Source organism: Thrips palmi, unplaced genomic scaffold, assembly GCF_012932325.1.
Source record: "Thrips palmi isolate BJ-2018 unplaced genomic scaffold, TpBJ-2018v1 HiC_scaffold_10, whole genome shotgun sequence".
Taxonomy (NCBI): domain Eukaryota; kingdom Metazoa; phylum Arthropoda; class Insecta; order Thysanoptera; family Thripidae; genus Thrips; species Thrips palmi.
Window position 1 is genome coordinate 19,711,649 of NW_023144621.1, and position 67,263 is coordinate 19,778,911.

The 67,263-nt window shown below is 53.6% G+C and overlaps 6 protein-coding genes across 10 annotated transcripts in view; 3 read left to right on the forward strand and 3 right to left on the reverse strand.

The window, feature by feature from the left end:
- Positions 1–970: 970 nt before the first annotated feature.
- On the reverse strand, positions 971–4,440 carry LOC117654066 (protein phosphatase 1 regulatory subunit 7). Of its 4 annotated transcripts, XM_034400211.1 has the most exons (10): positions 4,278–4,440; positions 4,008–4,103; positions 3,864–3,925; positions 3,590–3,786; positions 3,323–3,485; positions 3,071–3,187; positions 2,770–2,961; positions 2,524–2,693; positions 2,362–2,430; positions 971–1,004 (listed from the first exon to the last, which is right to left on the reverse strand). In XM_034400211.1, the coding sequence occupies exons 1-10, from the start codon at positions 4,288–4,290 to the stop codon at positions 986–988; spliced, it is 1,098 nt and encodes a 365-aa protein (XP_034256102.1). In that variant the 5' UTR covers positions 4,291–4,440; the 3' UTR covers positions 971–985. The 4 variants fall into 4 exon arrangements, with proteins under 4 accessions (XP_034256102.1, XP_034256103.1, XP_034256101.1 ...); XM_034400212.1 differs by lacking the exons at positions 971–1,004; positions 2,362–2,430 and adding an exon at positions 1,038–2,182; XM_034400210.1 differs by lacking the exon at positions 971–1,004 and having other exon boundaries at positions 2,231–2,430.
- Positions 4,441–4,612: 172 nt separating this feature from the next.
- Positions 4,613–21,052, forward strand: LOC117646919 (von Willebrand factor A domain-containing protein 8). The gene is made up of 33 exons (XM_034388289.1): positions 4,613–4,741; positions 5,007–5,180; positions 5,271–5,351; positions 5,435–5,676; positions 5,754–5,921; positions 5,997–6,161; positions 12,978–13,136; positions 13,418–13,645; positions 13,726–13,932; positions 14,012–14,172; positions 14,260–14,435; positions 14,516–14,622; positions 14,744–14,934; positions 15,014–15,224; positions 15,307–15,455; positions 15,535–15,691; positions 15,770–15,950; positions 16,027–16,232; positions 16,326–16,477; positions 16,641–16,876; positions 16,967–17,166; positions 17,260–17,412; positions 17,505–17,647; positions 17,735–18,062; positions 18,156–18,283; positions 18,369–18,553; positions 18,638–18,837; positions 18,934–19,089; positions 19,212–19,320; positions 19,413–19,533; positions 19,629–19,818; positions 19,894–20,132; positions 20,215–21,052. Exons 2-33 carry the CDS (start codon positions 5,021–5,023, stop codon positions 20,321–20,323), a joined length of 5,598 nt encoding a protein of 1,865 aa, XP_034244180.1. The 5' UTR covers positions 4,613–4,741; positions 5,007–5,020; the 3' UTR covers positions 20,324–21,052.
- On the reverse strand, positions 20,751–24,528 carry LOC117646925 (dihydrolipoyl dehydrogenase, mitochondrial). Its single transcript, XM_034388304.1, has 11 exons — positions 24,370–24,528; positions 23,421–23,573; positions 23,181–23,319; positions 22,982–23,082; positions 22,641–22,886; positions 22,325–22,549; positions 22,106–22,242; positions 21,817–22,006; positions 21,599–21,736; positions 21,434–21,523; positions 20,751–21,350 (listed from the first exon to the last, which is right to left on the reverse strand). The coding sequence occupies exons 1-11, from the start codon at positions 24,409–24,411 to the stop codon at positions 21,285–21,287; spliced, it is 1,527 nt and encodes a 508-aa protein (XP_034244195.1). The 5' UTR covers positions 24,412–24,528; the 3' UTR covers positions 20,751–21,284.
- A 78-nt stretch (positions 24,529–24,606) lies between these two features.
- On the forward strand, positions 24,607–28,605 carry LOC117646931 (cytochrome c-type heme lyase). Of its 2 annotated transcripts, XM_034388316.1 has the most exons (7): positions 24,647–24,807; positions 25,079–25,245; positions 25,349–25,471; positions 25,557–25,676; positions 25,755–25,867; positions 25,971–27,494; positions 28,053–28,605. In XM_034388316.1, exons 2-6 carry the CDS (start codon positions 25,081–25,083, stop codon positions 26,215–26,217), a joined length of 768 nt encoding a protein of 255 aa, XP_034244207.1. In that variant the 5' UTR covers positions 24,647–24,807; positions 25,079–25,080; the 3' UTR covers positions 26,218–27,494; positions 28,053–28,605. The 2 variants fall into 2 exon arrangements, with proteins under 2 accessions (XP_034244215.1, XP_034244207.1); XM_034388324.1 differs by having other exon boundaries at positions 24,607–24,807; positions 25,971–28,605.
- Positions 28,606–45,211: 16,606 nt separating this feature from the next.
- Positions 45,212–46,513, forward strand: LOC117645860 (innexin inx2-like). The gene has a single exon (XM_034386383.1). It carries the CDS (start codon positions 45,212–45,214, stop codon positions 46,511–46,513), a length of 1,302 nt encoding a protein of 433 aa, XP_034242274.1.
- A 17,604-nt stretch (positions 46,514–64,117) lies between these two features.
- The window catches only part of LOC117648621 (kelch-like ECH-associated protein 1B), a 3,270-nt gene continuing 124 nt past the window's right edge, over positions 64,118–67,263 (reverse strand). The window contains exons 1-4 of the mRNA XM_034391236.1: positions 66,814–67,263; positions 65,867–66,028; positions 65,621–65,782; positions 64,118–64,491 (exon numbers count right to left, since the gene is read on the reverse strand). The exon at positions 66,814–67,263 is cut by the window's right edge and continues 124 nt beyond it. Coding sequence (XP_034247127.1) covers positions 64,201–64,491; positions 65,621–65,782; positions 65,867–66,028; positions 66,814–67,221 — 1,023 coding nt within the window. The 5' untranslated portion in view covers positions 67,222–67,263 and the 3' untranslated portion in view covers positions 64,118–64,200. The remainder of the gene's footprint in view (positions 64,492–65,620; positions 65,783–65,866; positions 66,029–66,813) is intronic.

Genomic DNA, 67,263 nt, shown 5'->3' on the forward strand with positions numbered 1-67,263 from the left:
CTCTGTTACGGAATGCGATTATCAGTCTTAGTTTGGGAGCAGTATTGTCTCAAAGTTGACCAAAACAGTCACAACGGTTTTCAAAGACATTTCTGAGCGTTTCGGCCAACTTTGAGACAATACTGCTCCCAAACTAAGACTGATAATCACACTCCGTAACAAAGCCATGCTAAAGGAAGGTCCAAAGACCAATTGCCCGTTGAAGGAGGACGAAATACCGCCTCGGGTCAGACGCAGTGGCTGCTTAAAATCAGCCCAAAACACGATTTTTCAAAGACATTTCTGACCGTTTTGGTAAACTTTGAGACAATACTGCTCCCAAACTTAGACTGATAATCACACTCCGTAACAAAGGCATGCTAAAGGAAGGTTCAAAGACCAATTGCCCGTTGAGGGAGCAAAATGCCCGCCTCGGATCAGACGCAGTGGCTGCTTAAAATCGGCCCAAAACACGACCCCAGCTACCTCGCCGCGACCCCTTAAAATTTTTTCGCGACCCCACTTGGGGTCGCGACCCTAAGGTTGAGAACCACTGCCTTAGGTGTCTTCGAGCTGCTCAGGGAAACCGCCGCCTCGCTGGACTGGCCCGCTATCGCATGTACCGAACGCCTGATGAGTGCAGGTAGGCAACCCAACTGACACGTCGGTCGCGCAGGCAGTGTTTTTCTTAGCACGTTCTAGCTAAGAGTAGGTTTGCTCACCTCGTCGGTATGAGTGACGTGTTTTCAATGAAAGAACAAGAGGTAGGCCTTCTCGGGCTCGGGCCTACCTCTGTAGCTCCAAGAAAAAACCAGGAGGAACTATAACACAACTGTTGTGAATTATTTACAAGGAAAAATGCAGAATTTTTGGCTTGGTGTGACTTGCATTAAGTAACTCCTTTAATCATACCTATAAGGGAACCAGTCGCGTCGCCGCTTCATCACTCTCATGAATAAATTTGCAATCTTCTTTCTGGACAGGGCAGTTGAGTATTGAGCAGGCATCAGGTGGGTACCACAGCCCTAAAAAAAAGTGGTCAGGGAAAGAAAAGGTAGTAAGTTTAATGAAGCATTTATTTTGTCTGAATTAATTTTGGCACAAAGTGCATATCACACTCATAACACAGGGATGACATAACACAGGGAAGACAAACATCATTTGAGATTTGCCCATAAGTTGTATATCATCATGTCATCCATCCATCTTTTCTCGTCTTTTTAATGACTGCTCCCCTGGATGCCAAAGTAAGACCAGCCTCTAACATCACAGCATTAGGACGTTTAGTTCTTATGCCTCTTATTAGAAAGCAGAATCAAATTATAAATTATTAAAAGTAAAACTTCTTAAATAACTAGCTCATGAACAAATCAATGAATAAATAATGCTTAAGTAAGTTTTACAAATTTTTCAGTGCAGTTAAGCTAAAATGTAAAGTACACGACAGTAATTAGACACAACACAAATGATGCTAAAAAAATTACAATATGGTCCTTTCAAAGGAAGAGGCACCGATTCGTGCTTATAGTTAGGATTGGTGGTATTGCTATGGTATTAGTTGTCGAACATAACACATTCAAATGGTGATTTTGCCATCCTAAGTAATTTTGATTTAAGTGAAACATTCTTTATAAGGGGATTCTGTATTGTTATTCAATAACTACTACAAAGGTAGGACAAAATAGTTATACTTAATACAGTTAAAAAGAACAGTGATTCATAATTTTTTTAGATAATTTTTAGGAGTAATTAGAAGAAAATAATTTTTCTTAAATGAAAAAATTTGAAGTACATGAAAAGAGCCAGTTCCACAACAAACCATCTATGTAATGTAGTTTAATAAAAAAAGTCAATTATGCATTCTAGTCATGTACAATTCAAATCCGCAGGAGTAGAAACGATATAGAGAGGTTTTGAAAAATACATATACGAGCATAATTCACATGTTTAGGAAATTTGATTGGGTTTAGAATATGGAAGAAGTCTATGTCATTTCTTTAAAGATAATCTCCAGTGCATCACATCAAGTCCATCACAATAAGTCTCGTTTCAGACATTGTATTGCAAACTACACAGTATTGTGAGGATTAGCATACAAAATTGGTTTTATGAATTCCCTAGCAAGTTCTACATCAAATGCACTAAAAATTATGTCACAGCGCATTGCACAGTTGAGGTGAGTTGCAAGTCACATCATTCACGTCTGCAAATGAAAACACAGGCGAGATTACTAAAACACATCACATGCAACATCAGATGTACGAGTTAGACCGAAAAAAAATTACATTCAGAAGCGATTTAGTATTGAAAAGGTTGTCCAAAAGAAACCATGCCGAATACTGGTAATTTTAAGGGACATTGCATGACAGTACAGCATTACACCTTTTGGGACTTTGAAGACAGGAAGCTTTTATGGTGGAAGTGGACAGGACTAAAGATTCGGTTTGTGGTCTGCAAAAATGGTTAAAGTGGCTATTTATGGAGAAAAGGTCAAAGTTTGGAAGAAAAAAGGGGGTTGAAGGCCGTAGGTAGATAGACTTTTACCTGCACATGGTTGCATCCAACTGCTGAAGCCATGGAAGAGTAAGCATGACTTTGCGGCGATATGCTCCATCCTTGGACAAGGGATTACGCTCCAGATAGACAGTTACAAGTTGCTTGTTGGCAGTCAGTTTTTCCACACAGGCCCAATCCGTTATTTCATTATCATTCATCTGAAACACAGAAGTTAACTTGTAGCCCATTTTATAAAAGTTTTAACTACTAAGACAAAGTACAAAGTTTCCTTACCCAAAACTCTTCTAGTTTGGTGAGGTGATCTACATTTTTTATCTGAGAAATTTTGTTTAGGGAAAGGTCCAAGGTGGTGAGTTCTGTGTTGTTTTCAAGTCCTTCTATCTCTTTTAATCCATTTTCTGAGACATACAATTGCTCCAGCTTAGTAAGTTTCTCAAGGTTCTCCAATTTTGTAATTCGGTTACTCTGAAATAAAGGAGTGCAGGTGAAAACCCAACAAAAGTAAACCAGATAAATGGATTAAAATACAGGTGTCACAGGTGGGAAGCTCAAAATGTTAACCTTAAAAGCCTACCTGAAGACTGAAGACTTCCAACTGAGGAAGACATTCCAGGTTCTGAATTTTAGTTATCTTGTTTTTACCAAGGAAGAGGCTGGTCAGGTTTGTGAGGCCTTCTAGGTTCTCAATGGTCTGTATTGGGTAAGCACAAAACAGTGAAGGCATCAGAACAAAGATGATAAGTTAATGTTAATTTTCATGTTTGGTGTTAGTATTGAAATCAACCCACAGGCAATGAGATAATTTTGGTATACAAAATAAACTTACTCTTAATTTATTGTCCCCAAGCTCTAAATACTGGAGTTTTTTCAAGTGGTTTATGTTTTCAATTTTTTGTATTTTGTTGTCGCATAAGAAAAGTTTTTCCAAGTTTGTAAGATTTTCAAGACCACCGATGTGAGTGATCCTATTGAATGACAGATCCAAAACCCTGAAACACAATCAAAATCTATCATTAAAAACTGAAACAAACAAAAAGAAGAGAACTCAGCGAGTAATCCAGTGTCAGGGACATGACACTAGAACTGTACATACTCAAGATTCACAAGGCAGTCAAGGTTTTCAATAACAGTTATCTGATTATCATAAAGTTCCAGTTCTCTTAGAGTGGTAAGTGTTGAGACATTCTCAATTTTCTTCAAAAGATTCCATCGAAGATAGAGCCTCTCAATACACTTCAGGTTTTCCAAGTTCTTGATGGTTTTCAAGCGCCGATGATTGAAATCCAGTTCCTAAAATTCCACAGAGAGTGTCATACAATATGCAAGGGTGTTAAAAATAGGTAAGCGGGACCTAATTTTATACCTACCAAACAATTAACATCCTCAACATCCTCTGCAGTTATTTCGTCTCCAACAACAGGTTCAGCATCTATGGAAGAACAAACTATGTCAGTAAAATCAACCCAGCAGTCGTGCACCATTGAAACTGTTAGTATTAGTAGAAGACTCACCAGTTTCTGGTTCATCAACAGAAGGAGTTGCATCAACACTGACAGATTTCCTCACTTTGTCTGGACCATCGGGAACTGTGGTAACATCTGAACTACCTGAAAAACACAAACACACACACATGTACCATCAATAAATGGCATAAAAATTGTAAGATTTTTCACAGTTGAATAACTAAAACCAGACAAACAAGACGCAAAAATCAAAAATCACGACGGATTAAATGTGGATATGTTAGGTTAAGCTAAGACGAAGATATTATGTTCCAGTACCGTTTTCTGCCATAGTTCACGAAGGAGAAAAATAAATATTCAAATGTAAATAGGTCACAGAATATTTCAGAGAATCTACAAAGTGTTGTGAGAGGAATTCACAAACGATGCCTATCACGACAGCAGTGTTTTGAAAGCGAAGCCGTGCGGAGCAGACAATACAGGTTGGCCACCACAATAATATGGAAGTATTCAAAAGTTTAAAACCTTTTTGTCTGTTATGGGGACAAATATTAGACCTTTGTGAAAAGAAATATGCATTTTAATCACTAGTTAAAGAAGTGTTTTATCCATTTTCAGCCCCCAAACACATAAATTTACCACTAGCAAAGAATGATTTCAAGACTAGTCGTTGGTGGTGCTGGTTCCAAAGGTTTCGAATCGAAAGTGCATGACAACACCAGCTCTCAAAGTGAGAGCATTTTCTCCGTAATTTCGTGCGAATATCTCGTAAATCCTTGTAGGTAAGTACGAATTTTAAGTAAAATAGGTTTAGTTTTGAAATATCTTCTATTTCTGAACTGTCATGCCTAATATTACTAGGATACATTAGTTTGTGACGTCTGAAGGTTATGTTTTGATGCAATGTTTTACTTACATTTCATTCATTGGATTTGTGTTAATAACCAGTATGGAATGTCTTGGCCATATTCATATTAAACTGTTTGGATTGATATTGCTGTTTTTGTTGAAGAAACTCGTGTCGCCATCTTTATTTTCATTCCTTAGATTACTATGATCCAATGAGCAGCTTCTCGGACTTGCTGACAGCTCATACCAAAGAAACCATGTTTAGTGCAGCTTCAACCAGGCGGTTGACTGTAGTCAGTAGGATTCTCAACACTCCAAAACCTTATTTAAAGCGAACATCTTCAGGGCTGGAGACTGTACGATTGTCATCAAGTAAGGACAAAAGGACTCAGAAAAGTTGTGATCTTATCATTTATGTTTTCTCTCGATATACGTATTAATTAATGTCCCTTTTCTTTCTAGCCAAAACTCAAGTCACTATAGGAGATGTTTCAAAAGATGTGTCAGAGCCTAAATATCCTGAATACGTTCCCATAAAATATTGTAAGTATTTGACATTGCTCTACTTCCCTTCCTTTCAAGTTAATGGAGTAAGAAGGTTATTTCATTTTCCTTATCATTATCAGTGAAAGCCAAGCAGAGCCAACAAACACTTCGCCACTTAAGATGGATGCTACAGAAAGACTTGTTGGGCCAAGATATGTTTTTGATGGGACGCCCTGGACCAGCTCGGCGAAGATTAGCCATGCAGTTTTTGCAAGTAACGGGGCGAGAACTGGAATTCGTTGCCTTGTCTAGAGACACAACAGAGGCAGATCTGAAGCAACGTCGTGAAATCCAAGGAGGCAGTTCTAAATACCTTGATCAAGTAAGTTGACAATCCACCTGTGTTAGTTTGAAGTGAAGTTTTACTTAAATTGATTTTGTGGACTTGTTTGTCTTTAGAGTGCTGTGCGGGCTGCAGTGCAAGGGAGAGTACTAATCCTTGAAGGAGTGGAAAAGGCTGAAAGGAATGTTCTCCCTGTCCTGAACAACTTACTTGAAAACCGAGAAATGCACTTGGAAGATGGGCGTTTCCTTATACCTGCTAAACGATATGACAAATTATTGCAGGTGTGTTTCGCATAATTGAAGCCTAGCACATTAAATTTTTATTAAATTGTCATTTTCATGGAAATATTCTTTCAGGAGCACAGTCAAGAAGAATTGGACCGATGGCAGCTGGTCCGAGTTAGTGATGACTTTAGAGTTATAGCACTGGGCCTCCCTGTCCCAAAATACCAAGGCAATCCTCTTGACCCTCCCCTCCGGTCTCGTTTCCAAGCTCGCTTCATTGACACAGACTCCTACAAGGTAAGCAACTCACTGATTTTATTAAGTTCAGTTTCAGTTACAAATTACAATTTCATATCACTTTCTGTCCCATGAGTGGCAGCTAAGCACGTGAATTTCTCAAGTCTCGACCCTTTTTATCATGGGTCCTGGCACAGGATAAATGTTCATTCAATAGCACTTGTCACCTCGAAACAACAAGGAAAAGTTCGCTGCAGTGTAGGAGGCGAGCTTCGGCACTGGCCCGGTCCTTCCCTCAGGCGTCGCTGATGCCGCTCTCGCAGTCTGACACTTCCTGCAGCTCGGCCAGCTCGGCCGCGGTGGGGGTCGTGCCCCCGGGGGTCGTGCCCCCGGCCGTGCCGCCCTTGTCGGACACGGCGGGCACGAAGATGTGCAGCTGCGGCCGCGACTGGCTGGCCAGGGCACCGTGGTGCCAGGTCCGGTGCGTGCTGGCCACGTGCTGGAAGGTCTGGATCAGTGGGGGTGGCGGCGGCGGCGGCGGTGGCGGCGATGTCCTGGGCTCGGCGGGCCGCGGCGGCGCGTTAGCTGGCGGCAGGTTGGCGTCCACGCTGATGCTGCGCCGCGCGGCTGTCAGAGGCAGGCGCCGCTCCGGCCCCGGCGCGGACACCTCAGATGACGCCACGGGGTAGAACCTCCGGGCGCGTGGCGCCGCGACGGCGCTCTGGTGGCGTCGCGATGCCCCGGCCGTGGACACGTTGCGTGTGGACCGCAGCGACGCCTTGGTGACCACGCCGCCGCCGTCGGTCGCCTTTCCCGCGAGGTCCAGCCACTGCAGCACGCGCTCCGACAGCGGGTTGAGGTCGTGGAGGTCGTGTACGTCGGCACCACCGTCGCCGTTAACCTGCCTGCGGTTCGCCTGCTGCGAATCGCTGCCGCCGTCCGGGGCGTCGTCGTCTTCCGCGGCGTGTTCCTGGAGCCGCGGTTCCAGCGTGGCGGCGACGCACATGTGCTGGAATGTGGACGAGTAGCTGCCGATGAGTGGCGGTGCTCGCGTGGGAGCGGCAGCGCCGGCAGCGCGCAGGCCGGTCCGCACCTCGTCGTTGTCCTCGCCCTCCTCCTCGGCGTCGGCGTCCGCGCCCTCGTCTTCATCGCCCAGCACCCCCGCGGTCGCCTCGCCGCCGCCCTGGCCGACGACCAACTTCCAGCGCACCAGGCACCGCGCCAGGTCATGCTCGTCGTGCGCCGGCGGCGGCCTCGGCGGCGTGGCGTCGCGGTCCGACTCGTCCGAGGCCGTGGACGTCGCGGACGTGCTGCTCGGGCTGCTGGGCCGCGCGCCGCCCTCCGCGCTGCGCCCCGACGCGGCCCTCCCCGGGAATGCCAGCGAGGGCGTGAGGATGGCATGGCGCAGCCCGTTGACCCAGACGGTGCGCACCACGAGCGGCCTGCTGGACGACTCCCAGCGCGACGTGGACGACGACGTCATGGCCCTTCGTCGCCATCGGCGTGGCCTCGCAGGGCCTGGCCTCGCAGGGCCGCGCCGCTACGCGCGCCCTGCCGGCCGGTGCGCTCGGCGCTGTGCCTGCCCTCAGCGTGTAGCCAGGTCCTGTTCGCGACTGGGGCCTGCCCGAGGCCCGGGGCCCGCGCCCCGCCTGGGGCTGGCGCCGCCTTCCCGTGCAGCGTCGCGACGCCGGCCTGCCTGGGCCCCGCGTGGGGCATGGGGGCCGCGTGTCACACGGGGAGGGGCTGCGCCGGGCTGCGCTCGCTGTGCCGTCTCCCTCCCCGACTGGGGGCCTCGGGGGCGCGGGGGCGGCGGGGCCTTGATGGCGATGTGTCACGCCCGCCTTGCCGCCGCGCTGCGTCCTGGAGGAGTCCTGGAGGAGTCCGCGCACACCGTGTGGAGCAGCACCGCTGGAGTGGCGTCGACGGGGTCACTTCAAACCACGGTGGTCTGGCTTGCTCGATTTCACATTTCATCCGAGTACGCTCTTCCACTTTTACAACCGACATTAGAATCACAAGCGTTGCAGCGCCGTCCTCAAAACTGTCGTCAAGTTTTTATGCGCTCGCTTCGCTACACTGTTATTGCGACTGGCGGGGACTGTGCCCCAGCCCCCGCCGTGTCGAGTGGGACCGCCAGCAGGGGGTGGAGCGGGGCGCAGTCCGTACTTCTTGGAGGAGGTCGCGCCCCTGCCTGCGGTGGGGCATGCCCCGCGGGTTTGACGGTGAGGTGTCATCGCCGCCGTCCCCCGTGACGGCCTGGCCTGGCGGCCCGAAGGGGTGAGGGAGGCGGCGGCTCACTCAACAGGACGCGCGCCGTGATGAGCGCTCCCCCGGGTCGGGCCAGAAGACTGACTCCGAGAGTCGTTTTCGTCGCTCTGTCTCTCAAGCACCTATACGGGACGCCCCACGAGTGCGAGAGAAACAGAACGACGAAAACGACTCTCGGAGTGAGCCTGCAGGGCACCCCCGCGCGTGCGTGCGTGCGCGGCGACGGGCGGCGACAGGCGGGCTGCATTCCGTCATTCCGTTGACCTGCTTCTGCTGACGGCCGCCGGCGTCGCACGACGCATCCCCTCGCGCATCCCCCGCCACCGCGGCCACCGCGCCGTTTCGCCGCCGAAAAGAAACTCCGCCCCTCTTTTTGGGGCCTTTTTGTGCGAGGCCGCGCGGCTCCTCCGGTTTGCAGCGGGGACGGGGGACTTTGCGCCGCGGCTTGTGTTGTACACAGGACACAACAAGTTGTCGTGCGGCTGGCTTGGCCGCGCGGGCTGGCGCGAGCTGGCCCGGGGGTGAGCGTGCACGCCGAACGGGCTGCGCTAAACGCTCCGCACACTTTGAATATTAAACTTTGCGGCGGGGCGGGGCGGGCGGGCGCACTGTTGAGTGTCGGGACACGCCACCGCCGCCACCGCGCCACCGCGACGCAGTGCCTGGTGCACTAGGTCAGCTTCGCGCGGCCCTGGCCTAACCTAAGCCCTGCCCAGCCAAGCCGGGTGTGCTGCCAAATTAGTTTCCCCCGCGGGCAAGAGAGCGTTACGTCGCGAGGCAGCGCGAGGCGCGGCGCCGGCGGTTGGTTCCGCCATTCCGGGGAGTTGCAATCCAACTACGGCAGAAGTCGCGGACCGAGTCGCCAACTGCTGGCGGCTGACTGCTGCAAACGCCGCTGTGACATGAAGGGCTGGCCGATGGCTGCTGCTCGGTGCCGCGGCCGCCTGCCGCCTGGACTAGCCTGGCCCCGGCCTGGAGCGGCCGCCAAATTTTCTGTTGCCAGTTCGCGTTAATGAATCCCTGCCTGCCGCTGCTTTGCTCGGTGGCGCCCCAGGCGCTCCAAGGTCGCGGCGTCGCGGCCGTCAGCATACTGATTCCGAAGAGTAGCTCTGTGTCCGTCGCGCTCATCGGCCGTCCCGCGAGGGGTGCGAGTGAGGCAGAGCGGCCAAACGGTTTTTCCGGAATCGCTCCACAGGGCGTTCGCTCGGCGTTCGCGGGGATGAATGGATCTCATTAAGCTGCGCTTGTCACGCTTGCGTCACGGCCTCGTCACGGCCTTGTCACGAGCACGTCACGCGACCCGATTTGTCTACTTCAGCGTTCCGTTATTATTCCAAAGGCGACAATGGCGACGAAGGCCCGCTGAATTTGCGCCCGCTAATAATAACAACGCGATCTTCAGTGGGGAAAAATAGTTATTGTGAAATGTCAAACGGAAAGAAAGAGGTGACAAAGCGCCGTTTGAAAATAAGGCGGATCATGTGCGGACCAAAACGAAAAGTCCGGTCTTGGTTTTAATTAAATTTTCGTTTAAACGCCTTTTATCCTCCTGCATCGGTCCTTGTGTGAGGTGTGTATGTGTGGGTGCGAGTGGGTGTGTTTTCCCTGTGTGTGTTGCCGGGGTTATGACCCCATATACCGTGGGCCCGGGAAGGGGTAGGGCCGGTGGGGCGTGCCGAGTGCGGAGACGCGATGCTCGTGCCGTCTGCCTCGGTCTGCCTGACCCAGATGTCAGAAGTGTCGAATCGGAAACAGTCCCAGCTAGCCTATCCTGCCTATCCCACCTCGACTGCCAGCGCCAGCGCCGCCAGCCTACCTCACGTGTCTCGGCACCGACGCGACACCCCCCCCCCCCCCCCCCCCCCCCGCCACGCACCCCACACAGGCTCTTACACACACACACACACACACACACGTCCTTCGCGAACAGCCTCGCCTAGAGAGCCTGGATTATAGAGAGCGTCAACCGTTCTCGACGCTCATTGGCTGAGCTCCGATGGAGCTAGAGCAGCGGTAATGCTGCCTGAGGGCGCATACCCGACCCGACGCGACGTAGTGGCGATCGGAACAGCCAAGTCAAGCCTTGGCAGTCATGGTAAAGCAATGCATTCAAAAAGCGCTGCACATCATTGCTCGATAATTGCGGCCTAACCTTACCAGTGTCCATGCACAGGCTGCAGAATGGCCTGCAGCTCCGGCTCCATCGGAACTCAGCCAATCAGCGTTGGCCCCCCACCACCTCGGTTGACGACTCTCTCCCACTCCAGGCTCTCTAGCCTCGCCGCCTCAACGGGGCAAAGCGCCTGCGGACGCGAGGGTGGGCCAGCCCGCCGAGCTTCGGCCGCACAGGGTTGCCTATCCGCTCTCCGTCGGGCGCTATCCGCTGGGCTCCCCTGGCCTCCCTGTCCTCACCGCGCACTGCGTCACTGCGTTGCACTGCATGCAGTGCAGGACCTCGGGCAACGCCACCGCCGTGGTGGTGGTGGTGGTGGTGGGGATCGCAGGTCGCTTTGTTGCAGCCGGGCGGCCGGGGCCTTTTGGCGGCGCTATCCCGGGTGGCTTCGGCTTTTCGTTGCTTTGCAACTTGATGGCGCGGCCGCATTGTGCGCTCCGCACGCGGCGCTTTGGTCGCCCTGCCTCTCTCGCACCGACACAGAACGCCCCATGAGTGAGAGAGAGACAGAGCGCGTCGCATTGTGGTCGCGCGGTCACCCGCTGAGGCCGCATCGTCCTCGAGGGAGGGAAGGCCACTGGAAGTTGTTCCGGGCGTCGTGTGGAGATTTGAACGCGGCGTGCTCCATAGCAGACCGTTCCGAGAGAATTTCCCGTCGCTCTGTCTCTCTCGCTGTCATGAGACGTCCCGTGTCGGCGAGAGGGAGACAGAGCGCAGCCGACTGCCGGCTACTGCAGTCTGCAGTGCAGTGCACTTGCATTGCGGGAGCCGTTATTGCCTCCATCACGGGAACGGTGCGGGCAATTTTTCATCCTTACGTTCTTATGTACGGCATTGCCTCCTCCCTCGCCACCGCCATTGTTGTTGTTGTTGTTGTTACGCTCGTTGCCGGTGTGCCAGTGTCCCCTTCCCGCGCGGAGAGCCCCCGGCTTTTGTCTCAGCCCGGCGGGGTGCCTTCCTGTTCCTGATCGATGCCGCGATTAGAACAGCTGTTGTGTTGCCATGGCCACGGCGCCGCGGGCATCGTGGCGTAGGGATGCCTTCCCCGCGCTCCCCTCTTCCTCACACCCCTCTCCACTATTTACCCGGAACGGATTGGTTTCAGTCGACAAATCGTTTTCAATCCGAACCTCTTCATTCCGTTTGGTGGGGTGGGCGCGTTGTGCCGCGACACGCAACCGGAGGGGGAGGGGGTGGAAAGGGGGGGGGGGCGGAAGCCGGCGGCCAGCGCCGTTCCCCCAGAACGCCACTCACGGCGAATTTCCGGTGCCTGTGACTTGTCATCAGCCATCAGTCCAGCTGGCGCGAAAGTGGAGTCGACGGGGTGCCTCACCCTGGGGGGGCACTGGACAAACGGCACTGCCGCCTCGCCGCCCCTTTGGCCGACTCTGGATCCGTCACTGACACTCATCTCTCTACACTCACTAGGGTCACTATACTCACTCTCTCGCGCGGTGTTTTTCGAGTTCTTTGTCCCTAATTTTGTCGAGGCGACATCGTCGCGCTTCGCGTTGCACCTGTTCTTGCTCTGTCAGGCTTTCGAGCTTTCGAGCGCCCCCCCCCCCTCCACTCAAACTTTGAGTCGGCGGGTCGTGCGGTGCGTAGCAGTGCGTAGCTGCGGTTGTTTGCTGCCCTTCTTTTGTAGTTGGCGCCCCCCAAACTTTTAGTGGTGGCACGCATTTCAATTGCCTGTTGTGCGGTGCAGGGGAGTCAGAACGCCCCGCCCCGCCCCGCACTCCACGCGGTGGTTGGTGCCTAACGCGTCGATGGCATGCAGGCGACAAGAGCTGCTGCTGCACTTGTGTCAAGACACAGAGCGCTTCCCTCTCACTCTCCCTCCCTCTCCCTCCCTCTCTCCACTCCCGGCGGGGCCACACTGCAGCAATGCGTGACGCGGCCACGCGGCAGTACAGCCCCCAAAGCGTGCTTTAGTTTAAGTGTCGGCCACAAAGTTTCGCGGAATGACTTTTGCGGCCGAGCCGAGAATTACAGTGGGGCTGCCACGCCGCCACCCACGCCCTGCCCACGCCGCCGCGAGCACACACTGCAAGCCAGCGCAACGCCCGTTTGTAATGTTTTCTTTATTTTTCAGTTTTCCACAAATGGTTCTATTCTAGGAAAGTGAGAGGAAAAGTGCGTGTGTTTGTCTTTGAATGGCACGTGCTTCGCCTCGCCCTTGTGTGCCGCGGCTCGAGGGCTGGGGCCGGGCGGTGCATCGTGTGCATGCCGAGGCGCTATTCGCTGCCGCGGCGGAACCAATTTGCGCCCCGGTGCTTCCGGCCGCAACTTCCCGCCGCCCCGCCCCGCCCCGCCGAGGAAACTGATGGCGGCAATCAGCACCCTTCCCGGCGCGCGGCTGCCTCTGTGATTGCGCCCTGTCTCTCCATTTCCGACGAGATCCACTCAAGGAACGCGGCTTGCTTGTCGTCTTGCAGGACCTGCAGGAGGAGCTGCTGCAGGACGTGCCCCAGGCGGACAAGGCGCAGGTCGGGCAGCTGCTGTCGTGCTGCTTCTCGCTGCTGTCCCCCGAGGCCGCCGCGCTCTCCATCCCGGACTTCCCCATCGCCTCCCTGCCCGCCCTCGTCAAGCTCATGGTGAGAAGCAGCAGACCTCGCAGTAGACTCATTCAGAGTCGTTTTCGTCGCTCTGTCTCTCTCTTACCCCTACGGCGCGCCCCATGAGTGCGAGAGGGACAGAGCGACTTTCGTGCGGCCCGCCACGCGCCCCTGTTCGACGGGGTGCCTATCCGCCGCCGCCGCTACCCCGTGCTGCACGGCGCTTCGTCGCGCTGTCTCTCTTGCGCCTTTACGGGACGGCCCTTGAGTGCGAGAGAGACAGAGCGACGCCAGCGACGTGGGCCCTTGTTGTCCTGCAGGGCGAGTTCCCCGAGCTGCCGCTCCACTCCCTGCTGTGCCGCGCCTACCCGTACCGCAGCTTGCTCGGCGAGGACGGCGTCCGCGCCGTGGAGGACCTGCTGGCCACGTTCAACGTGGCGGAGTCCGAGCGGCCCGGCAGGCTGCGGCTCGACGGCGTGGCGGCCCAGCCCCACGCGTCCACGGCGTCCGTCACCATCTCGAGCGACGGCCGCAGCAACACAGTGGAGGTATGCCGCGTGGTTTTGCTGTTTTTCTTTATTTTGCTAGTGTCGTGTTCCGGTTTGATATTGGTTCGGCGCCTGTGCAGGTCCCCCGCGGCGCGGGCGAGGGAGGCAGCCCCGCTCCCCAGTTCGTAGACACGCCCCACCAGGAGTCGCTCCTGGCGCAGCTGATGCAGAGCCACGCCGTGGCCGACCTGTGCGTGATCGGGCCGCGCGGCTGCGGCAAGAGCGCCACAGTGCGCCAGCTGGCCTCCACGCTGGGCTACACCATCGAGCCCATCGTCCTCTTCCAGGTGAGAATTGCTGTTTGAGCGAAACTTAAGGTCGTTGCAGGTTGACTGAATGCCGTGTGAATGCCGTGTCTGTTCGCAGGACATGACCTCCAGGGACCTGGTGCAGCAGCGCACCACGCTCCCCAACGGCGACACGGTGTGGTACGACTCGCCGCTCGTGACGGCGGCGCTCAGCGGCCACCTCGCCGTGCTGGACGGCCTGCATCGGGTGCATCCGGGGACGCTGGCCGTCATTCATCGGTGGCTTTCCTTTCCTCTCCTCGCAAGCTGTTTCCCGTCCCCGTCTCATGTTGTTGCTTTACTTCTTTTTTCTCATTTTTTCAACAGGCTGTCGCAAGACAGAGAGTTGCAGCTGCACGATGGCAGGCGTTTGCTTCGTGACGATAGGTACTCAGAGCTGAAGACAAAACTGGGTTTGTCAGACGAGCAATTGGCAGAGGCTGGAGTTCAGAGAATCCATCCTTCCTTCCGTATGATTGCTCTGGCAGAGCCGCCATCATCTGGTGGGTGCATTCATTTGGCATCCAGTGCTCATCTCAAGTTCATTTTCATTTCATTTCTATGTTTTTTCTCTGTTATGCAGGCAAGGGGTCTTCTCAGTGGCTCACCCCAGAGCTTTTGAACCTATTTCTTTTCCATGAAATGAGGCCGTTGAGCAGTCAGGAAGAGCTTTCAATCATCACAGATCTGGTATGGTTTTCTGGCAGAAAATCTGTCCTGTCTTAAGGGTTTCTGACAGCTTGGCCTTGGCCTTGCCCTGAGTGATGACGTAGCATCTAGATAAGGTTCTCTATTTAATTTTTCTTTTCAGTACGGAAAGCCCTCTAAAGCTGTTGAAAGTGTAATAGATGTGGCTCACAATCTGAGGGAGTCGGAAGACCCCACTTTACGTGCAGTTGCTTCATCTTTGTCCACACGGCAGCTCCTCCGCATAGCAAGAAGAATGGCCTCTTTCCCCACAGATGGTTCTTATGATGCTGTTCATCGAGCATCTCTTGCCAGGTTTGTTATTTTTAATATAACTAGGCTTGAGCTAATTATTCTGGTTTAGCTCTGACTTGATTTGAAATTGTGATTTCAGGTTTCTTCCAAACATTGCTCGACAGTCCTTAGAGAAGCTTCTATCTTCTTTAAATGTTCTGAAGCCAGAGGCTCTAGAGTCAGAAGAACATAATGATAAGTGCATTGTTGAAGGAGATTCATTAAAAATAAGAAACACAACAGCTAAACGTTTTCCAGATACAACTGCCAAATCTAAAGTTCCTGACATACTCTTCTATGATGTGCCTCAGGTGTTCATCTTGTTTCTTTGTGTTGTTTCTACTACTTATGATGTGATTTCCTATTTTAGTAATAATATTTTTTCTGCCCTAGCACCTAACTCTTCTTGAAGCACTTTTACAAGATTTTGTTCTTGGTGAGCATTTATTACTGGTTGGAAATCAAGGTGTAGGAAAGAACAAGCTTGCGGACAGATTACTCCAGCTTCTCAACAGACCACGAGAGTACATTCAATTGCACAGGTATGCTTCACACTTTCTGTTGTCCTTTTCCCTTCTGTACGTTGTACACACTTTCAATTTTCCTGTGTTTGTTCTGCAGGGACACAACTGTTCAAACACTCACACTTCAGCCAACAGTCAGAGATGGAATCGTAGTCTATGATGACTCCCCCTTGGTGACAGCTGTGAAGCTTGGCCATGTTCTTGTTGTTGATGAAGCTGACAAAGCCCCAACACATGTCACCTGCATTTTGAAGGTGATGCCCTCAACCTGTCTGTCCTGTTGAAAAATCTATAATTATCGAATTGGCAATAAATTTTGTTTTGCTCCGCAGACATTGGTCGAATCAGGGGAGATGATACTTTCTGATGGTAGAAGAATAGTCTCATCTAATGATATTCGTGCATCAAATCCTTCACCAAATATTATCCCGGTTCATCCAGATTTTCGAATGATTGTATTAGCGAACAGGCCAGGCTTCCCATTTTTGGGGAATGATTTCTTTGGTTCCTTAGGTAAGTGATTGTTTGTTCTCTTGAAGATCACTAAATCAACATCTTGCCTTTATTTTCACTTTAAATTTTATTTTAGGTGACTTGTTTAGCTGTCACGCTGTAGACAATCCTAGTCCTGAGTCTGAGAGGTCTTTGCTAAAAAGTTATGGACCAGATGTACCAGATGCTTTATTGGAAAGACTAGTCAAAGCATTTGGAGAACTGCGTAATATGGCAGATCAGGGTTTAGTAAATTATCCATATTCAACTCGAGAGGTTGTAAACATTGTTAAACATTTGCAGGTAAGCTATACACTTTGCCACTTAATATTTTACTTGTCAAAAATTAAAGCTGTGAAGGAAATGTTAAAAATTTCTGTGTCTATGTGTTTGTAGAAATTCCCTGAAGAAGGATTGGCAAGTGTGGTGTCAAATGTCTTTGACTTTGATCAGCACAGCAAAGAAACCTTAGAGACTTTAGTCAGTGTACTCCACAAGCATGGGATTCCTGTGGGTGCAAAGCCAACAAATGTAGCGTTAGCAACAGAGTAAGGATTTTATTGAGGTTTTTTTTCATTTAGCTCTTCAGAACCTGTCATATTGCTCCAGAAGGGGCTGCTTTAACTTCATCTGTGTGCCAACTTGTTACAAATTTTTTACTTGCTGTAAATAAATATTTTTGACTTAAAAGCAACTTTGTGTTCTTGTCAGGTTGCCTCTTCCCCCACTCAAACAAGTTGCACAGTGGCTAGTAGTTCAGACTGAGACCACATCTCTTGGGGTTGAAGAAAGATTCCTGAAGACGAAAAGAGCTCAACCAGTACATCATGAAACCTTTACAATTGACCGAGTTGAGGCACGCTCTTCATTCTTCAGTGAAATGCAAAGCTATTGGAACATGCCTATGAATGAGATGACGATAGTCTCAGGACTAGCTGTCACCAAAGGTAAATTTTGAGCATTATCACTGGTTCTACTTTTCCTCCTATATGGGTGAAGAGACAATTTGTGTACAATGCCATATGCTCCAATTCCAGGACCCAACTTTGCAGAGGACCTTATTCACGTTGCCACAATTAATCCTCAGAGTGTGGTTACCATGTCGCCATATAAAGAGAAAGCATTATACATGTCCCTTCAAGGGTGCCTTGGTTCATCACGATATTCCCGGTCTCAAATATCCTTAGCTGCCTTAGGGGGAAGTAAAAAGGGTTCTCTCCTTGTTCATGAAAGATCTGTGAGTACCACCAACCTGCATTGATTACAGTAATTTGACCAAAAAGAAAATAGAATGTTCGACTAAGGCCATCATATGTTTCTGTTCATTTAGTCCAACAGTTTGGTTCTTCTTGACACTGAGAGGAAGGAAGTAAGAGAGCTTCCAGTTGCATCATTTTTAGATCAGGCTACAGAAAAAATATTTGGCAATTCAAGAAATCAGCCTGTCTGGGAGATGGTCCCAGTAACTGGCACTAATAATGTTGTAAGTTCTATTTGTATGTCTAGTGTATTTTATGTAACTGAATTTTCTCTTTTTCTTCTGCATTCATTTTCTTAAAACCTTTTATTTCTTAGATATTGTTTGAGAAAGGTGGCTCCAAAGTGGAGCTCATAAACATTGATGACTTGACAGCATATTCTCTGACAGTTCCCTTCACTGTGTCAACCCTTCATGCTGCTGGCATTGACACATGGCTTCTAAATGATTCTGATAACAGGTCTGTTTTTCTTTTGCATTGATCATCATTATATGAACCTGGAATTAATACCATTATCAATATGAAATATTTTTATTCCATTAACAGGAAATATTCTTTGAAGAAGAGTAACATCAACGACCCCTGCCCCAGTGTGCTAAGGATGCTGTATCAAGAGGGTGCTGACTCCATTGCACCTCCAATTGGTGCCATAATAAACTGTGATACAACTGGATTGGGTTCCAAAGCATTGTCCGAGGCGCTTGGCCAAAAAATTAGTTCTCCAAACCGAATACTCTCCACTTCCGAATCTCTAGCCACTGTTGTGGTAGGCTTTCCAGATTTAGATTTAAGTGCTACAGATGTGTATGCATGGAAACGAGAGCATGGAGTCTCCTCCAAATCATCTGCTGTGATATTGCCTGATGTTGGACAGGTAATCAGATTGGGATTAACACTGTGAGTACCTTGTACTCCATTAAAAAGTTAAAATTTTGAACTAATTCTACTGTTTGCTGATATTGTTCAGATAATCAGACCAGTGAGAGTTGCTGAAGTTCCTTCTGCAATTGCAAAACAAAATGATGAAGGCTTATCTGGTTATTTGGAAGTTATTGATCTTCTAAACCACAAAATGAGATTTGTACCTGTACCTGAGTAAGGCAAAATTTTTCTTACCTAGTTTAACTAGTATTTACTTTCTATACCAAAGCTGTTATTCATCTTATTTTATTTGCTGTAGGCCCAAAGTAAGCTCTTCAGCATCAGCATTTGTCTATGCCAGTTCTCAACAACCACTTTTTGTTGCTGAGCGAAGTAATAGCGGACTTGTAACAGTGGATAATGGTGGCTGCATACGCTTGTGGGAAACAGGCCTAGCTCAACTTGAGCGGAGTCTAGATGAATGGCAAAAGATGGTTGGAACAGGTGTGTGAGATTAACATGGTCAATGGGCATGATGATGTGCATCCCTAAAAATGCTAACACCTATCTTGTCCTCCTTGTCTTCAGGGCGTGATGATCTGTCGTTGACTGTTGATCGAGTCAGTGGGTTGGATGTTTCTAGCCCTAAACATGGAAAAGTGGATCTCAAAAATGATCCGCATGTGGGTGGAAATACATGGGCTGGAGGCACTGGGGGCAGAGACACAGCTGGCCTTGGTGGAAAGGGAGGGCCGTACCGACTTGATGCAGGCCACAAAGTCCATCAGGTGCTGTTTGCAGATTATCACTTTAATGGCAGTTTGTTTAGAACTTGATATATTGTCATGATTGCAACTGTGCTTCTTTTTCAATTTTATGTATAGCTCAGCGATGAAGAGAAAAATGCCATTCCGGAGCATGTGAAGAAGGCAGCGCGAGAGATGGGTCAAAGAGCTTTCCAAGAAAGATTAAAGGAGATCCAAATGAGCCAATATGATGCTTCATTGTATGACCAATTTTACAAGGGCGTCAGCAAACAGGTAATTCTTTTTCTGTTGTTATGTTGCTTAGTTCTACAGTCTTCCAATTTTTGCTGAGCAGTAGGCTGTGCATATTAATCAGTAATTTTAATAAGACTCCAATTTCTTTGCTTTTACGGTAGATACAATCCTTGAGAGTAATTCTTGGTAGTCTTCAAGCTAAATCCAAAGAGCGTCAGTGGCTGAGGCATCAAACCAGTGGTGAACTTGATGATACAAAACTGATTGAAGGCATGTACTTATAGTTTTCCTTTTCTAATATCGGAAACCTTGTATGATAGCTATTTATTCCTAAATTTTAATGATATCGGATTCAATTGTAGGGCTTACTGGAGAAAAGACTATTTACCGACGTCGTGCAGAGGCAGAACCAGAATTGGGGGCTCCCCAACTTAAACCAAAAAGACTGCGAGTGGTAGTCGATGTCTCTGGGAGCATGTATCGGTAAGATTCTTACTTGTGTATCTTCTGCAATCCTATGTTAATTTTGCATTGCTTTCTCAAGGCTCTAATATATTCTTGCGCTGTGAATGATTTAGATTTAATGGGTATGATGGCCGCCTCGATCGAGAAATGGAAGCTATGGTCCTTGTTATGGAAGCATTTCAGGGCCATGAAGACAAAATTCTCTATGATATCCATGGCCACTCTGGAGAAGGCTTTGGAATAGAGTTTGTAGATGCTCACAAGCCCCCTAAAGACAATAAAGAGCGTTTAAATGTGATAAAGGTAAGTCTGATAAGTTTTGATTAGGTTGACACCCATTCATTATTTACTTGAATCAATGTCTTGTTTTTCTTCTAGACCATGCATGCTCATGCTCAATTTTGTATATCGGGTGACCATACATTGAGAGCATCAAAAGCTGCCATTAGCAGTCTAGCTCAAGAAGACTGTGATGAGGCTATTGTGGTTATTCTTTCTGATGCCAATTTAGAGCGCTATGGAATTCCACCCAAGCGGTTTGCCATGGCACTAACAGAAGAACCCAAAGTAAATGCGTACGCCATCTTTATTGGCTCTCTAGGGGATCAGGCAGCAAGGTAGGCTCATATCACTCCTACATGTGTTAGTGAAAGTACAGTCTCACTGATTAATTTCAATGTCATTTCTCCTTTCATCTAGATTGGCCAAGCAAATGCCAGCTGGAAGAGCATTTGTTTGTATGGATTTGAAAAACATACCTCAGATTCTTCAACAGATATTCACAGCATCTATGTTGAACTCTGCTTAAAGTATTAATTTGGGTGTTTTTTGTAGTGAAATATTGTTCTTTGTTAGGATTTGTATAATAATTTTTATTTGATGGTACATAATTATTTTTCTATCTTAAGTGTATACATGCTGGCATGAATTTATTTTTTTAAAGACTGTTGGTTACCATATCTATCATAACATGTGTTCAAACTTTCATTGGTGTATTGAACTATTTGTAATAAAGTAAATCAATTTCAAAACTTGGTAGCTTTGTGTGATTGTGACCCATCAAGATCAATCTAGACTACATAGGAACTTATTTGGTGTTCTAGGGCGGGTGATGTATTACAATTATGTACAAACATCCTGAGTCCTGATCTTGCCTAAGAGTCCTCCACTCCAGGACTGTTACCAGGACATAGTAGTGGCAAAGTAAAAAGGTGTTAAACAAATCAAGGAAGATAAATAGTGGAAGGCTTTTATAGTATGACTTTGTACAGAAAATTATAAGACCTTACATAATTAATAAATACCAGCCGAGCAGAAATAAAATTTAGATATGAACACTGAGCTGACTCCATACATGTAGATGTCAAAAGATTCACAATCGTCTTACCAACAAGACGGGCAGATGAAACACAAACCATAAGGGCACAGAAGAGCAATTTAGCTCAACTGATGCATCAACATAGGATGGAATGATGAGAAATAAACTGGCACAAATTGAAAATTCTGTCCTTTTACTTGTGCTTAAGTAGTTGCAGATCCTACACAGAAACTCAAATGTTGAGTTTTGTACATTAAATTACACATTTTGCACATTTGCCCCCGAATCAGAATCTATTCAAAAAGTAAAATCCATCAAAACAATGACAATTTTCTCAGCATTGAGAGCTATCTTCTAAATTAAAAAGGCAATGGGCGGGTGATAAGTCAATACCAAAGGCCCTAAGATACCTTAAAATGATCACAATTCAGTTCACAGGATGTTTGGAGCTCTAAAAGTTGATTGCCTTGCCTGCATAAGCAGCAGTGTTCGCTTCTCTGAATGCTTCTGAGCAGGTCTGGAAAAACAAAAACAATAAGGTCAGATATTTATCAAACTAGAATAGAAATTCTTTTGCTTTCTGTAACTTTAAGTACTTACAGGATGAGCATGGCAAACTCGGGCAATGTCTTCGCAAGATGCACCATACTCCATGGCTAGGCAGGCCTCACCAATCAGCTCACCAGCACCCTGAAAAAATTCAGTTTAAATTTAAAAAGGTTGCTAGCCCCAAGAAAATATGTTTTGAGAAACAAGTTTGCCTACCGGTCCAATAATGTGGGCACCAAGCAGCTTGTCAGTGTGTTTGTCACCCAGAATCTTGACAAAGCCATCAGTCTCGTTGTTAGTCTTGGCTCGGCTGTTGGCAGCGAAGGGGAACTTGCCAACCTTGTACTCAATACCCTGAAAGAAGATAGTTTATAGGTTGAAAGCACATAATACTACACACAATATTGAAGTATTGCTTTCTTTTTAAATTGTACCTCCTTCTTCAGATCTTCTTCATTCTTTCCAACCCAGCCAACTTCAGGGTGAGTGTAAATTACAGAAGGCACACAGTTGTAGTCGATGTGAACTGGGCCTCCCGCAATGCCTTCCACACAGATAATGCCTTCATCTTCAGCCTTGTGAGCCAACATCGGTCCATGAATGCAGTCACCAATAGCAAACACACTGATAAGACACAAAACAGTTCATAAATCTTCAGTAATCAACCAATTTTTGTTTAAAAAAAAAAGCAAAGAAAAAAAAAACAACAACAAGTGAACTTACTTGGGGAGTACAGTCTGGAAACGAGAGTTCACTGGGATGCGACCCTTCTCATCTTTTTCAATGCCAACATCTTCCAATCCCAAGTTATTGGTGAATGGTCGTCGCCCAACACTCACAAGCAAAACATCAGCATCCAACTAAATGGAAATATATGACAAGGAACAGAATAAGAAAATCGCTAGCAGAAAGTAGTTCCATTCAATGTTACTGCCTTTTTACCGTTTCCTTCTTGTCAGGATTCTTGGCATCTTCGACAGCCACCTTGATCTTGCCACCCTCCCGGGACGCACCGGTGACTTTGGTTCCTAGCTTGAATTTCATGCCCTGCTTCTGAAGAATGCGTTGGAATGTTTTGGCGACTTCAGCATCAATGCCAACGCCTCCAATTGAGTTCAGAAATTCAACAGCAGTGACTTCAGCACCAAGACGACCCCAGACTGATCCCTGTTTGCAAGGAAAAATTATTGGAATGTGAATAAAAAGTTAAATAAGGGAAGTACATATTATTTTCTGTGCATATATGGTTGACACACACCAGTTCAAGACCAATAACGCCTGCACCAATGAGGACTAGTTTTTCAGGTACTTTTTTCAAAGACAGGGCTCCTGTGGAGGAAACAATTGTCTCCTCATCGATTTCAATGCCAGGGAAAGGTGTAACTTCTGACCCAGTGGCGATGAGAATGTTCTTTGTCTTAACAACTTCGGTTGAGCCATCTTCCTTCAGAGCTGTAACTTCATTTGGCCCAGTGATTTTGCCATGTCCACTGACAAGTGTGACCTTTGAATTAAATGAAACAAAACAAAAATAAATAAAACAAACAAGGATGTATTTTTTAAACTCAGTTTGTTTAGGCCTCCACAAAACCAAAGTACCTTGTTTTGCTTGAATAGGTGGGCAATGCCTCCTGTTAGTGCTTTCACAGCATTGACTTTCTGTTGCATCATTTTATCTAAGTTCAGCGTAACTCCAGAAGCTATTGGAAAGATTAAAGACAATATACTCTTTTTAGAAAAACCTACGTGAAAATATTAGACAGTTTAGAATGATAAGATTCTAGCTTCAGATACATACATTCAATGCCTCTGCTTGACAAATCTCCAGAGTGTGCCATGTGATAGTAGTGGGAGTTATTAAGAAGGGCTTTGGATGGAATACAGCCAACATTTAAGCAAGTACCACCCAGTGTAGCATTCTTTTCAATGCATACAGTCTGTAAGAAAAAGAAAATAACATTATTTTCATAAATGGCATGATAGTCTAGGCCTTATTCAAAAACAAACAACAATAAATCGAAGCAGAGTGATTTCTTACTTTCATTCCTAACTGAGCGGCTTTAATGGCTGCTACATAGCCACCAGGGCCTGAGCCGATGACAACAATATCAGCCTCCTGGCCACTGGAATAACTCCGCCTCTGGGCGCACATTGACAGGATGGCCTGCGGACATCTCTGCAAAGAGTTGAGCTGAAACACACCGCATTGAAAAATAATAACCAGGGGCTTAGCAATGAAAAGCACAGAAGGTAAGCTGTTGAAGATTAAACTGCATCAGTAACTACTGCAGTGTCATACTTGAACACAATATTTGTGACATTGACCTTGGCAGTACAAATACAAGTACACAAGATCTAGTTCGCTACATGATATGAGTAAACTATTTAACAAGAGAGAAAAGACAGTATTATGAGAAAAATAATTCATACAGGAAACTTAGTGACAGCGACCCCACAATGAAAGAATGCACAAATGAATGAAAGACAACCACTGACCAACCTGGCTCACAGATTTGTAATTTCCTGGAATAAAGCAATACAATGGGCAGGAAAAATGGGGTTTCACACGAACATGTCATTCTAAATTGTTAGCCAACACAGGTATGCAACCTGCTGAGGGCAAAAATTTAACAAAGTGCAGCAGCTGATAGCTGATAGCAAACAGCATTTAACCTCAAAATCTGATGGGGGTCGGACGACTTTGTTGGGTCAAAGTTTAATAACTATTAAAAAATACGATGGCATAAGTCCATTCCGTGGCATAGGAATAACAGGCTCATAGGTCTGTCGATTCGCATGGCATTCAAAAGGCCGGAGCCCACGTCGGTGTCGGGTCCTAGGTCAAATCAAACGACATTTCGACACCCTGGTGTACGGACCGCTGCCAAAATTTACTCATATCTCCCATTGAAGCTAATGAATGTGGTATGTCGTGGCGTGCCTTTATGTTCCGATGAAATTTAAACCAAAATGCAATGTGAACATACCTTTGCAGAGGATGTAATACGGCACAAAACTTTGAAATGCATGATTTTTGAGTTCGTCCGAATTCGCTTCTGCTCGATCGGCGAAAGGCAGCAGAAGCAAGGAAGGGAAAGAGGAAAGGGTAGACGGGAGGGGCACCCGGGAGCCGGTAGGCCCGCTAGCAGCAGTTGCGTTAGTGGTGGGGGTCGCGGGCGTTTTCGTTGCTCTGTCTCTCTCGCACTAATCGGGCGCCGCGACTAGGTGCGAGAGAGACAGAGCAGGAAAATTGACTCTCGGAATCAGTCTGCAGGCCAGCCGCTTCCGCTTCCGCTCCAACACCCCCACCACAATTCCCCCACCCCTGCGACTACTCTCCCGTGTGCTCCTCCACAGTCTCTCGACATTTTTGAAATCTACGCCGTTCTGTATTTTCTTTTGCACGTTATTGAATTTATTTACCGGTGAGTAACAATTTTAAGGTATCAAAATGCAGCTAGCTGTGTTTGAGGTTCGCCTCCTATCAAAGAACCTTTATGACAGTTATTTCATCCTAGCGATTTCTTTTGATAAGTAAGCTTGTTAACCTCAGCTCTTTCTCATGGTGAAGCAGAAAAAAATCACAACTTATAATATTCCCGCCCTCACTTAGCCCCAATTTCGATATGTTGTGTCATTATTTTCCCTTAACTGTATCTTGATTTTCATCTGTTTCATTGGAGCTTTATATTTCAGTCATGGGCAATTTTGCCTCGACAGCTCAGGCTGCAACAGCGCATCCTCCAATGGTTGGGGAGCCACCTCCAGAATGTCCGATGCACCAGAAGAAGCCACAGCCAGCTCCAGCCGCTTCTGAGTGCCCAATCAATGCAGGTGGCGAGGCTATAAATCCACTGAATATGGTACGTTATACTGGCGTCATTTGACATTGCTTTGCTATGAAACACTTCTTTTTTTCAGTTTCAAAAAACTTTAACTTTTTATTTTGTTTCGCACATCTTAAAGATGCCAGCCCCCAATCAAGAACCTGCACCAGACCAGCCATTCCCCCTCCCAAAAGACCGCCAGGTTTCTACAATTCCCAAAGCGGGAAAGGATGGGGAATTCTGGGTTTACCCTTCCCAACAGGTATTTATTGATTCATGTTTCTTGTGTTCAAATCTGTCTGTAGTTCCACTTAATCATGAAAATTTTTATCCTTTTATTCCTCCAGATGTTTTGGAACGCAATGTTAAGGAAGGGCTGGAGATGGAAGGAGGAAGACATTGCACCTAAAGATATGGCAGACATTATCAAAATCCACAATGCGAACAATGAACAGGCTTGGCAAGAGGTGTGTAATGTAACACCGCACTGATTTCAGTAAATTTAATTATGAAGCTTATTTTATCTTTGTGGGTTCTGAATTTAGGTTCTCAAGTGGGAAGCACTTCATGCCAAGGAATGCACCAACCCTCGCCTGAAGAGCTTTGGAGGGAAAGCACAGAACTATTCTCCCCGAGCTCGAATTCGGAGTTGGATGGGGTATGTGCAAAGCTCTCTTTCATACTTTACAGCATTAAATCATTGTTTGTATGGAAGATTTTGTTGAGAAGTTAACCCAATTCCTTCTATTATTTTGTTTCAGATATGAATTACCATTTGATCGCCATGACTGGATCATCGATCGCTGTGGCAAGGATGTGCGCTATGTAATAGATTATTATGATGGTGGAGCTGTAGATCCAGCATATAAATTTGCATTGCTTGACGTTCGTCCAGCTATGGACTCCTTTGAAAATGTATGGGACCGAATGAAAGTAACATATATGCGTTGGAAGTTTGCAAGTGAAATTGAGGCTGCCAACCGAAACCCTGTTTCTGCTGCTCAATGAATTTCATTCATGACACCAGTGATTTGTTTCATCTAGTTGCTCAACAAGATTTTATTTCCTGTTTCTCATCTTCCTTTTCTTGTGAGGAAGTTTGGCTCTGTTATTCATTTTGTGTTCCTAAACCCTTAATTATTTTTTTTTGAAAGACAAGAAAATAAGTTTTGTGTCTATCAGAATGTGGCTATTTTTTATGATTTTCTTAATGTATGAGATTTTTGGTGATTTGCATTGTAGGAATGCCAAAATGTTTGAGATCAATATCTCTCGAAAGATTATCACTCTCAACAGAGCATTTGCAATATCATAAAATGAGTAGTCTGATTTAGGAGCTGAATCTGCTAGTGATGTTAGTTGTAGCAATATGTTCTTGACACTCCCTGACCCCTGGTATCTGTCTGTGTACCAGACCATAGGTCTATTGTTTCTCAGCCTTCGTCTTTATTTATTTAGATCAGTTCTTGCAAGCTGTTCTATTGAATTGATGTTACAATTGTCATCACAGAACTTGTGAACTTTTTAGGTTTTTGACAGTATTTGAGCAGTTTTTGGCCATTGTACATGTAGTAGTTCAGATAAAATGGATTTCAGAAATTCTTATACTTCTGAATATCTGTATTGGCACGTTTCTGTTTCAGATTTTTATTCATTGCGTTTCCTGTGATTAAGATTTTCCTAGATATGCAGTATTAGTATTGCTATTGTCTTGTAAAATATAGATCAGAATTTATTAATGCAGAGCTGTAATCTGCAGCAAAGAAACGCAATTGAAAAAATTTTCATGCACAGGATGAGTAATGTATGTAGAAACGTTGTGTTATTTCATGGTGCATGCTTTGTGTGATTTAATTATCACTGACTGAATTTGTTTAACATTTAATTGAGCATCAAGTTAACTTAATGTAAACCAAAGTCCTTAATTATTAGGATTAAATGTTAGTAAAAGACATCTCAAGTGTGTGATTAATGTTTGGAAAAACTCTTTTCAACCCATAACACTAACAAAACGACATTCTTCACTTTATTGATCATTTTTCTATCGAAATGATGCTGGAGTCTGCTGGGCCTCGTTCAAAGTTGGCGCCCTGTCACACGGCCTGGAGCGTCGTCTGCGCAAGACGCCATTTTGAGTTATGGCCTCTGGACCACTTGTTGTGTTCAGTGTTGCTGGCGGCTCAAAGCTGCTTTGTCGAGGCTAAATTGTTGAATCTGACTCGATGCTCGTGTTAACTTTACCATAGATTCCCTTGCCTTCTTCTAAAGTGTTTGAAAAATGCCAGGTAAATCCATTTGACATCTGGCTAGGTCGGGCCGGCAGTGCCTTGCAGCATCCCAGCTTCAGAAGAAAATGTAACTTTTGATTCACTACTTGATTGTTTACCCAAGTTATTAGAGCGTTAGGGTTTAGGTAATCTACAGCACAGCAGGCGATGATTATTTCTTTCTATTATGGCCGTTAAGTCTGGGTTCTGTGCTTACACTGTACACATTAACCCTATATTTTATTCATCCATATTCTTTATGGTTGACTGATTTACAACATTTCTATATGAATGTCAACCTGCGTCTGAGGATAAGTTGCCAGAAGACAGGGAATGCCACTCAAAGTAGATGTGCAACATCGATAATTTATGAAAAATTTGCAGTTTCTATTTATTGCTGGAATATTTTCTTGACAAGAAAATAATTGTCCAGTCCATTCGTCATCGCAGACCACCTATCTATTTTTATCGTTAAGACACATCCTGAAACTTATGGACAATAGAATCCAAACACATACGATCTCTTTGAAAATACTACGTTCCTGGAGATAAGTAAAACCTCTTCTGTATTTTCAGGTATGCTGTTTTCCAAGAAGGTGCTTACGTTAAGTATAAGTTATATCAGCAAAAGATATTTTCCATTGAGAATTTAGCTTTCTATCACTTATGAGTTTTGCTGTGTACACGCTGTATCTTTATAGGGCTTTCTGTTTCGCTAATTTATTACCATTTCATTCAATTGCAAAGTTATTCTTTGCATTTTTGCATCTTACCTTGTCAGGACTTATTAACACTCTGGTTCTTCACAGTTTTGTAAATTATTGTGAAATATTATTCATGTTGTCTCTCATTATACAATCAAAATTTTGGCTTATTGGTAGTGAAAGATTGCTGAAAAATGTTAATCAACACATGATCAACAGAATATTCTGATTTTAGTAGTTTTGAAGTGCAAACTGTAATTTAGAACTGTATTTTGCTCTTTGAATTTTTATTTTTAAATGTAGACTATGCTTGCTTGTATCTTCTTTTGTCATTACATGTATGTAGTCTAGCTGTAATCCAAAAGGGTAAAAGAAGTTGAACTTATTACTAGAGGAATAGAAACACATTTTGTGAAAAAAAAAACCACAAAAAGACATATTATATACCTGACACCTGACTTAATGTATTGTACCACTAATGTTTAGCTCAAAATCGTTTGCACTGAGCATTTTGAAGGGGTGTCTTCACTAGTAACTAGTTGGGAATGTTTCCTGTCTCCTTTGATGATAGTTATTAGTGAATTGTGAAGATTGAAGTGTGAATTGTTTTGAGGTTCAGATAGCTAGTACTGAAAATTTTTTCTGTGAGATGTGATATTGTCTTTCTCGGAAAATAAAACTCATTTCTATTCGGCAACACCTGACTTATACACGTGCGTTCTCCTTTCCATCCATCACATTTTAACTGAGCTTTGTAAATTTATTTATTGTGCGCCACACATTCAGACTGTAGGGATAAGCTTTTTATTGTGTTTGTGGCACCACATGGGCACTTGTAGAAAAAGTAGCTTTGTAAATTTGAGAAGTTGTTTCATTTTGTAGACAGAATTCTGTGGAGAGAATAATTTATTTTGCATGCTATAATCTGTACATGAACTCTTAGATGATTGCATGAAGCCACCAACCAAACTTAAGTAGTTCACTTGTCCTACGATATATAAGGAATTGTGCCTTAAGTACAGAGAATTATTCACACGGTAGGTAGGAGATTTAAAATGTTTGCCAATGTAGTGTAATCGTTTCTAATTGTGGAGCCTATGGCTCTTTAGGGCATTGTTCACTATCTAATTTAAAATAAAAATTGAGGCATGACTGTTGCACCAGCTAGGCGGGCCATGCGGAACAGGCGAACGGGTTGCCTATGCTCGGCTCCGCGGCGTAGACGAGGGCGTATATCCCTTTTTGGGCCTACAGTGTGTGGGTCTTTGTTCGGGTGCACTGGAAGTACGAAGTACTGGAGCCATGCTGGGACGGAGGGGTGCCCGACGCACTACGTACGACGCACTGCGCGGCGTGGGGATCCTGGTGGGGGAGCCCAGCCCCACACTGGAAATTGAGATGACCGAGCCACCTGCAGCTTGGAGGCCATGTCCCCCACGTTGCCACTCGCTGTGCCTAAGTCTGGAAAAAACCGGCCTGTTGAGAGGCAGGGGAGGAGGACAGTGGAGTGGAGGCTGCGCCCGCCACTCGCTGTCTTTCCAGAAGGAACCCCCTCCCTTTTTCCAATTGCTGTTTGTTTCCCAGCTGTCGGCATGTCAGCCTCGGCCAGGCTGGCCTCGGCGCGTCTTGGCGGCATGGCCTCGGCATGGCCAGGGTGGGGGTGCCGAGGCCGAGGCCCGAGGGCGCGCAGTGTTCTGGATTCCTTTCATTAATCTAGCCAGGCAGCCCAGCCCTTGCCTCAGCCCTGCAGGGCGCGTTGCCGCCGCGCCACCTTTCGCCTCTTTAGCCCGGCCAGCGATTAGGGCTTTGAGGCTAGGGCTGGGTAGGCTGGGGCCCCGCGCCCAACGGCAACGGCTCGACTTGTCACGCCGGGCCAGCGGGAACGCGGGAACACAGAAGGGAAAGGGAAGGCCCACCGTGCGCCTAAGTGCGCGGTGCCACTGTCGCACCTTTCAGACCGCCTTCCTGGTTTGCGCAGCAGCAGCCTGCTTCCGAGAGTCGTTTTCGTCGCTCTGTCTCTCTCGCACACGTGGGGCGTCCACTACAGGTGCGAGAGAGACACAGCGACGAAAACGACTCTCGGAATCAGTCGGCTGGCCCCGCGTAGGCCGCCACAGCACAGTTCCCCGGTCCCCTACCCTAATTCGCCCGTCCGCCGTCCATTTATCCAGCCGATCCAGCCCCGCACTGCGAAGCTGTGAAGCTACGAAGCGTGGCGAGGCGGAGCCGGCGGAACAACCGTCCATAATGTCCCCATCGGGGTCGCCTAGGGGTCGCCCAGACATGCACCGCCGTCCAGTCACCTGCTCTTTCTGAAAACTAATCGCAATTGAAACACCAATTTAGGCATATTGTCGTTGTTTGTGGGTGTAGTTCATCGGGAAAAGGAAACAGGGGGTGGGGGCAAAAGAACTGTCTTATTGCGCTGACCATGAGTTGTAGTTCTTTCTAATTGCTACAGGGCTTCGGGTTCAAAATGCATTATGCAATAATTCATTTTTCTGCTATTATTTTTTTTAACATTGCGGGGGCAGCATTTCTCTTCTGGCAGCCGTTAATGGGCGCACGTCTCGTCGCGTCGCGGCGGACGGGACTAGACGGGACGGTCTGGAAAGTTTGGCAAACTAAAAGTCTGGCCTGTAGGCCGGCCTGGCCTCGGCCCGGCCTCGCCGCGCCCCGCGCCTCGCTCGCGACAAACATCGCAGTCTGAGCCGCGCGCCCACGTGCGTCTGCCTGCCTGCCTGGTCCATTCCGAGAGCCGTTTTCGTCGCTCAGTCTCTCTCGCGCCTATAAGGGACGCACCACGAGTGCGAGAGAGAACGAGTGACGAAAATTACTCTCGGAATCAGTCTGCTGGTCGGGCTGGGTTCGAGAGCGCGGGGGGCTGGCCGGCAGGGGCGGTACGGGGAGGGTGAGCCTCTCTGCTGACCGCAGAGGAATAGTATACCCTGTGTGAGTGTGTGTATGTGCGTGTGTTTGGCTGCCATTCACGCCCCGATGCGGCGCCACATTTCCGGGCCGGTCGAGCTGAGTGAGACACACACAGAGTCGGGCTCCCCACCGCACAGCACAATTAGCCCACACAATGGCGTTTTGAATCTCGCTTGGATCCAGCTTGCACTCGTTGGCCTCCCCTGGCGTCGTTTAGCTTCTGCCCCCCGCCCCGAGCGACACCGGTTGCAACTTGATTACTCGTCGGCATGTTTGCCTTTTGCTTCGCCCTTCGGCCGCTTTGAAGTCGTCTCGTCTCATACACGGACGGAACCATCACGGCACCGGGGCAAGGCGGAGCACAGTGGGCCAGAAGACCGGTGGAGGCGGACAAAAATGTAGACGCGTCTTGAGGTCCAGAGTCGCTAAATGGGACTCGAACAGAGCGTGTGACCCCACTAATGAATTTGCTCTCCGAACGAGCAACCCATTGGTGGAGTCACTCGCTCGGTTCGAAGCCTGTTTAGCGGCTCTGGAGCTCAAAATGCGTGCAGAGTTTTGTCCGCCCCCCACCGGTCTTCTGGCCCACTGTGCGGAGTGCGGGTCTCTTTACAGTGGAGGAGCCAATGTTTGCCGCGCGAGTCGCCTCGCCAGCCTGGCCAGCGCCGCGGTGTAACGTTCGCGGTTCGCGCTGCGGCGGCGCGTGCGTGGGACTTGCTTTGTGACTGCCAGTTGTTGCGGCACTTGCTGCTGTTGGGGCTGAGCGCTCAAGCCTGGAATAGCACGCGTTGAGAAAACAGTGACCGCTTTGTGGGGAGAGAAGAGGCTGACCCGCACTGGCCCCACAGTGTGGGCCACGGCCACATTCCCGCCGCGCGCGCGCGCACTCGGCCCTGGGTGAAATTCTGACCCCGCCAGGCAGGCAAACTCGCACGACTAGTACGGTTATCCCGTTGAAAACGGCTCATTCGTTCGTTTGGCATCATTAATCAATTTCGGCAATTTTTCCCTTAAGTTGGGACTTCAGGATGCTTTAGGTGGACCTTGGGGCGCTTTGGCGGGACTAGGATGCTTCAGAGGGGCTTTAGCATGAGGGTGCATTTAATTTACAAGGACTTTAGGAAGCTTTAGGCAGGGAGACTTCCCTTACCGGAGAGCGAGAGGAGCGTGAGGAGAGCAGACTGCTGACATTGTTGCCGAAGGGAACCGAAGGGAACTGGCCGAACGGCCGAACCGGCCGCCGGCCGACCGGGTTGCCTAGATACTCAAAACGTGCGAGTCTCTGCCGTTTCTGCACAACAGCTTGCGACAGAAGTCAACGAGATAACAGAAAATGGACGCCGGTGGTGGGAAACGTACTTTGATATCGAAAGCCTCGCGACGTGACAGGTCAGCTAGAATTAAGTGATTTCGTTTTCTCGGCAGCTAGGTGGTGTAGAAATTCTATCTTTGAGTGGACGAGATGTTTCCTTACCGTGTGCAGGAATGCCCTGACGCCGCGGCGGAGGCGGCGGAGGGCCTGGCCAGGGCCGATGGGCTAGCAGCGCTAGCTCCCTCATGGTGATCGCGTCGGAGCCCGTCGCACCGGCACGTCTTCGAGGTGAGTACCAATGCTCTTTCTGCAGCATACGCACGAGTGAGTAGCAAAAAGACGACTTCAGGGCAAGGTTTGGATAAAACCATAATTTAAAAGCATTTATTTTTGGACAAATGTTGACAGTTTGTATCGCTTGGGGCGCATGGCTGATGAAATTCGGAGTAATTTTTGCACGACGAATGATGAAATTTGTGTCCTCTCGTAGGCCGAATCATGAAATTTGTACCCTCTTTGTAAACTGAATAATTCAGTTTGCCGTGCCTCCCTGAGCTGGAGCGCGTTTGCACCCCGCAGCAGCCTGTAGAGCTGCCGATGATGCTTTCCGGCTGGCTGGCTGCCAAGGGCGTGTTTTCGGTCGAGGAAGGTATTTTTTAGTGCTTGGGCTGATTAAAAAAGAGTTCCGGGGAAACTCGAAAGGCGCTTGAGGGCTCGGAGCACCGCGGAGCGCCCCACGACCGATAGCCAGCAGACTAGGTTCCGAAGGCCTCTTCCGTCGCCGTCTCTCTCGCGCTCATGGGGCATCGGCTATATGTGCGAGAAAGGCAGATGACGAAAAGGGCTCTCGGAGCCAGTCTGCAGACAGCCCGGGGGGCATGTCTTCGCTCACACCTGTTGTCGCCGGGCCGGCCGGGCAGCGATTCCGAGGGTCGTTTTGATCGCTCCGTCTCTCTCGCACCCGTACGGGACTTCCCATGAGTGCGAGAGAGACAGAGCAACGAAAAGGACCCTCGGAACCAGTGTGCTGGCCGTGCTTGCCTGGAACGAGAGCGGCCCATTAAGGCATTAGGTCGACTTAGTTTATATTCGCACGCTGCTTGCAGTGCAGGCACGCAGGCCCGCAGGCTGCCTGACAAGGAGGAAAGGAAAGAATGGCGGGCACGGCGACGGGCTGCCTTCTTAAGTTTTGGAATTCAAATGAGCGAGCTGGGTGGCTCTGGAGGCGGCCCTGGAGGCGGCCCTGGAGGCGGCCCTGGAGGCGGCCCTGGAGGCGGCCCTGGAGGCGGCCCTGGAGGCGGCCCTGGAGGCGGCCCTGGAGGCGGCCCTGGAGGCGGCCCTGGAGGCGGCCCTGGAGGCGGCCCTGGAGGCGGGGACACTTTTTGCCTACTTACAGGTGCAAAGTATGGCTTTTTGCCTACCGTTCTGGGCAGTTTTGAAAAGAAGGGGGTTGTCTGCCTCCCCCGCCTGGTGCAGCATGAGTCCTCAAGAGGCGAGGCGAGTCACTCTCTGCTGGAACGTGTCCCCGGAACAGACGTCACTCTCTCGCTATTTACTAAATTCTCCAGGAATTCCAAGCAGAGCGTTCGCTGCAGCTGTCGTGCTCATTCGAACCGAGTCTCAGGCCTCGATGGCCTTGATGGGCGAGGCGACTCGACTGGCGGATGAGCCTCCGACAGTGCTTCGTCACTCTCTCTGTCTGTCGCACGCTTTCCAATTTTGGACCGTAGAGCGCGAGTGCAGTGTTCAACGTTACTTCGCATACCTAGACATTGGAGAGTTAATAAGTGCCGTAAAATAAAAAATACAACAAAAAAAAAAACAGGAATTCATTAAAAAAATTTCAAACATTTTGAATTTGATTTAAAATTTACTACGGAATATGTGAAATGCGATTCAGGGCGGCTACGCTGCCGATAGCACTTTCAAATATTGGTAGGGTGGAGTCTCAAGCAAGTCATTCCTGCTTTCCTTAGCGTGCCAATCCAGCCCTGCCCAAGCCACGCCAGCCACGTCGGCCGGCCCGACACGACGTGCGACAGCTAGCGCCTGCGAATGGCAGGGCGGGCCGGCCCGCTCGACACGGGTACGCGGCGCGTTGCCTACCTCGCCGGGCGCTCCCAGCCGCCGGCCTGCCTGCCTGCCTGCCTGATTGCTTGTGCGGTCGCGCAGCCCCATCGGCCCCATCGGCCTCGGCTAGCTCATTACGCGGCAGTCCGGATAATGCGCGCGATATCGCGGTGCCGCCTGTGTCTGGCTCCATATTGCCTTGTGGCTGTATCGCCCCGCCCCGCCCCGCCCGGCCGGGCCTAGCCTGGCGGTATCCCCGACGCTCTCTACCTCGGTCTGGCCGCACTGAGCCTCGCGCTGCCTGCCGCGTGGGGCCGTGCAGCCTGCAGCTTGCAGTGCAGCGCGCCGGGCGGGGCGGGGCGGGGCGGGGCGGGGCGGGGCGAGGCGGCCAAGGTGATGATAGCGCGGCGGGGCGAGGTCGTGAATCCTCGAGTTAGCGATAGTTTGCCAAGTTTGCGCGGGTCGCCTCGGGATCGAGGCGGGGTGGGGTGGGGCGGGGCGGGCAGCGGGTACGCACTACTAATCCAACTGTGCGGCAGGCCCGGCCTAGCGCAGCCCAGGCGCAGCCTAGCCCAGCCGGTCCGGTCCGGCCGATCCGCGCCTGGGCACCCCCGCCCCCGAGTAGTTGTCGCGTCGCCCCGCCCAGACTCTGCCAGTGGTTGGGGCCCGACGAGGGCGCCCCCCGGGGGGCCGGGAGTGGCCCTGGAGGGGGCCAGGGGGCGTGGAGGGGGCGTGGAGGGGGCGTGGAGGGGGGCGCGCTCGCAAACCAGGGCACTGCGGCCGGAACCGGGCAGGGGCGGGGCCTGGCGGGGCCTGGCCGGGGCAGGGGGCCCCACGGGGGGCGGGGCGAAACGCGGCCACACGGAGAAAAATATTTGCCGTTTTGCGACGGCCGCGTCGGCCGTGCAGCCGCGAGGCCGTTTAGGCAAAATATGGCGACGCGGCGCAAGTTCTCGGCGCAGCGGGGATGCTTCACTGCCGAGGCGTCGCTGCACTGTAGGCGCGACAACGAACCGCTCCACAAATGGACGCCGGCCAAGTTTCCTCGCGCGGAAATGCAAAAGTCTGCGCGTGAGTGCTTCGCGGCTTCGCGCTTGTCGCGATGGAGACTCCTTCTGCAGACGCGGTGCGCCGAACGAGAAGCTTCTTCAAGTGCTTTCCTCGCTGTCTCGGTGCGTCTCGAAGGGGTGCGAGAGAGACAGAGCGACGGAAGCACTGTTGAGAATCAGCCTGCCGGACCGCGGGGGGCCTCGTCGTCGACAGGCCGTCCCCGTCTCGGAGGCGGCCCTCGCGCGGCGAGGCGGAGAGGCTGCGAGGCTCGAACAGCGGGGATGTTTAATCTTCGCACCTCCGGCGGCTAGCGGCTCCAGCGGCTCCAGCGGTAAAGGGGTGCGCCCGGTGCCTCCCAGCCTGTCCCAGGGAGGCCGAGGGAGGCCCTCCCCCCGCCCAGCTGGCTTTGTTTGCCTCCCAATCCCTGTCCCAATCCCTCCGCAGGGCGCGCAAGGCCGAACACTCGGCCCACTTCAGGAAGGAGCCGCGGAGCCGCAAACAGCGAGGGCACTCGCGGGAAAAGAAAAAAAGTTAGCGTTTTCTAAGTGCCACCACCAAAAACTTTTACACCCTCCCCCCCTGAAAAAAGGGAGAAAACGACGTGGAAATTTTTTAAACGTTTCCTTTAGAAAATTAACGACGCCTCTCTTAAAGTGGCCCTTCGTCCCTCCCTGTGCAGTCTGATTCCGAGAGTCGCTCTGTCTCTTTCGCACTCATGGGGCGTCCCGTATAGGTGCGAGAGAGACAGAGCGACGAAAAGGTGATTTATGTGTCGCGCATTCCCTCGGAATTAGCGCCCTTTGTCTGCGACCGCGCCGCGAATCGACGCTACGCGACGCCGCCGCGACGCCGGCCGGGCCGTTGCCTCATTACCCCCATCACCCTCATTACCCCCATTACCCGTGCACTTACTCACTGTGCAGTGTACACCTACCCGGGCTAATTGTGCTGTGCCTCGCCGCCCCGTCGCCACAGAGGAGAACACTGCAGGCGGACGTCGCAACTTTCGCCACCGTTTTAAAACGGTTTGGTTTGGTTGGTAGATTGTGTGTTGAGTCGGGCAGCGTTGTCGCAAATGGGCAAAAATGATCCACGGCCCACCAGATCCTATCAGTGTCGAAAGGGTTGCCATTCTCAGCCTGCCTGCACAACATGGCAATGCCCTGAAGCTGACGCGTCGTGGGCAGTTTTCGCCTTCGTTTGTGGCGACACTGGATTCCACCCGTCCGTCCATTCGGTGTTTCAGGACTTTTGAGCTCAAAACGAGCCGCTTTCTCCACTGGACGCAACAGCAGACTGATCCCGTCTCTCTCGCACCTGTACGGGACGTCCTATGAGTGCGAGAGAGACGGCGACGAAAACGACTCTGGGTTTGCTGCAGCCTCGGCTTCCTCAGCTCGAGCTGTCCGGCGCTCTCTGCTTTATCGGCAAGCGTCCTCATTGAGGCGCTGACAGCCGACTCCCTCCAGGACTCCCTCCAGGGGGTCCTTTGCGAATAAGTCTTTTAATGCTAATAAAGGGCCGGGCGTCTTTGTTCCAGGAGCGCCATGGTGACGCTGACAGGAAAAAAGGTAAGAGACAACGGCGTCCACGACGGGCAGGCGGGGAGCGGCGGGGAGGCGGCGGACGTACTCCTTGTTACTCACCGAACGGCGTCGACGGCGTCCTCGCGCGAGGCTACTCGCCGCGCTCCTTGTCCCCCTTGTTACTCACCGAACGGCGTCGACGGCGTCCTCGCGCGAGGCTACTCGCCGCGCTCCTTGTCCCCCTTGTTACTCACCGAACGGCGTCGACGGCGTCCTCGCGCGAGGCTACTCGCCGCGCTCCTTGTCCCCCTTGTTACTCACCGAACGGCGTCGACGGCGTCCTCGCGCGAGGCTACTCGCCGAGCTCGTATCGGGGCTTCCGAGTGTCTGCGCGACAAGTGTCGCCGCCATCCCGGACTGAGGGCCTCTAGACGGCCTAGACGGCCCCGAGGGCGTGCAGCCCCGCAGGAGCCAGCCGGCCGCCAGGCAGCGCGGTACGGCGTGCCTCTCAGGCATCAAAGAGCATCGGGAAGGAACAAGCCTTTGGCAGTTGGCCTTCCCTCTGCCCAGCAGGCAGCACTGGCTGCACTAGTGCCGCACGCAAGGCGAGGCGTGGCGTGGCGTGGCGTGGCGTGGCGTGGCGTGGCGTGGTGTGCCGTGCTCCAGGCTGCTGCTGCTCCCCAAGATCCCCCGGCCCGCTTTTTCCACCAGCTTGCAGCATGCTTGCAGCGGGCCACCTGCTGCTGCTTTGAGCGCTCCCTTTGAGGGCGGCAGGGCGTCCCTGTCCCTGCCCTTCGACCCTCCCCTCGTGCACAGGGCGAGTACACTGGCGGGGAGAAGAAATTGCACTCGCGCGAAGCCGGCGCACTGAACCTTCTGGCAGTGTAGTGTAGTGTTGTCTAGAGCAGTGTAGTGTTGTGTTGAGTTGTGTGGCGCCAGGCCAGGAGGAGCCCCACGAAGGCCAGGCACGCGCCGCACGCCCCCTCGAGGGGCCCCACGAGGAGGGACGGCGAGCCACACTGAGCAGTGTCGCGACGCCCTTCAGCCCCTTTCCCCCGACCGAGCCCAGCTTTGCCGAGAGATTGATTTAGCTGGGTCCGCAAATGGAGGAGATTTGGTGTATCCCCGTGACACTCTTTGGATGCACGGTCCGATGGTAGAGTATATACAGCCCCGCTTTCGTTTCTAACTGTTGTCATGCGAGCTTCCGAATTTCGTTTCAAAATAACCGGGCAAACTTAGTTTTGCCTGGCGGAAATGAACGAACGAGCCACTCGTCCCTCACGGTGGCCCCGCCCCGCCCGGAAACGTGAGAGAAGGGAGCCCCCTCTCGTGCCCGCACTGTGTGTATCCTAATCCCAACCATCACCACATCGCACGCGTCGCACGCGCACTGCCTGTTGTGTCCGCCCCGTCGGCGGCGCGTTGTTGGCGGTGTGGTGGCGGCCTCCGCCTCCCGGGCCCGTCTGAATAGTGTAGTCTGATGCTTTCCGTCGATTTCCCTCTCCTGCTCACACTGTGCGAGAGTGGCAGCGACGAAGCCGTGATCGGAATCAGCCTGCTGCTCTAGCCTAGCCTTGCTGTACCAGGAGGCCTCTCCGTCTCTCGCACTCATGGGGAGTCCAGTGTAGGTGCGAGAGAGACAAACCGACAGTGCGCGAACCACTCTGAATCAGGTACCATGCAGTAGCGATGGGTCCCCGAAGCATCTCGAGAGATTACCATCCCAGAGTCGGAGAATGACACATCAAGAGTCTGCCGTCAAGGCAGAGAAGTCAAGGCGCTCGCGGCCTCGGGGCACGGCGGCGACGGCGGAGACGCCGACCTTGTCGTCGTCTGTGATTGGCGGCCGTTGGCGGCTGCCCGCGGCGCACTGCCTCACTGACTGTCTCTGCCTGACCGCGCCTTTGTTGCCGCCGAGACAGAGCCGCCTTTGTGCGGGTCACATCTCCAGCCGAGCCATAGTCCGATGCGCCGCGCTGTCTCTCTCGCACCCCTACGGCCCTACGGCGGCCCGGGCCATGAGTGCGATGGAGACAGCAAGCGACTCTTCGGAGTCAGTCTCCGGCCGTCATCGGGACGTCAGATAAAAGAAGAACAGACACGGTGCGCGAACGGCGGGGACCTCCCCCAGGGCAGCCGCCATGGCCCCCGCGCGGACCCCGACGCGGCCGAGGGCGCAGAGCGGCGCAGAGCGCGGCGGACGTGGGCGGTCGCTTTGTTCGGCGCGCCGTCCGCTGGCTCGGCTCGGCCCGGCTCGGCTCGGCTCACTCGCCGCGACCTGCTCGGCTCGTCCGGCTCGGTCTGTCAATGACACGTGACATCCGGTGCGGCAGGTGAGCGCGTCTTGGCAGCGGGGCGGGGCGGGCGGGGCGGCCGAATCTTTTCTTGTCTGTTCTTGTTCTGTTCCCTTTTTCCGCTCAGCGGGTCTGGCTGGACAGTCTGGACGGTCCGGGCCATTGAATTGAATGGGCCAGCTCACTAATGACCAAGAGCGCGGGCGGGGCGGGGCGGGGCGGGGCGGGGCGGGGCGGGGCGGGGCGTGGCGGGGCGGGGCGGGGCGGGGCGGGGGATTGTGACGCCTTGAGCAGGGCCCGCCACGCCCCCTTAAGGCCCCTCGCCCGTCACCCCGTCGCCAACGGCAGCAAGCCAAGGACAGCTCATACCTCGTGGGCGATTTGCAACAAAAGGCGCCGAAAGGGAGTGGCGAGGTCAGTGGACGCTCCCAGGACACAGAGTGGGTGCATCAAATGCGCGGTCCGAATCAAAGCCCCTAACCCCAACCACCGTCGCGGTGCGGCAGTGTGCCGCGTTCAATACTTGATCGTCGCGCAGTGCAGTGGCGAGGCCCGTGCGTCCAAACGGCCCGTGCGTCCAACGCCGGCCAACGCACGCGATGGCGATGCACTTCGCGGTGTGCCCGGGAATTCGTGACGCGCTGCGCGCCCACCGTGGTATGCGCTGAGTACTTGTGGCGGGGCGCGGCGGGGTGCGGCGGGGCGCGGCGGGGTGCGGCGGGGTGCGGCGGGGTGCGGCGGGGTGCGGCGGGGTGCGGCGGGGCGCGGCGGGTGCGGCGGGGTGCGGCGGGGCGCGGCGGGGTGCGGCGGGGTGCGGCGGGGCGCGGCGGGGCGCGGCGGGGCGGGGCGGGGCGGGGGCGGCGGGGCGGGCGGGGCGGGGCGGGGCGGGCGGGGCGGGGCGGGGCGGGGCGCGGCGGGGCGGGGCGCGGCTCGCGGCCCATTTGCGGTGGCCATCAGGGCTGCGGTCTGGCAAGCGCTCGCCGAACCAGCCGCCCCGCCCGCCCGGCCGCCACGCTGTTACCATTGCGGCGTGGTGGCGTGGTGGCGTGCTGCTGCCCGGCCCAGTGGCCTCGGCCCGAGCCGTCCCTGGCCGTCCCGCAGCAGCGCGCTGCCCGTCCGAACGCCCTACACCTTTGTCCCACGCTCACAAAAGCGGTAGGGACCCACCGGATCACGACCTGCTCCCACTGCTTTCCAATCTCCCCTCCCCAACACAACCCCCGCCACGCCCCGCCACGCCCGCCACGCCCCGCCACGCCCCGCCACGCCCCGCCACGCCCCGCCACGCCCGCCACGCCCCGCCACCCCGCACGCCCCGCCACGCCCCGCCACGCCCCGCCACGCCCCGCCACGCCCCGCCACGCCCCGCCACGCCCCGCCACGCCCCGCCACGCATCCAAAGCATGTGTGCTCGCGGCCGGCCATGTGTTTTGGGCGCTACTTCCACGTTGGCTTACCTTAATTATTCACGGGCAGCAGTAATTAGGCCAGAAGCAGAACGGACCCCCACCCCACCCCTTCCCCTCTTTCCCCCTTTCCCGCGCGTCTTCCCGGCCGCACCGCCGCCGACAACAAGTGTCCCGAGGGCCGCCAAGAAGTGCCCTTTTTGTGCCGCGCCGGTCTGCGCGCCGCCATGGCGCCGCGCGGCTCAAACCTTTTATCACAACATTTGCGAGTGTTTTCTGCGGGTCGCTGCGGGTCGCTGCTGCCCCTTCCCCGCTGAGTGTTTGCTGTCATATTGCGTCCCCCCTCCCCTCTTGCATTGCTCAGCCAGCGCCCCGGAGACGCGCGGCCCCGGAATTGCTCCGTGAATCCGGCTTTTCCACCTGCCTCTCTTGTGTTTCCGGGAGGGGCTAAAATAATGCAGGGGCTGCCGTCTGCTGGCCTCGCGGCTCGAGACTCTCGCGGCACTATGGCGGCACGTAGCGCGCCGAGGTGGCCGAGTCCACCCTTGTGCCTACAGTGGCGTGGCACGCACGGCAAGGCAGAAACGGCTGCGAGTGACGTCATGTAGTTCGCAGTAGTAATCTTGTCCCATCTCCTTTGGTTTGTAAAGGTTTCCCGCCGAATCGAATCAATTTCTCTCTCTCTCTCTCTCTCTCTCTCTCTCTCTCTCTCTCTCTCTCTCTCTCTCTCTCTCTCGCTCTCTCTCTCCCTCCTCGTCGCACGTCTGCCGCGATGACAATGCCGAAATAAAGAAACAAGTTAAAGAACTTTTAAGTTTTGCCCCCGAGGCACACGGCTTGGCTTTTCGTAGGTCAGCCTCACTGACTTACTTTAACTTTTCTAATGAGAAGCGCATAGAATTAAATTAATTTATCCCGAGGCAGTTTTGTTTGTCTGCGCCCCAACCAGCGCACAGAGTGGACCATTTAATTTTAATGGCAAATTTATCAAATGAGTCACCGTTCCTTGGCCGAGTGGTTGGTATCTCGCCTCTGACGGAGTGGTGACATGACCCGGCCTCTTGCCGCCGCAAGAAAAAAGAAACTTTTCTTCTCTCCGCAAGAAGCAAGCAGCCCCTCCTTGAACGCTGATGCCCTCCTCAGCGCTTTCCCCGCACTCATTCATCTCGCAGAATAGCAGATTGAAGGATGAATATTTCACTCTTCAAAACGCAGGGCATCGCCAGTGTGCCAACTGCGCGCCGCCAACTGCCCGGGATAAGAAAGAAGTACCGCCCGGCCCCAGCCGGCCGGGAGGGACTGACGGATCAGAGCGGTGGCGGCGTCGAAAGTTTGTCGCTTACACTACGCCCCGCCCCGCCCCGCCCCGCCCCGCCCCGCCCCGCCCCGCCCCGTCACGCTAACTTGACGCCCGGTCACGGCTTGTCACGCTCGGCTGCGCGGCGACACCTGTTGCGTCGAGGGGACAGAGAGGACGGCGAGGAGAGGAGCCCTCCGCCCCGCTGTGCCCCGCTCTGCCCCGCCGCGAGCAGCGAGGGGGCTGCACAAGGCTGCACGAGGCTGCATCACTGGGTGGGGCTCCGGGTCCCGCCGGCGTCCTGCAGGGGTGTCAAGCATTTCGACTGTGGATGTGGAACCGGAGTGCGTATTCGAGCGGCGGTCACATTCCCGTCGACGACACAGCGACGGGACGTTTCGGCATCGGCGCAGCGCCGCGCAGCGCGCTGCTGCACCTGAAGACCCCCGAGAGCGCGGCCCGCCGGATGGGGGCACGGCAAGGCGTCGCTTGGCGTGGCGTGGCGGGGCTTTGGCCCCTCGAGAATGTGTATGGAAAGAGAATAAATAATCCCAGCTTTCGGCCATTCTTTGAAGCTGCGAGCCGCCTGCTCAGCGCGCGCAGGCGCTTTGGCGCTTTGATGTGATAATAGTGAGCCTTATAGTGGCCCGTCGCTGCCCTTGGCTCCCGTCGCGGCGGCCCGGGAGACGGGGGAGGGGGTGGCCCTCGGCCTCTTTAAAGTTTGATCGCCACCCTGCCGCCGGCCCTGAGCCGGATAACCCAACCGGGGCAGTCGAGTCGGACAGGACGCGGTTCTCGTCGGGACTGTACCCGACTGTACCAGGCTGTACCAGACTGTACCAGGCTGTACCAGACTGTACCAGACTGTACCAGACTGTACCAGGCTGTACCAGACTGTACCAGGCTGTACCAGACTGTACCAGGCTGTACCAGACTGTACCCAGCACCGTGGCGCTGCTGGCGCTGCTCAGCTATTCGGTTTAGCTGCTCTCTCGACCTGGCTAATTAAGCCCAGTCCCCGGGCCGGCGGCACCGCCAGGCACCGCCAGAGCGATCCCGAACAATGCTTCGTCGCTCTGCCTCTCTCGCACGCTTGGTCCCGGACCGGGCGGTCCCGTGAGTGCGAGGGAGACAGAGCGACGAAGTCGCCGACCGTTCGTAATCGGCCTGCAGGCAGTCCGCGCCAACAATAACGTCCCCGAGATACTCTCCCTCCGGGCCTCCGGCAAGGCCTCCGGCGCGGCCTCCGGCGCGAGGCCCGGCAGGGCGCCGCCGTCGCCCCATAATGCGGGGCGCGGAGCGGCGCGGAGCCACCGGGGCGATAATGTATGCACTTTGCTGCTTACTCCAATTTGCGACGTTGCCCCGCCGGCCGCGCCGTGCCGCCTCAACCTTTGCCGCCTTGGCCATGCGGGCAAAGTCGCCTTTTTCTCTCTTCTTCTTTTTCGCAGCGGACACGGCGCGGTTCCGCTTCTCTGCCGCTTCCGCTCGGAAAAAAAAGAAAATGAGAAACAAGTCAAAACAAACAAACGGGCGCACACAATTTGTCGCCGAACACGGTGCCTCCCGCCTCCCGCCCCCCGCGCCGATTTCCACGTGCCAGTTGTACCGTTAATTTTGTTTTCGCGCGGGCGGAAGAATCCGAAGCCAAACTGGGGATGCAAAATGGAGCGGCGCGGGAGTGGTCAGAGCGGGCGGGATGTGGCGGGCCGGGGGGCAGGGGTGGGGATTAGTGGAGGAAACGACGGAAAATCCCCCGGCGGGCCGGAAAGCACCATCAGGCAGAGAGAGAGAGAGAGAGAGAGAGAGAGAGAGAGAGAGAGAGAGAGAGAGAAGAGAGCGAAGAGAGAGAGACGTGCTGGCAGACAGCGTCACTCTCGGAGCCCAAGCGGCGAACGCCTGACGAAGCCAGGGTAGGCAACACAGCGCACAGCACCGCTCGACGGGACTGCTTGCGTCACAGGCGCGCTGCTGCTCCCCGCCCCGCCCCGCCACGGCTGTGCTGACGGCCTGACGGGCAAAGGGTTGCGGCGCTCTAATACCGTCGGATTTGCCTTCCTCTCGCACTAGAGATGAGTTTGCGCCGCCACTCCGCCACTCGGCCCGCCAAGGCCGTCGAGGCCCCGCAGCGGCACGGCAGCGGCACGGCACGGCAGCAGGTAGGTCCAAGTGAGCACCGCGCCGCCGCGCCACGGACCTGCTCAAAGGCGAGGGGCACGCGTGAGCGGCACGTGAGGAGTGGCGAGGGGGGGGGGAGGGGGAGGGGAAGCCGCACTTAGCGACGAGTGTTGCCAACTCCGGCAGCCTATTACAATATTTCCCTATGAAACAGTCGGCTCGCAGTGCGCGAGTGCGTTTGTGGAGGCGAGAAGGGGCTCCCCGCTCTCGCCGCTGTCTGGCCATGCACTGCTTGTGTTTCTGCCGGCGGCTCGCGAGGGCCTAAATGGCCGCCGGAGTTGGAAGTGGACAGTTTTCACGAGTGGGCCAGATGACTCACACTCTTGGATTCTTTGGCTAAATTTATCTAGCACTTGAAAGTGCGGTCCTACTACGCGCGATGAAACTTTCCCCCTTGAAGTGGCCGCAGCCTTCGCAAAAATGTACGAGTGTGCCTGCGCGCTGGAGCGTTTGAGCCGAGCGGTGTGGTTGGGGTGGGCGTGGTGTAGACGAAATTCCCTCAGCTGCGCCACGGACTTGGGTGCAAGAGGGACAGAGCGACGAAGACTGGTGTCGAAATTACGGACCACCTTGCCGGAGAGTGGAATGAAGGCCCGCGCGTGAGGATTTTCGTGATAAAATTACGTTCGACTCAAGGAATGAGGCGTGGGTATAGCAACATCAACAGCGCGGTGTGTCACGACAACTGCCGCAAGCGAAACGCGAAATTTTGCATTCTTACGGTTTCTGTTCGACGTGGTTACAGCGATTTTTCATACATCCTTGCTGTTTGCAATAATCGGCCGGCGAGCGGCATTTGTTTTTTGTTTCGCCACTGTTGTTGTGTGTTGTTGTTGTTGATGGCCCGGCTCGTGTCGCGGTCGCGTCGCATGCCGCTCGCTCATGGAAGGAACAGCCATTGCGCCACCACCTGGAAATCTGATTACATCGGGATTCTAGAAGAGAAATCAATCATTCAGCCAAGATGTCTAATATGCTGGAGCTGTTTAAGCCGCTCAAGAAGGTCTTCAAGATCGATCTGAAGGAACCCACCACGGACAACAATGTGTTCAAGCTGCACTACAGAGCCAGTGTGCTAGTGTTGCTGGTTTGCGCTTCTCTGGTGGGCTGGAAGGAGTACATAGGAGATCCGATAATATGTATTTCAGATCAAAAGATACCGGAGAAGATGATCAACGCCTACTGCTGGACCATGTCAACGTTCACCCTCCCGCGTCGCGCCATAGATCGGCTTGGCGAGGACGCTGCCCCGGGAGTCGGCCTGCAAGACGACGGCGATGAAGAGAAGACGCACAAGTACTACCAGTGGGTGTGCATCTCCTTGTTTCTGCAGGCGATGCTGTTCAAAGTTCCCCGCTCTCTGTGGAGCATTTGTGAGAGGGGCCGTATGAAGAGCATGGTCCAGGATCTGGACCAACCTGTTGTGACCAAGAAAACAGAGAAAGAGCGGAAAGGACTTCTGTTCGACCACCTGAAGTACAGCTTTGGCCATCAAAACCATTATTTCTATCGCTTTTTCTTGTGTGAAGTTCTGAACTTTGTGAATGTGGTTGGGCAAATCTATTACATGGATTTGTTTTTGGATGGGGACTTCATGCATTATGGCACCCAAGTGATGGATTGTGATTGGGACTTGAATGAATGTGATCCAATGTCGAGAATTTTCCCAAAGGTGAGCAAGTGCAACTTCTTCAAATTTGGACCTAGTGGGACATTACAAAAGTATGATGCTCTGTGTGTACTTTCCATCAATATTATTAGCGAGAAAATTTATGTCTTTTTGTGGTTTTGGTATATGGTGGTTGCAACTATCACTGGTTTCATGATGGCTTACCGTGTCTGTGTGATGATGTCTTTTAGGCTGCGCACATACCTTCTTTCCTGTCGTGCTTGGCGATGCCAGTTTCGCATTGTAGAGTCAATCTGCTACAGCTGTGAAATTGGTGACTGGTTTGTTTTGTACCAATTATCCAGGAATATTGATCAACGTATTTTTGTGGAGCTATTGAGGTCTATTGATTTACATGTTTTTAGCTCTTGTGTCGGTGCAAACCCTTGCAGGAACTCTTCAAGGAAGGTTCGATTTCGTGACGAAATTGGCGAAAGTCTGGAACTCCCTGAGAAGGCTGTGCTTCCAGAACCTGTCAAGGAACCAGAGAATCCCGAATCCTCAGAGGATTTGAAAAGTGATACCTACAAGGTCAAAGTGGTTTCGTTAGATGATGTTGAGAGTGGTCATGCTTACTGTTTTGTGAAAGCTAATTAACATTTCCAACATTGGTTTTATTTTGACAATTAGTAATACATTGTTTGTATTAATTGTATAGTTAATTAACATTTCCAACATTGGTTTTATTTTGACAAGTAGTAATACATTGTTTGTATTAATTGTATAGTTAATTAACATTACCAACATCGGTTTTATTTTGACAATTAGTAATACATTGTTTGTATTAATTGTATAGTTAAGTGTTTCAAAATAGTTTAAAAAAATATTCTACTTAAACTGCTCCAAGGCAAGTCAAAGACTGATCCTGGACTGTCCTCGTAAAGAGGAAATAATTTAAGTGGACTTGCAGTGTATGGTTTTTTTTTTATTATGACTAACGGTTGTGCATGAGATGTTCCTTCTTTAATATAATGTTTTGTGGATGTTGGTTTGAAATAACCAACTATGAATCTCCACCAATGTTTTGCTTCATTTTAATATAGTTTAGCTATTCTTTGTACACACTTCTGTTGTATGTGTGTTGTTTTGTTTTACCACTGTATCAAAGTAAGAAGTAACCGGAAGTAACAGTTGTTCAGATCATCCCTGTAAGGTTGCAAGTAAACTGGTTTATTTTATTAATAAAAAAATTAAGACTTATGCTGTTTTATTAAGATTTCCTTTAATAATACCTTTCCATGATTTAATGAATTAGATCTTAATGTCTCTTCAGAAATTACTATCATAACATTCATTACAAAAGTAACAATCTCTAAGTTGAGCGGTTCCACTTGGTGCTCAACAATCCGCAGCCATTGTTTCAGACATTAGCGAAGTAATTTAGCAGCACACTGCAAAAACCCTGTTGTTTTCATGACCTGGTACACACTTCCTGCACTACATATTCTGACGATTGTGGATTTACGTTAATTTAAACCAGTCAAGCACCTCTCTGCAGTGGATTAAACATAGTCTAGGAATGGCATCCTACTTTTCTTCTGAGAGCCTCCACAGGGACGGAGGGCCATTTGACGTCTTGCCCAGAGATTCTTATCTCGTGGTTACTTTGCGAACTCTGATGCGGGCGTGGGTGGTGCTTTGGTCCTCCAATCCGCCTGATCCAGGACAGGTCGAGTGGGAGCTCGGTGGGAAATTTAAATTTGCAGTCCGCAGGGAAGGTCCCTTGCAGCAGACTGAGCGGCGAACGCCTGACGAAGTCGAGGTAGGCAACACAGCGCACAGCGCCGCTCCACGGGACTGCCTGCGTCACAGGCGCGCTGGTCTCGATGCATTGCAAGGGAAGCGAGATGCGATGCAATTAGCCAGGAATGACAGAAAGAGAGAGGAGGGGGAAGCAGTGGGTGAAACCGCGGTGCTCGGGGGTAAAGGGGGCGGGGTGGCTGGTGGCATCAGCACCACAAACGCCCTCACGGCTGAGTGGCTCCGCGGCCTCGCCTCCGCTTGCTACGCTTGCCCCGCTTCCCGGCCAAGTCGGACCTGCTCGGACTCTGCCGGGCCAGCGGGCTAATTACCCTGAAACACGTCCGCGGCCTGACTTGACCCGCCCTGGCTCGCCCTGGACCGACTCAGCGGACTCCAGCCGAGTCCAGGCTCCAGCCGGCTGGAGACGAGAGCCAAGGGCGGATCCAGATACGGGTTGGAAGGGGGGGGGGTCTCAAAAGTTGCCTAGCGACGGGAAACCGGGGCCTGTTGCCTTCCATGCAGGCAGCTAAAGGGGGGGGGGGCAATGCCTGGATCCGCACCCGGTGTGAGCGCGGCGGCCGGGGAAGGCCCAGCCGGGGTGACCACCGCGACGCAGGCCTGGCAGGCAGGAGCCCCTCGTGCGGACGGTAGTTGATGACGTGATCGGGGAGGCTCAGGCCGGAGGCTGTGTGTGCACCCTGCAGCAGTTAATTCTGAGGGTGTACTGAGTGGCTGCAGCGCCCCCGCCCCCTCCCCACGAGGCCGCTAGCTCCTACTCACTCGCTCCCCCTCGCCGCCCGCACGGTCCGCACCGCCTTGCCCGGCCTCCGCCTTCGCAGATGCATTATTTAGACGAGGCCAGGTTATGAGGGCCGGGCCGGCCTGCGCTCGCCTGCGCCTGCAAGGGGCACACCTAACGGGCTTTCAAAGGGCGGCCGTGGGGCCGCAGGGCCGTCCGCAGGGCCGCCCCAGAGGCCGCTGGACGCAGTGCGGGCCGTGCGCCCGGCCAGCCAGGCCGTGAGCCACCTGGGGGCTGAGGGCTCGCCCAGACAGGACAAGGCGGCCGGGCCGGGCCCTCCACAGAGTCTCCAGGGCATCTGTAATGGAATCTTGGCGAGGTTCGTCTTGTCGGACCGAGTCCGAGTCATTAGTGGAGACCTCAAACTTTGTTGCAGCCCGGGCCGGGCCGCCGTGCTCCGCCGTGCTCCGCCGGGCTGGAACGGGACGGGACGGGACGGCCTGGGCGGGGCGCTGCGCCGCCGGGCTGGAACGGCCGGGCTGGAACGCCGCCGATCCCCGAGTCCTCCAAGTCGGCCACAAAGCGGGCCGCGTTTTTAACAACGGGATTAGCCGGTGGCGGAGAGGGAAGAGGGGAATTTGGCGTCGGAAGTGCGCGGCGGGCGCGGCGCGGCGCACTCGGCCGCGAGGGTAGAGGCGTGCAGGCCGCGGCCAGGTGCTGCGTGCTGCGTGTGGCCAGGGCGGCCAGGGCCGAGGCCGTGAGTCGCGTATTCCGTTTGATGTGACGGCTGGGGCCGAGGCGGGGCCGCGCCCGCCCCCACGGGGCTAGCTCGGGGCTCAGGGGCTTGGGGCGTGGAACGTAGCACCGCTCTCATCCCCGCAGGCAGGGTGGGCAGGGCGGGCACGGCGGGCAGGGCGGGCACGGCGCCTGCAGCGCAGCGCAGGCAAGCCGGCCGTCCAGCGGCGCTATCCCGGCTATCCCGGTGTCAGACCTGGAATTACCTCGCTCCCCGTGTGATCGCCTGGATCGCCCGCCACTGCTGCTCCTCGCCCGCAGGGCTGCGAAAACCAAAAACCACACGCAGCCGCCGCGCCCCGGCCGGGGTTCGAACCCGCGCCAGTCCGCCGGGGGCGCCGCCACTGTTAATTTCTTTCACGACCCGCTCGCCATTTCCATTTCCACGTCCGCGCGTCCTTCGTCCTTCGATCAGGCTCCAATTACAGCGGGCCGCCCTCTCGCTGCAGACTGGTTCCGAACTGGTTCGTCGCTCCGTCTCTCGCGCCCCTGCGGCAGGCGGCGGCACGCGGCGCCACGCCCTGCGAGTGCGAGAGAGGCGGGGCCGGGCGGGGCGCTGTTCGGAGCCAGCCGGCCGGCCCTTTGAGCGGCGCGTTGTCCGGCGTGGCCTGGTTGGCCTGGCCCGGCCATGCAGGGCGTGCTTACCTTTGCCCCTCATATTTTCTTTCAATTAAGCGCTGGCCGCGCTGCCGTGCGGTGCGCGGTGCGGTGCGGCCCGTGAGGCTGCCCGTCGCGCGCCACCGCCCGGCCCCGCCCGGCACACATCTGGAGCACGTCTGTTTATTCAGAATGCCGTTCCCACGTGTCAACTGGGTTCTCGCCGCGCCGGCAGGCTCGTTCCGAACAGTGTTACGTCGCTGCGTCTCTCTCGCACTCACGGGGCGCCCCGTAGGGGTGCGAGAGAGACAGAGCGACGAAAGCACCGCTCGGCATCAGCCTGCCGTGCGTGGCCGTGCGTGTGTGCGTGCGTCGGGTGGAAAGGGGCAGAAAGGGGCGCTGCTTACTCACCGGCCACTACTTGCCACGGAAACTCACATTCGTTTGTCCGCGCACCGCGTTTGCCAGCGTTTGCCCTTTGCACACCGCGCCGCACCGCGCCACTGGAATTGCTGTTGCCGCTACGCGCCACGCGGTGCGCGGTGTGGCGGACCGCGCGTACGCAAATAAATGTGTGGATTCAGGGCGGGAACGTCGCTGGACAAGGATGATAATGAAAATGCCGCAAAATGAATAACAAATCCAATTTGGCCGCTTCGGCCTGTCGGTCCCGTTCCGAGCCGCGGCTGGTTATTCTTCGGTGCGTTGCGGTTCTTTTTGCTGCCCTCCTTGGCCGTGTTCTGGATTTTCTATTTTCGGTCCGCGGTGCCGAGGCCTGGCGGGCGTGGCCGAGGCCGAGAGGCTGCGCCATGCTTGCCCTGCTTCTCTCCTTGATGAGGCCGCGTCCTGCAGGCTAGTCAAGGCTGCAGCGCTTCGGCCTCGGCCAAGGACGGCCACGGAGGGGGCAATTTGGGTGGCCGAGGCGCCGGCCAGGTAGGCAGCCCATCGGGGCGAGCCAGCCCGCCTCACAGTGGGCCGGACGCGTTTTCAGCTCCAGAGTCGCTAAATGGGACTCGAACCGAACGTGTGACACCACCGATGGATTGCTCTCCAAATGAGGAATCCGTCGGTGGGGTCACACGTTCGCTTCGAGTCCTGTTTAGCGACTCTGGAGCTTGAAACACTTCCAGAGTTTTGGCCGCGTCTACAAGTCTTCTGGCCCAGCCACAGCCCTCTGGAGCGATTCCGAACCCGGACAGAGTTTCGTCACCCCGTCTCTCTCGCACCCCAGCGAAACGTCCCACGAACGCGAGAGGGACGGAATCCCGGTTCGAAACCAGCCTCGCTGGCCCCGTCCCACTCCAGCAAAGCCGCTCCAGTAAAGCAAGCAAAGATCGCGAGGCCCTGCCAGATGTAAGACTCCTGTCGCATAAAATAACTTTGACGGCGGGGTGGCGCGGCGCGGCGGGGCGCATTGGAGATGCGGGCTTGGGTCTGCCTCCGTCTTCGCCTCTGCGCCACGCCGGGCACGCCGGGCACGCCGAGCTGGGAGAGGGGGTTCTTGGCGGCGAAGTGCAGCCCGCCTTTGCCTCGGCCTTGCCGGGCCTTGCCGCGCCGCACTGGTTGCGCCCTGCGAGGTGCCGCTGGGGCAGCGACGGCAGCGACGACGAGATGGAGGGAGAGGCACAAAGATGAAAAAGGGAAGGGATTAACACGCGAAGGCGAAGGCCACCCTGCAGACGCACCGCCAAAGCCGCCGCAGCGGCTCGGTGGTTCGGTCGCGCTGTCTCTCTCGCACACAGGGGCGCCCCGTTAGGGTGCGAGAGAGACAGCGCGACGTGGTGCTGCGCGGCACCAGGCTGCCGACGCAGTGCGATATTGCGTTGCCACGCCACACATGTGCTCCGCTGCGCCGCTGCTCCGCTGCTCCGCTTGCCTCGTCCCGCTACGCGCCCCGCGACGACATGCCAGCGATGAGTGCTCAGTGGCTTTGCCCGCAGACTGATTCCGAGAGTCGTTTCCGTCGCTCTGTCTCTCTCACACTCATGGGGTGTCAGGTATAGGTGCGAGAGAGACAGAGCGACGGAAACGCCCCCTCGGAATCAGTGTGCTGGCTCTGCCCTGGAGGGCTTGCGGGGATTTCCATTAGGGCCGAAATAAAACGAGGAACAGGGACGGAGGCGGGTACCGCCACCGCATGGCCGCCGCGCGCAATGAGCGCGCGTAATTCTTCATATTATTGCTAGTTTAAGGTTGGCTGCCCTTCCGCTTCACCCCCCCCCCCCCCCCTCTCACACACACACTCAGCTGGCGGTACACTTTTAATACTTTAATGCCACACGGTTCGTTTTTTTATTTATTTTTTTCGAAAAACCTACCTAAGGATCCGAAGGATTAACGATTTTTTTTAAAAACAGCGAGTGCCGTCCAGTGCACTGTTCCAGGCTGCAGTTTCGGCAATGCAACTGAACCTCATCCGAACGAACAGACGTAAACAAACTGCACAAATAATCGGTTTGCTTCCGATTTATGAATTGGTGTCCTCCGCGTGCGCACTGTGGGGCAGGGCCACTGCAGGATCCGCTGAACCCTCTTCTCTCCGCCCTTCGCCCGCCTTCGCCCTTGCGGCCTCTGCAGGCAGGTGTAGGAGGGCGTGCCACAGCGACCCTGCTGACGCGAGCAACCGGTACGTCGCCACGCCCCGCCACGCCGCGCCACCGCGGCCCTTTGGCGGACACGTGAGCCAAGCCACGAGTCGGGGACTCGGCGTGCTGTACCCTGCGTCGGATAAGCCTTGAACACCACTTGCCACTTACCCAGACAACTCGATCACCCCCGCCCCCTCCTCCACCATCAAACAGAGGCATCGAACGGCACTGCGCTCTCGCCATTTTGCATACGAAATCCCCGACGAGGGATACGGGGCCGGGCACGTGTGTGTGTGTGTGTGTGTGGTCCGTGCCCGCGCCCTCTCGGCACGTCTACCTGCCGAGGGGATCCGAAACGTCGTTTCATCGCTCTGTCTCCCTCTTGCCTCCCCTGCTAGGCTCCCCTTCTTTTGAGAGAGAGTGACAGAGACAGAGCGACGAACAACTGACTCTTCGGAATGAGTCCGCTGCCGGGTCGCGCGCACACCGTCGCAACTTGTCGGCGTTCGCATGACAGTTTGGGTCAACGCTAACCCGTTGGCAGTACACGGCGGGCGCTGGGCGCGGAGTGGGCGGTGCTGCCTGCATGAACCCTTCCCGCCAACCCCTCCCTCGCTCCCCCTCCCCTCCTCCCGAATTCTGGAATTGAAGGCCCGCGGCGTGTTCGTGCCAGCAATAACTTGAACCAATGTGGCGTTCCGCTCCTCGTCAAATAAAGTGCCGGGCCCGGTGTTTCTAATAAAGCCCGGATTAGAGGGTCGCTCCGCCGCGGCACGGCGCGGCAAGGCACGGCGCGGCAAGGCACGGCGCGGCAAGGCACGGCGCGGCAAGGCACGGCGCGGCAAGGCACGGCGCGGCAAGGCACGGCGCGGCAAGGCACGGCGCGGCAAGGCACGGCGCGGCAAGGCACGGCGCGGCAAGGCACGGCGCGGCAAGGCACGGCGCGGCAAGGCACGGCGCGGCAAGGCACGGCGCGGCAAGGCACGGCAAGGCGGCGCGGCAAGGCACGGCGCGGCAAGGCACGGCGCGGCAAGGCACGGCGCGGCAAGGCACGGCGCGGCAAGGCACGGCGCGGCAAGGCACGGCGCGGCAAGGCACGGCGCGGCAAGGCACGGCGCGGCAAGGCACGGCGCGGCAAGGCACGGCGCGGCAAGGCACGGCGCGGCAAGGCACGGCGCGGCAAGGCACGGCGCGGCAAGGCACGGCGCGGCAAGGCACGGCGCGGCAGGCGCGGCAAGGCACGGCGCGGCAAGGCACGGCGCGGCAAGGCACGGCGCGGCAAGGCACGGCGCGGCAAGGCACGGCGCGGCAAGGCACGGCGCGGCAAGGCACGGCGCGGCAAGGCACGGCGCGGCAAGGCACGGCGCGGCAAGGCACGGCGCGGCAAGGCACGGCGCGGCAAGGCACGGCGCGGCAAGGCACGGCGCGGCAAGGCACGGCGCGGCAAGGCACGGCGCGGCAAGGCACGGCGCGGCAAGGCACGGCGCGGCAAGGCACGGCGCGGCAAGGCACGGCGCGGCAAGGCAAGGCACGGCAAGGCACGGCGCGGCAAGGCACGGCGCGGCAAGGCACGGCGCGGCAAGGCACGGCGCGGCAAGGCACGGCGCAGCCTGCGGCGTTCTCGATGGCGCAAAGGACACGCCGCTCTAGAGATTATCAACTTCGGCCCCTGACTACTATAGTTGCTCCTCATCAGGCCCTTCTCCTCCCTCTCTCTCTGTCTCTCTCTCCCGCTCGCCGTTTGCCGTCGGCGATGGATAAAGTTCCCTGGCACCCAATCCCACTCAGCGCGGCCGCCACCTGTACAGTACAGTCGCGAAAAGAAGTGGCCGCGGGTCCAGTGCGCGGCGAAAGGACAATGGACCGCCCTCCCCCGTGGCTGCGAGAAAGGACATCCACAATGTCGTCTGAAAGTAGCCTCCTGCCGTGCTGTTCACCTCCAGCGCCTCTTGGAGCTCTCGGAGCTCTTCGACGGAGCAGCCAAAACCGAGCGGGAGACTTCCTGCGACAGTCCGGCGGGGCGAGGCTGCGTGCCCCTGAGCGCTTCGGCCCTTCGGCCATTACCGACGCGCTTCCGGGCGATTCCTGGCCGTTTCCGGTCCAGCTTGATGGGCCATCTGCCAGCGGCACGCGGACGCTGGAGCGTTGTGGCCCGCTGTGGCGCCCGCTGTGGCGCCCGCGCCTCGGGGCAACACCGCAGCCTCCGGCGGCAGGCCGGTTCCGAGAGTCGTATTCGCGGCTCTGTCTCTCTCGCACCCATGGGACGATGACGGGACGCGCCATGAGTGCGAGAGAGACAGAGCGACGAAAATGACTCTCGGAATCAGCCTGCAGCCTCCGAGCGCCCGGCCGGGCGGGCCGCCCGCCGCGGCAGCGTGTGTGGCGGCACTGCCTACCCTCGGCACCGCAGGCGCTCCCGCCTGCAGTGCCTGCCCTGCGGCAGCATGCGGTGGTGCAGGCCGCTGGCCTTGGTGGCGGCCAGGCCGTCGCAGCAGCGGGTGAAGCGGTTATGCTCCGCCACATGACTTGGATTTCCAGTGTGCGGTAACCTGGCCCTGAGGTCCGCAGGGAATCCAGTATTGTGATGACAACCGGCCTCCCCCCTCGCTCGCCACATGGTCACACATCACCGCGATGTTGCCGAGCGGCACGCCGAGCGGCGCCTCGGCGCGCCGACTTTTAAATCGATTCGTCCTCATTAACGGGCATCAGGTGACTCCGCGTCAGCGAGTCCCCGACTCTGGATGGAGCCCCAGCTGGTGGACTGGAAGTACCTCACCCCACCTCCCCAGCACGTGTCGCTACACCGCCCGGCACACCGCGTGCATCGCGCAAACCCGCGCCGTCGCCGGGCCGACAGCTAAGACAGCCGCCTCCGCCACACCGGGCCGACGGATGAAAAGCGAGTCCTTGGAGCGCGCGCGCCAGCCCGGGGTCGAGAAAGAGCGAAACAGAGATAGAAAGCAAAAGAACAGGCTTTGACTTTTTTCGCGCCATTCTTGGTCCTGCCGCGTTGCCGCGTTCTCTCTTTGAGGGCGCCACACGCTAAGGAAAGCCTCTTGCCCTTCTGCCCTCCTCGACCGCCTCACCTGAGGCCGGCCGTGCCTTGGGCCTTGCCGCGCCCCGCCGCGCCCCGTCGCCACCAGCGCTGTAAGATAATTACTGAGAAACACATTTCATTTCAACTTGTTTCCCCCTGGCGCTGTCTGTCTCCGTCCCGCTCGCACGACGCCTCCGGGTATCTGTGTTTCTCTTTCTCTCTCTCTGCTCCACACGGTGCCTGGCGGGCGCTGCCTGCTGGACCCACGGACACGCCCCGCCACCGGCCGGCGTGCCCGGCAGGGCAAGGCCCAGGGCAAGGCCCAGGATGGCCCGGGGGCTGCGCGGGGCGGGCCTGGGGCGCCCTGCCAGTAGGGCCTACTTCCGGGCCTCTGGGGCCACGGCCGGGCCGGGCCGGCGTGTCAACCGGGGCCGAGTCCACTGCCGGGCTGGCCGGGCCAGCGCGTCGGAGGCCGGAGCGTGAAAGTTGGCGCGGCCTCGGCCGCCTCGGCGCGGATGACTGCCAAATCCAGTTGATTTGCCGGCCTCATCCCCTCCGCGGTGACACCCCCGGCAGGCTGATTCCGAGAGTCGTTTTCGCCGCTCGCCCCCACGGCAAAAGTACCGCCTGGGATTCCCAGGCGCATCATGGGGAAAAGGGCCTATTTTCCAGGCACCGCCTGGGAATCCCAGGCGGTACTTTTGCCGTGCCCATACGGTGCGCGCCATGAGCGTGAGAGGGACAGAGCGACGAAAACGACTCTCGGAGTCAGTCGGCCGGGCCGCGCAGATGACAGGGCGGCGGCCGAGTTTGTGGGAGTGAAAACACGGCGGCCCAAATTAAATTCAAATCGGCAGGGGAATATGAATAATTAACGCGGGTAAATGTGTTGTCGCTCGGCCTCTAGTATTGCGTTTGTATGACAAATTTGCATGGCGGACGCCGGGCCGCGGTGGGGCGTGGCCAGGCGTGGCCAGGCGCGGCGTGGCCCGGTGGGGAGGGGCAGCGAGGTGTCCACGCTCTGGGCCTCGGACTAATGGTCGGGTGGCAGCGGCGACCGCGCCAACTAGGGGCGAGGAAACGCTGGCCGGTTCGGTATTCGAACCCGCGACCTTCGCCTCGGTCCCAGCCGCGAGCACGGACGGTGTAGGTGCAAAGACGAGCGAGTTGCACTTCGATACGAAATTCTCCTTGTTTACTAGGGGTACGCGCCGTTTAGTCTGGGCGCGTAGTGTGGCTGAGCGATGCGAATTGACATGGTTTGTGCACTTTGGACTTTGCTTGAGAAGACGAAATGTGCATCTTAAGGACTCATATTGAGTGAACTTTAGACCAGGGGTACAAATGGAAGTGATTTTCGTTATCAGAACACCAAAAACTGCTGGGATCAATGCCAAACTCGATTTAAAAATTTTGGTCCAAAATGGGTTAAAATTCGGTTAAATGTGAGTCTGGGAAAAGTTTGAAGGTCATTTTTGAGTTCAGCACAACAAAAACTGCAGGAAACAATATAAAACTCGACTTGAAAATTTTGGTCCAAAATGACCTAATTTGGGATGAAAATATAAGTCTGGAGTCGAAATGAGAGTGATTTTCGTTATCAGCACACCAAAAACTGCTGGGATCAATGTCAAACTCGATTTAAAAAATTTTGGCCCAAAAATTTGGTCAAAATTCGGGTAAGTGTGAGTCGGGGAAAAATTTTGGAAGTCATTTTTGAGTTCAGCACACCAAAAACTGCAGGAAATAATATAAGACTCGACTTAAAAATTTTGGTCCAAAATGACCTCGTTTCGGATGAAAATATAAGTCTGATGGGGCTAAATGGAAGTGATTTTTGCTATCAGCACTCAAAAAACTGCAAGAATAAATGTGCAATTAAATTTTAAAAAAATTTGACCCAAAATGGGTTTAAAATTTTTGGGTCTGGGGACAATTTAGAAGTCAATATTGAAGTCAGCGCACTGAAAACTGCAGGGAAACGCATGACTCTCAAATTAGAAAGTTTTGCCCCAAATTGCGTAGCTCTAGGTGAAAGTGTAGGTTTGGCATTGAAATAAATGTAGCTTTTGTGACTAGTACACTGAAATCTACAAACAATATCTAGACTCAATTTCTGTACATTCCTACACTGTCTTCATGAAGCACCCTCTGTTATCACCAATTCCCTGATGCCACACCAATGTGAATCCCTCAGTCGAGTAACATTCAATTGCCAGCATTGAATCGCTTAATTGGTTACTCGTATGATTGGGTCACTATTCGATATCTCTTTTTTCTTAACTAATGAATTCTCAATTTTATAAGTAATATCTATGAAACATTTGTCATTCTTTCATTGTGAACCAGTGAATAAAAAAATATTGATTGGCATACGTTATCACAGTTAATATTAAGAGAGTCATTTTAGGGTAGGCTGATCTGAACCAGTTAACGGGGACCAATTATTGTCAAATCCAGTGATTCGTCATATAGAGTCCAATGCCAAGGCTACCCAAGGCTTAATGAACCGACACAATTAAACTTACTCAGGTATGCAATACTGAGTAGTACCAGTTATATTAACTTCAGTGAAGTGAAAGGAATCGTCTCATTAAATCCATTCACTAATTCACTCACCGCTCAAAACCTGAGTCGTCTCTTTGAACCCAATATCAATTCAAACTCTATTAGGATTAAATATACACAACCATACATTGATTCTATTAATAAACACATGTTAGTACTTTTGCACTCTTGTCAGCTTGCAGCATTGCAATAGAATGTATTTCTCGAGTCCAAACTAAGTATGCCTGCTAATTTCAACACAAGTTATTTGCATTTCCCTGATTTCCTCTACTATGAGAATTTAAAAAAAAAAGGATGACACTATAGAAAATGAAACAAGTAGATGCCCACAATACAAAAGGTCAAAATAAAAACATTCTTTTTACACTGCTCTGTCAAAGTGCACTGACCTGAAGAAGATTCCCCTCGAAAGGGGGGGGGGAGAGGGGAACGAAACACGTAAATCATTTTCACGGCCATTCTCCATATTTCGCTGTGTTGATACCCTAAAAGGGTTTTAATCATTCTAGAATGTGGAAAAACTATGGCCGATCTCATTTCCAAACCCTTCTGCTCGTTATTTTGTTTTATTTGCTTATTTGCTTCTGTCCCGTATTTGAGAGCCGCGGCCGCAGGTATGAGAAATTCGTGAGTGCTGAGTGCTGCCAACCTAACCATGCTAATAACCTGATTCAAAAGTATGTTTTGAATATTTCAAACGATACTAAACAACGATTTGAAACAAACTCGTGTTGGGGGGTACTAAGGTGACGTTAAATACGAAATCTTGAAACTATAGCTACTGTAGTTGCTGAGAATCGTTGGTGAGTACAAAGTCACAGACAGACAGACAGACTCACGACCAGTCACTTTTCAGCGCGCCCAAACACGGCAAGGGCTTCGCTATCGCTCAGCCAACAAGAACAAACAAGTACAGGGAAAACAGCTGCACGACAAAAACCTGAAAAACGGCCATCCGCCGTGGCGCACAGCTTGAACCCTTCGAGGACAAAAGGCGGCAAACCAGGCTCACCTTTTTCTTGCTGTGTTTGTTCCTTTTTGGCCGTAACTCCTTGCGATATTCCCCCTCGGCACGCACGGCCTTGCTTATGCTAATCAGAACCTCGTCCCGGTCGCTGGACGCCGCGCGCCCCGTGTGGGAGAGAGAGGGAGGCAGAGCAAGAAATACAGGCGGATGGATTCAAAGTATGCTTTCAAAACTCACGGCTGATTTGTCCCGACGCTGCTTCTGATCCCATTAATGATTCAGAGCACCCCCTCCCCTTTTGGCGCCCCTGCCGCGTCGCGCCGCTCTGCCGCGCCTCCCCTTGATGTGATTTTCGGCAGGTCTGTTTGTGCTAGTTCTTCGACACCGTGGCGGCGCGGCTCGGCGCGGCTCGGCGCGGTCCTCGTCCGCGGGAACCCGGCTAGTTCCGAAGAGCGTTTTCCTCGCTCTGTCTCTCTCGCACCCATGGGATGTTCCGCACCGGGGCGGGAGAGAGAGAAAGAGTGACGAGGCACTGTCAGCGTGGTGGTGGAGTGCGGCTCAGTTCTGTGGACACTTCATTACACGACCAGCAGAACCTAATTCCGCGAGTGGCCCAGTGCAGTGGCGCGGGGGCCCCCCTTGGGTCCCCCTTGGCGCCCCCGGCCCGAGCCTCGGCCCGCTCGGCGCTCGGCCCCGGCTAGTCCGGCGATCCGCCGAACCTTTGCCAAGTTTCGGCTCCGTTTAAGTTTACCGAGGCCTTTGTGTCGACTGCGCTGCTCGCGCTTCTCCGGGTGTTTCGGTGTTTCGCCGCCGCGCCGTCCCGGGGATGTACAGTGGCGACAACTTCAGTCGGTAATCCCACGCCCTGCAGACTGATTCCGAGAGTCGTTTTCGCCGCTCTGTCTCACTCGCACATGGGGCGACCCGTATACGTGCGAGATAGGCAGAGCGATGAAAACGACTCTCGGAATCAGTCCTTTGGGGTGCCGAGGCGCCGAGGCTTGGCTGCCAAGCCGCCTGCACCGTGCAGTCTCCACAGTGTAGGCGACGGGCGGAGCCGCGAAAAGATGGAGCACCTCCTGGAGGAGTCTTGCCGCGCGGTACCGCGACGACCAGCGCTCTCGTCGCTCCGCCATGCACCTCCTCCATCATCTCTCTCGCACTCACGGGGCGCTCCCGAAGGTTGCGGTGGGAGCGCAGTTCGAAATCAGACCTCAAAGTCAGAGACAGTCGAAACAGTCACGGACAGTCAGTCTCAAGTCACATTCCACTGCACCCCTCGCAAGGTTAATCGCAAGATCGCTCCCTGTCGCGATGCGCGTTCCGGTCACCGAGTGTCTCGTCGTCACCGTGACGCCTGGCAGTGTCCCCCCCCCCCCCCTCTCCGGGGTGCGAGCCGGACCGTGCCTGGACTAGGGATGTCGCCAATTTCGCGCTCTATTGAAGGGAATAATGCGTCCGCGCTGCAGCGCCTCGCAGCGCCTCGCAGCGCCGCCCCCAGGTGCGCGACAGAATGGCCAGAATGCTGCACCGTCCTCTCCTTCCGCCTTTCGGCCGCTGCACTTTTTTATCCCTCCAATTTTATTCTGCCATGCACCGCGCGCCGCGCGTCGCCCCGTGCCGCCTGCCCAGGCCGGCCAGCGGACTGACTCCGAGTCGCTCGTCGCTGTCTCGCTCGCACCTGTGCGGGACGCCCCTGGAGTGCGAGACGACTCTCGGTCTGGCGCGCTGGCAGTCACGTGGGCCGCCGCGCCGCTGCCCATTGGCCGTTGCCGCTGGCGCCGCTGGCCCGGCACAAGGGAGGCGGGCAAGGGATGAAGGATAAGGGCGTAGGGCCAAAGGGCTGCTGCACTGCTGCACCCGGGAGAAGGCGTTCTTCATGTCCATCCCGGTGTCCCTGCCGGGCTTTGTAGCCCTGTCTCTCTCGCACCGCAACCGAGAGCCCTGTGAGTGCGAGAGAGACAGCGACAAAGCGATCTTCCGAATCACTAGGCAGGGACACCGGCAATGGCTTGAAGAACGCCTTCTGCCTCTCTCGCACCCTCACGGAGCGCCCCGTGGGTGCGAGCGAGACGGAGCGTCTCCTCCGAATCCCTCGGCTGCTCCGTCCTCGCCTTTGCGAAGCTGTGGGGGCTCGGCCATGTGAGAAGCGGCAGCAGCAGGCGTTGGTCCAACTGACCAAGCAGACATGCATTTCAAAATCCTGAGACCCTACCCCGACGTCATTTCCTGGCGCTGGAAAATTCGCTGTTTTATTGACAGTTCCATTACCTCGACGCGAACCCTCTGGCCCGGATAATTTCTCATACATTAGCCTATTTTCTTTTCGTCGCTGGAAGGATGACGTCACGGAGTTCTCCTCGTGGGGAGGCTTCTGAAAGGCCTTGCCATTTTTTAATTACCTGAGGGCTGTTGTCTCCCCGACGCGAGGCAGGGCCGGGCCCGGCCGGCGGGGCGCGCGGTGGGCTCAGGACCACGTTAGGAGCGCCCTTTTTCTTTTTTTCTGGAGCAGCCCGCCCGCTGCCGGGCGAGTCTGTCTCTCGCAACGGTGCTGGGCGCCCCATGAGTGCGACAGAGACAGAGCGAGCCTGCTGGAGCGGCCGCAGAATACACACGCGGGCATGCCGGGGCACTGCCAGGCCGGGGCACTGCCAGGCCGGGGCACTGCCAGGCAGCCGCGGCAAGTCCGTGGCGCTTTCCCCCGAGTTTGCTTTAACCGCAAAACAATTTCCCGGGAAACGGTTTAATATGTAAGCCGACCTCCTCGTCGCTCTTCCTCGCCTAAAAGCAGCGCCCTCGCCAAACCCTGGAAACGCGCTGAAATAATCATAAAACGTCATAAATTTGAGATCCAACTGTCGGCTTGGCCGTAACCCCTTTTCACGGCGAACGAGGCAGGAAAACACGGCGGCGCAGCCAGCCCGTCGCCGGCCCGATTTCCAAAGGCGTAAAGCTGATTACGCGAGACGGCCGCTTGGCTTTTGTATTCATAAAGACTAGATCATTTCTCCTCATCGACGAACCGGCAGCAGCCGGCGGAAACATCGCCATCGCCGACTTTGGCCATAACGGGGCCATCACGCCGGAGAGGTAGGCAGCCCAACGCGCGTGCGCTGCGGGTGGCGGCCGCAGTGCGCCAGAAGACCGGTGGAGGCGGCCTAAACTCTAGACGCGTTTCGAGCTCCAGAGCGTTGCTACACATGACTCAAACCGAACGTGTGACCCCACCAATGGATTTCTCCTTCGGAGAGCAATCCATTGATGGGGTCACACGTTCGGTTCGAGTCTCATTTAGCGACTCTGGAGCTCAAAACGCGTCAAAAAGTTTGGCCGCCTCCACCGGTCTTCTGGCTCACTGTGCAATGTTTGCAAGACCATCTGAGGCATGATCAACGAATAAAAGCGAAAGAAAATTGTTTTCCCGATAAATTCAACAACTTTCAAACCTGAGCTCGGCGAAATCGGACACGGCTCGGCGGCCGATCGGCGGCTCCAGGAAAGGGTAGCTGGTAGCTCCGCCGGCGCGTCGGCACGCCGCCGTACCGCAGATTATAAACTTTAAGCAATGCAATCTTCGCCACTGCCATTATGGGGCGGCGGGCGTGCCGGGCGGGCGGGCCGGGCGGTGCGGCTCCAGGTGAGGGGGGAGGAGTGAGGGAGGGGGTTCCGGCCCAGCATCACGCATTCATGAGCGAGTCTCCTTGCCACCCTCCCGATCCCCCAGAACCCTCGGCGTCATTGTATCAAAACCGCCTCCCAAGTGTGTGTCGGCGGTGTAATGGCCGGGCGGGACACTACACTGGCGGCAACAAGCACGCCAAGCACGGCGTCATGCTGCGCGGGGGCGGGGCGGCGCACGCAAGGCACACGCCTCCTGCCCGGCCGCGCCCCAAACACGGCAGTCTGTCCTTGTCGCACTGCAGGCAAACATGGACTGGGCCACCACACTGCAGGCGCACCCGGACCGGGTCGTCCTTCCGAACGACGGCTTGTCGGGGCGGCGAAGTGTCCCCCTTGTCTCGGACAGTGCCGGGCAGGGCGCGCGGTGCGGCGCGGTGCGCATATGGGTAGGAAATAAGCTCATCGGGGTGCTTCCGGGAGGCAGGGCCATGGCAGGGCGTAACTAGCGCCAGGGCCTCGTGGGGCAGGGCAGGGCAGGGCAGGGCAGGGCGCCTCGGCGGCCAGCACTGGTGCCGAACGGTGCTCCATCGCTGCCTCTCTCGCAGCCCCGGGCCGCCCCGTAGGTGCGAGAGAGACAGGCTGTTGGGCAGCGCAGGGCACCTCGGCGGCCAGCGCGGGATTCCGCCCGGCCGGCCTACATCCATTCCACGCCCATTCCCATTTCCAAAAGTTTCGCTTCATATTTTATGCGGGCCGTTCCGGTGAGGAGATGAAGTGAACAAAGGGGGACGCTGCGTGGTGGCGCGGGCCGGCTCCAAACAGTGCCGCGTCGCGCTGTCTCTCTCGCACCTCTGCGGAACGCCCCGGGAGTGCGAGAGAGACAGAGCGACCCTTGGGGGAGGGGGCAAAGCAGCACTTTTTGCCTACTTGCAGGAGCAAAGTATGGCTTTTGCCTACCTTCCAGGCGGCTATCTAGGTAATACAGGGGGAGGGGGCAAAACCCCCTTTGCCTCCTCACCCCGCCCCTGTATATCTGCACCTGATTAGCGACCCGCAGATTCGACATCGACTCGTACTCGACACACAGCCCCCTCCCCCTCTCCCACAACCACCCCCTAACCTTGCCGAGCACTAATTTGACGCGGAACGCCTTAACACCTCCACGCCACACCATATCGACAGCACGCCCAACTTTGAGTCCTCCGAGAGCCAAATCGTGTCACTACTAATCTTCGCTCTGGATGGGGCGCCGGAGTGCCGCCGGCGCCGCCGTCCGTTGCGAAGCCACCAGACTGATTCCGAGAGTCGTTTTCGTCGCTCTGTCTCTCTCGCACTCATGGGCGCCCCGCAAAGGCCCGAGAGGGACAGACAGTCGAAAACGACTCTCGGAATCAGTCCACTGGGTCGGATTCGGAGCGGGTGTCCTCCCCGTCACGGACAGATGGCGATGGCGGGGGTGGAGCGGAGGACACCACTTGAATGCCCGCTGAGGCAAGCAGCCAGTACGGGACTCAGGTTTGAGTTGAGAGGGAACACTAGCGGCAAAGTCAGACAAATATGCTTCTGTTGAAAAGATTATAAAAATCAAAAAAGTTGTTCACAAAGCAAACGAAAACAATTAAACAATCACCAACGCGCCAGCTCGTGGAAGACCTTGACATTGACAGAGGACGCGATGGCAAAGCGACTGGCGCCGGCCTCGACTAGACTTGCCAGCACTGGGCTGCTTGACTGCAGCGTCTGCCACTCGTTCGACTTCACCACGGACCCCAAATTGGCCATCACGATTTCACACAGTCGCTTTTTCATGGTGTCGGTGACGACGGGCCACTTGTCGGCCTCTATTAGAATGCCGAGGGCGCGAAGACCGTCCAGCTCCCACAGGCACATCTCGCAGCGTGCCTTGAGTTGCTCCACCTGTAGCCACAAAATGTTGCTCTACTTTAGGGAGACAAATCTTAAAGGGCATTGACAAAGCTGGCTTGTTTTAATGTTGCTGCTGGAGGAAAGAGCGTTCTTTTTTTTTTTTGGGGGGGGGGGGAATATTTTGTATACATACAGGGTGAGTTTTCTCACTGTGTCAATAATTTGCAGGCAGTTTGGGCATCTCTAGGGGACCATTTTTCACCAATGAACTAGTGGGCGCAAACGTCTAGATACGGAGATAATTGGTGTTTTGAATTTGGATTTTGCGCCTACAAGGTAGGCACCCAGTGCCACTGAGGGTGGCAGGACCTGTCGAGGGGGTGTCGCGGGACTAGCAGTACTCGCGGGAGTGCCACTTACCTCGCGGAAGTATCCGTGGAATCCCGCCACCCTCGCAAAGACAGCCGTGAGATCCACTGTAACGGGGGCCACCATGACAGCCCCTTGAGACCCGCGGCAACCCCTCCCAAAAGACATTTGCAAGGTCCGCCGCACCCCTTCGAGACTCGAAGCACCCCTCCTAGACCCGCGACACCCCCACGTGAGGTCCTGCGCCCATCAGTGGCAGCGGGTGCCTACCTCGCAGGCGCGAAGGCCAATTACAAAGCACCAATTATCTCCGTACCTAGACGTTTGCGCCCACTAGTTCATTGGTAGAAAATGATCCCCTTGGGGTGCCCAAACTACCTCCAAATTATTGACACATTGAGAAAACTCACCCTGTATAAGTACAAGAATGAGGTTTGAAAGGGTCAGGCGCGGTTTTCTTGGGAGGAGGGCACCCGGCAGGTGGCTTGAAAAGTAGGCATAAATATGCGCTTTTCCAACCTTGGAAAAGGATTCGTCCCGTAGAATGTATCTTAAAGAACTTTGCAAATTCAAGCTACTGAATTTATGTGTATATTGACCATATGAATTGTTGCCAAAGCTAGTGTAAAATGTTTAAGCAAGTTTCAAAATATTGGGTATTTTCAAATTCAATTTATGACAATGCTATAGAACACTTAAATTGAAACAGTACATTTAACAGTCAAAATCAAAAGTGTAGTCTTAAATTATGATATTTTCACAAGGTTTCAAGGTTAACACAACCTGCACACCAAAGTTACTTTGTACTTACCTGGTATCGCTCAGAAAGACCTAATAACTCAAGCTCGCTTCCTTTCCAACAAATATCTTGCAAGTAGAGGAAATCTAAAAATTTCCCAAAAGCCTCTTTGGATACATCTTCAATGACAACAGTTTCAGCATATTTTTCTTTGAAGTCTCCACAGAACATGGCCTGTAACAAAGAATAAAGAGTGGGGTCAAAACAGGTTCAAATCACGCATTTCCATTATTCTTTGGGTTCACTGATACTACTCACTTTGAACACACAGCTGGTTGCACTCAAAACAGCCTTGTGAGCAGGGAAGTCATGGTCACCAACTCGAAGCTGAATGTCGCAGAGAGGAGAGCCTGAGCGTCGAGCTACATTCAAACTTTCAGTAATAGAGACCCCTCGAAGGACTCTGGGTGCAGCATACACCTTCAAATTATGAAAAACAGAAACTTTAATACCCAGTTCAGGAATATTCCTTGAAATCACATATAATCAAGATGGTGAAATTAAATCTATTCTGCCATTCAAAATCTCTGAGTGATTTCTTAACTATATGTGTATAAATAACTCATCAGTTGCTTCAAAAGTTAATACGCTTTACTTCAAGTCTAAGCAACAAAAAACTGGCAAGGGAATCTATCTTTTTGGTATAGGAATGCACTTATATGAGTTTGAATTGCTCTAAGTTCATTCTTTCGTGACTTGTCAAAAATTTGATGTTTTATGACTTCATTTGAATTTTTAATATCTGTTGTACTCTCAACTAGACTCTTAAATATTATTTTTTTCCAAAAAGGGACAGAAAGCCAGATGCCCCCTATCTACAACCGCTTACCTCTCCAGGGTTTCCTGTGCTGGTAAGCGGTTGTAGATAGGGGGCATCCTCTTAATTTTTCCAAATGTAAAACCTTTAGTAGGTATCAGAGAAACCAAATTGAGAAATTTCCTCACAATCTCTTGTATACATCAGAACCTGAAACGGTTTTCAAATTTTTCCGATCCAATGAAAGATACAGGTAGATGTTTTGCTATCACTCTATTAACAACTCACATTCGACCTTTTTGAGAAATCACCACACCTGACCTAATAACTGGGCAAGGTTCTATTTTTATTTTTACTGAAATTAAATCCTAGCTCGGGTCAGCCCTTAATGTAAGCTTATCTGAATATCTTTGTTAGGTTACAGTGAAAGTAAGTTGAACAGACAAACCCATAGTTTCAATGTGAAGGAAGGCTGCTTCAAGTTGAAATAACAGAAATCCATTATCTTCAGGGTGTCTTTTGTATCCATTTGTGACTTGTCCGGAATAAGGAGCGTCATATAATGGTCATCTTCTCTCTTCGGCGACGGCGAAGTCCATGACACTCTTGACTTGACAAGCAGTTCCCGAGATCTATGACCACTACTAGGCTGACGTAACACACCTTCGATTATCCTTGTTTTTTTATGGTGCAAATGAATATTAAATAATAATTCAGCATTGCAGCGCACCGGGTATGGGCTGCAGAAGTCCGCACGGTCCTCCCTAGGGGGCAGATTGCTCAAAATCTCCCAAGGCACTACACACTCTACTGCAATCACAGGCTCCCAGACCAGATTATTATAGCGCACATCCATTGTTGCTGCCAATCCGTTCAATCGATACGAAAATATGAAGAC

Coding starts and splice junctions, on each gene's coding strand:
- LOC117645860 (XM_034386383.1), top strand. CDS start 45,212: ATGTCTAATATGCTGGAGCTGTTTAAGCCGCTCAAGAAGGTCTTCAAG.
- LOC117646925 (XM_034388304.1), bottom strand. CDS start 24,411: ATGCATTTCAAAGTTTTGTGCCGTATTACATCCTCTGCAAAG. Junction 22,887..22,981: donor ACCTATTCAAGCAAAACAAG/GTACTTTGGTTT, acceptor TTTAATTCAAAG/GTCACACTTGTCAGTGGACA. Junction 21,524..21,598: donor GTGCCCACATTATTGGACCG/GTAGGCAAACTT, acceptor GAATTTTTTCAG/GGTGCTGGTGAGCTGATTGG.
- LOC117646919 (XM_034388289.1), top strand. CDS start 5,021: ATGAGCAGCTTCTCGGACTTGCTGACAGCTCATACCAAAGAAACCATG. Junction 14,173..14,259: donor ACGCTGGCCGTCATTCATCG/GTGGCTTTCCTT, acceptor TTTTTTCAACAG/GCTGTCGCAAGACAGAGAGT. Junction 15,225..15,306: donor TCTTCTATGATGTGCCTCAG/GTGTTCATCTTG, acceptor TTTCTGCCCTAG/CACCTAACTCTTCTTGAAGC.
- LOC117646931 (XM_034388324.1), top strand. CDS start 25,081: ATGGGCAATTTTGCCTCGACAGCTCAGGCTGCAACAGCGCATCCTCCA. Junction 25,677..25,754: donor ATGAACAGGCTTGGCAAGAG/GTGTGTAATGTA, acceptor TTCTGAATTTAG/GTTCTCAAGTGGGAAGCACT. Junction 25,868..25,970: donor CGAATTCGGAGTTGGATGGG/GTATGTGCAAAG, acceptor ATTTTGTTTCAG/ATATGAATTACCATTTGATC.
- LOC117654066 (XM_034400210.1), bottom strand. Junction 3,188..3,322: donor TTGGGGACAATAAATTAAGA/GTAAGTTTATTT, acceptor TACCCAATACAG/ACCATTGAGAACCTAGAAGG. Junction 2,962..3,070: donor TGGAAGTCTTCAGTCTTCAG/GTAGGCTTTTAA, acceptor CCTTTATTTCAG/AGTAACCGAATTACAAAATT.